This window comes from Mytilus edulis, chromosome 2 (genome assembly GCF_963676685.1).
Source record: "Mytilus edulis chromosome 2, xbMytEdul2.2, whole genome shotgun sequence".
NCBI lineage: Eukaryota > Metazoa > Mollusca > Bivalvia > Mytilida > Mytilidae > Mytilus > Mytilus edulis.
In genome coordinates, this window is record NC_092345.1 from 105,296,010 (window position 1) to 105,361,087 (window position 65,078).

General features: G+C 32.2%; 4 protein-coding genes across 5 annotated transcripts; 3 read left to right on the forward strand and 1 right to left on the reverse strand.

The window, feature by feature from the left end:
* Positions 1–1,612: 1,612 nt before the first annotated feature.
* LOC139513805 (uncharacterized) lies at positions 1,613–6,407 on the reverse strand. The gene is made up of 5 exons (XM_071302621.1): positions 6,108–6,407; positions 4,426–4,537; positions 3,675–3,788; positions 3,112–3,190; positions 1,613–2,347 (listed from the first exon to the last, which is right to left on the reverse strand). Exons 1-5 carry the CDS (start codon positions 6,296–6,298, stop codon positions 2,256–2,258), a joined length of 588 nt encoding a protein of 195 aa, XP_071158722.1. The 5' UTR covers positions 6,299–6,407; the 3' UTR covers positions 1,613–2,255.
* Positions 6,408–13,238: 6,831 nt separating this feature from the next.
* On the forward strand, positions 13,239–18,938 carry LOC139513806 (uncharacterized). Its single transcript, XM_071302622.1, has 5 exons — positions 13,239–13,396; positions 14,639–14,750; positions 15,667–15,780; positions 16,142–16,220; positions 18,832–18,938. Exons 1-5 carry the CDS (start codon positions 13,308–13,310, stop codon positions 18,921–18,923), a joined length of 486 nt encoding a protein of 161 aa, XP_071158723.1. The 5' UTR covers positions 13,239–13,307; the 3' UTR covers positions 18,924–18,938.
* Positions 18,939–24,085: 5,147 nt separating this feature from the next.
* LOC139513807 (uncharacterized) lies at positions 24,086–32,789 on the forward strand. Its single transcript, XM_071302623.1, has 5 exons — positions 24,086–24,244; positions 28,525–28,636; positions 30,023–30,136; positions 31,888–31,966; positions 32,681–32,789. The coding sequence occupies exons 1-5, from the start codon at positions 24,156–24,158 to the stop codon at positions 32,770–32,772; spliced, it is 486 nt and encodes a 161-aa protein (XP_071158724.1). The 5' UTR covers positions 24,086–24,155; the 3' UTR covers positions 32,773–32,789.
* An 8,568-nt stretch (positions 32,790–41,357) lies between these two features.
* On the forward strand, positions 41,358–64,089 carry LOC139513808 (uncharacterized). 2 transcript variants are annotated; one of them, XM_071302624.1, is made up of 25 exons: positions 41,371–41,471; positions 42,595–42,701; positions 42,965–43,034; positions 43,566–43,823; positions 44,618–44,770; positions 45,481–45,603; positions 46,043–46,169; positions 46,583–46,678; positions 47,587–47,850; positions 50,337–50,444; positions 50,725–50,983; positions 51,528–51,593; positions 52,449–52,525; positions 52,951–53,025; positions 54,488–54,637; positions 55,276–55,316; positions 56,200–56,287; positions 56,570–56,659; positions 58,072–58,143; positions 58,443–58,524; positions 58,874–58,935; positions 59,575–59,646; positions 60,495–60,534; positions 62,593–62,684; positions 63,339–64,089. In XM_071302624.1, exons 1-25 carry the CDS (start codon positions 41,454–41,456, stop codon positions 63,497–63,499), a joined length of 2,751 nt encoding a protein of 916 aa, XP_071158725.1. In that variant the 5' UTR covers positions 41,371–41,453; the 3' UTR covers positions 63,500–64,089. The 2 variants fall into 2 exon arrangements, with proteins under 2 accessions (XP_071158726.1, XP_071158725.1); XM_071302625.1 differs by lacking the exon at positions 56,570–56,659 and having other exon boundaries at positions 41,358–41,471; positions 56,200–56,374.
* The last annotated feature ends 989 nt before the right edge of the window (positions 64,090–65,078 follow it).

Here is a 65,078-nt window from a genome sequence, read left to right on the forward strand (position 1 = left end):
CATTGCTTTATACGACTAGATTACACATCGACACTCTCTTGCTCAAGCGGAGCTGTAAATATGTTAATATCCCAGTGATCCCAAGTCGAAATTCCATTGACATCGATATTTTGAAATAAAATCTTCTCCTAATACATTAAGTTTCACACCTCCAACATAAATTGGAAATGCTATAGTAGATCTGAAGTGTGCATTTTACGTACTTTATGTACTTTCTGTACGTTAAATCGACTTTAACAAAAGAACTATGTCAAATAAAGGCAACAGTAGTATACCGCTGTTCAAAACTCATAAATCCATGGACAAAAAACAAGATCGGGGTAACAAACTAAAACTGAGGGAAACGCATTAAATATAAGAGAACAACGACACAACATTAAAATGTAACACACACAGAAACGGACTAAGCATAAGACAAAATCCTATGAGAATAACAAATATAACATCAATACAGAATCCGGGTCCGTTCGCCCTGATTCTGGTTCGCCCTAATGTCTGTTTGCCCCGAGTCCGTTCGCCCTGATTTTATTTTTTAGTATAGTGTTGCGTTGTGTGTATATAATTGAATGTGTTGCAGTCAGTCTACAATTTCGCCGAATATTTACGATGTTTCATGTTAACTTGTCTAAAGCTAGCTGCTATACTATGTTATAAGTTTCAGTACATTTCAGGACTACAAGATATTGTGACTTCAAGGTATTGAGGACTAAGTTTGTATCTGTATGTAATTACGTTACTAGGAAATATAAGTTTGAACTTTCTGTTAATTTCAGCAATCAAAATTCAATCAACAGTAATTAAAAGCAAGGATTTGTATACTATACAAATCCTTTTTAAAAGTAATTATAAAATAAAGTGTAAGAATGCAGCCAAGAATTTTTATTTAATTAATATAAATTTGGCAAATATTCTGTATTTAACTTTTAATAGATACGCATAAATTTTAATATATATATATATATTTCGTCCATTGATGTAACATATACATATCATAAATGAATATAGGGTGAACGAACCCAGGGCGAACGGACTATCAGGGCGAACAAACTCAGTGCGAAAATGTAATCAGGGCGAACGATCCCGATACCATCAAAACCAATACATGAATTAGGGATAGATAAGTACCGTGACACGTCTTATAGTAATGTGAATTCACACTCAAAAATAAGAGAAAACAACCGACACAACGGAAACACAACGTTAAAATGTAACACACACAGAAACGAACTATAATTGGCCATATTCCTGACTTGGTACAGGACATTTTAAAATGCTTCGACACTATATCCGACTTGAATTTTTACTAGATAACATTTTTGTTCGCTATGGAGATTCTGTATATTGTCAGGTTATCGGACATTTAGGTCTAATTTTATTGATGAATGATGTTAGAATTTTTCATGTTTGTTTACAAAAGCAATATTTCCCCCTTTCAAATCAGAGCATATGGACCTTTTATAGCTTGCTCTTCGGTGTGAACCATGGCTTCGTGTTGAAGGCCGTATTCAACCTATATTTGTATTATACTTGTTAACTTTTTATACAATGTGACTTCGATAGGGAGTTGTCTCATCGGCATTCATACTAAATCTTAATTCTATAAGAACACATGTTTTGTTGTTGCTTTCGTTAACTTTTATTAATACATTATTTTTTTAAAAAGTGATAACAAAAATGAATTTAAATACAAAATATGAGAAATTTTAACAAACTGTACTTTAAATGTATGACTTTGTGTAACATTATCGAACGATATTAATAACAAATAATTGAAGAATTCAAATATTTACAGTCAATTACAATACAGAAATTGTGTTGCATATCTCGAACTCGTTTACAATGTTATAATGTAGTTGACACCAAGTTCTCGCGAGAGCTAACACTGTGATGCATCTCCTTACTATATAAAGATCATTTTACACAGTTTTGTTGTGTCTTCGCTTGCAACTTCAGTTCAAAATTAATTGAATCCTTACGACTATATAAAAACCGCATAAATGTATTAAACAACAATTACAAACAGAAGAGGAGAATTTGCATATTAAAAACAGTGCGAGATTCTAGAAGAGATCAACTTAAAAGAGTTGTTTATTATAGTACACTTAGAACATGGAACGTCGACAGATAATCTAATCATTGTTAAGAAGTAATAAAAAAAAATATGGTCGGGTTGTAAAGATTAAATTTTTAGGAAAATTATTGAGTATTGAGCAATGAAATTTGATCACAGATAGTACTCCTGATGTGTAGCTCACTCAGTATTTCATACAATCAGCACTTGAGTACTGAGTACATTGGGAGTTACTGGTCGATTCTGCATAACCTGTGATGTTACTTAATCCAGAACCTACAATAGAAAGAATTATTAAATGCTAAAACCTGGTAACATCAGAACCACAAATTGCATTTCAATATTTTCGTATTATTCTAAAACAAATGTTTATATGAGTAGTTATATTCTAAGTATTGCTTCTTAACAAAATACTTCTTTGAGGGATTCAGTCTGTGTGATAAAATTTATATATTGATTGTAACGTTTTCCTTTTTGTTCAATGAAGAAGTTACTGCCCAGTTATTTAACAACACAAACGGTAGTGAAATCACCTCTAAATCGAGTAGTCACCAACTACTAGTATCAGATTTCATATCTTTTTGACAGTGTTTTCCATTAGGCTAATTTTGATAAGACTAGTGTGTTTTATTAGCAGGCAGTATCATATATAAATATACAACTCATCTAAACTTGTGGCAATGTAGAGCTTGGCTTTTGGAATGAAACGTTTACAGTGAACTCTGCTGATAACTAGTGTGTCAATTGGTCTCTGGTTGAAAGTTGTCTCTTTAACAATAATGCCACATCGTCTTATGTTAATAGCTTCCTTGTTTCTATGCATTGTCGCATCGCTGTATGAAAATTTTGAACTAATCTTGAAAACTATAAAGTGTTTTAATTCATTTACATAGATATATGAAGATGTGGTTTGAGAGCCAATGAGACAACTCTCAATCCAAGTCACAATTTATAAAAGTAAACCATTACATGTCTGATACAAGCTATTAATTGACCATTTATGAGAAAATTGTACAATCTATGAATCTTTAATTATTTACCTGTGATTAAGTTGTGTAGATTACAATAGTTTGTTCCATAGTCCAGTACTGCATACCAAGTTTCTGACGTAGAGTAACCCTGAAGTGGATAGAAAACATGTTAGGATAAGCAAGAACTATTTAACCAGTAATAGTGACAAAAAGTTAGATAGAAGCTCCTCTATAATAAATTACTAGTTATCTGTTGGTATTGGTTCAAAATATTTATCGGTTTAGTGTTATTGCAAATCGTACATTTTGTTTTGAATATTTGTCATAGTACTGATTACATATTAAAGTAAACATTATATAGTACCTCAGTTTTACAATTTATCCCTGCATCACTATTTAAAGGTAAAAGATAAAAGTAAACATTACCTCAGTTTTACAATTCTTTTTTGAAACCTGTCGTATTACTGATTACAAGTTAAAGTATTAAAACATCCCATAGTACCTCAGTTTTACAATTCATCCTTGCATCACTAAAGGTAAAACATAAAAGTAAACATTACATAGTACCTCAGTTTTACAATTCATCCCTGCATCACTAAAGGTAAAACATAAAAGTAAACATTACATAGTACCTCTGTTTTACAATTCATCCCTGCGTCACTAAAGGTAAAGGTCAAGTCATCTTTATAATGTTTGCTTGGAGTTTCATGTATGGCTTTTAAGGTATTGGTGGATTCACTAACGAACTGTAAATAAAACAATAATTTTACACACAATTTACATTTACAAAAATAATAAGTAGTTAAGAATATAATATTGTCTTTAAAACCATTAAAACATCAAAAGAGGCAAGCTTTAGTAACACTTTGAAATCTGACTGGAGATAAATACATTAAAAAGCCTCACATTACCAGTCTTCAATTGACATAGTTTTATTTATAAAGTGACGTTAGAACCCATGTAAAATAGTACTAGTAATGAATCGCTCACACTGTTGTACTCCAACTTCAGGACCCGCTAATTATGAAATGGTCTCTCAATAAATAAGTTTAAATTTGAAGACTACATTATTGCAACAAGTCTGCTAATCTTAAAAGAAAGAAAGGATATTGTAGATACATATAAGTATGTATATTTGGACTGACATCTAGAAAATGGCAAATTAAAAAATCGTTTGAGAACTTAATATGATTATAACTTTCCCATTGTTAACTTTCAATTTTTAAGTACATGCAGCTTCTGAAAATAAAGTACATGTGAGCTAGATGATACGATATGTAAGGCTTGCATTGCCTATTATCAAATCATTAGTAGAGGCTATGTCTTTCCATATAAATTTTGACTGCCCTCTTGGTAGCTACATCCTCATTATTTAATTCTTACTTTGTATAGACATTTTTCGCCTCCGTTCTTACAGTTGTCTGGTCCATTCCATAGTGCTATTTGGTTTTTCAGTTTTGTTTTTACATTACTACACGTCATGGAGGGAAACATCCTAAAAAAGATTCATAAGCAATGTGAGTGATAAAAACATAATAAAACAAGAATGTGTCCCAAGTACACGGATGCCCCATCCGTACTATCATTTTCTATGTTCAGTGGACCGTGAAAATGGGGGAAATCTCTAATTTGGCATTAAATTAGAAAGATCATATCATAGGGAACATGTGTACTCAGTTTCAAAGTTGGTTGGACTTCAACTTCATCAAAAACTACCTCGACCAAAAACTTTAATCTGAAGCGGGACAGACGAACGAACAGACGGCCGCACAGACCAGAAAACATAATGCCTATGAATGGGGCAAAAAAAACTAGAGGCTGTAAAGAGCATGTATCGCTTACATTGATCAATTGCATCTTCGACGATATGCAAAAAAAAACCCAAACAACAACTCATTAATTTGAATCCCAAATCTCATATTCCGAAGTCAAATCAAGTACTCTGGTAGAGCAAGCTTTTCAGCTTTTGTACAATTAGTTATGAAACCCGCGACTGACGCAAATACTAAGTTTATCTAAGTTTAATTACAACCAATTGGTCGATGCAATCGCTGGTGGAGTTTTAATTCCCCCAGGGTACTATCACTAGCCCGGTAAGTTTTAATTCCCCCAGGGTATCACCAGCCCGGTAAGTTTTAATTCCCCCAGGGTATCACCAGCCCGGTAAGTTTTAATTCCCCCAGGGTATCACCAGCCCGGTAATCTGAGTAGTCAACTTCTATGTTGACATGTAAGTAAGTAAGTAAATAGTTTATTAAAGTTTCACATATTGATTGACATAAATATAAACAACATTATATAAATATATACACATAAAACAATCAATATCCAGCCATAAAAACGACTTATGAGACACTAAAAAGCTTAAAATTGTCATTGATACGGTCGATCATAATTATAAGTTAATGAGTTTATTTATGAACCGTTTACAAAACTTTGAATTTTTTAAATACTAAAGCTTTTCTACCTTATGAATAGATTAGAATTACCGTAGCTGTATTTGGCAAAACTTTTAGGAAGTTTTGGTCCACAATGTTCTTCAACTTCGTATTTAATTTGGCATTTTAAACCTTTTTTTTCGAGCGTCACTGATGAGTCTTCTGTAGATGAAACTCGTGTCTGGCGCAAAAACTAAATTTCAATCCTGTTTTCTATGATGCGTTTCTTGGGAAATTTCAAATAATGAGTTGAAAAGTATAAGACAATGTCATCTGCAAAAACTAGGAGCATCCCCCAAAATAGTGCGGAAGACATTCATCAATCACGAATCACACTATACATCGGAGTAGTCGGTAAAGATAGGCCCTACTTACTTTAAAATTGCACAGAAACTTGGTATAGTATACAGATGATGTTTTAAACTTTCAATCGTCTTCCGAATATTTATAAATTATTTGATACGAAATATCCCCACAGCAACCTCTTTGAACGAAACGAATTCGAGTTATCTCTCTTTTTTTCTTCTGAAATGGTTATTTAACTTTTTAAAAGAAATCAAACTGAAAGAGAAACAAGTTACAGGTTGTCACAATTAGTCAGTTAAAAATAGTAGAGTTATATCTTACCAATTAACTCTGCATGAGGCATGTAATGGGTTTGAAGCAGCAAATCCAACAAAAAGTCCAAGACCGGCTAAAACTACGACTGTTAATACGACCATTGTTATTTTACAACACAAAGGTATTTTCTTGCAACACGAACAGCAGGATTTAGGCGAATTATCAGTTCCAAGCTTCCGGTATGGTTTACTGCTCATGACAATGAATGTACACTTGATAGTACTCGGAAACAAACAATAGTTATATAAGGTATTTAATGTCACATGATTATGAGCGTGGTTTATTTTTGAAGTTTATAAATAGAATGAGGGACATTAAGGTTGTTAATTTCTTTTTATTTGCTTTTGAAATAAAAAAGCACAAAATAAATTTTATACAAGGATTGAAATTTCTTTCTCAGAAATTAGTGATAATTATAGATTATCGCTATTTTGTGCATTTTTCCTTTGATCTTTTTTTGTGATAATTTTCATATCATACTTCTCGCTTGAGATGGAAAAATTATTGCTAGAAACTAAGGAGGCCACGTGGCGTTGCTAACCAAATTGACATGAAATTGACAACGTCGTCATAGGTAAAATAGCGATAAACAGATTATCATTGGTCATCTCAACTCGATTGCTTTTCTCACTTTCGCTGTACCAGCTCAAGCGAGAAAATCAATCTCGTTGAGATGATCAACGATAATTCGCTGTACCAGATCAAGCGAGAAAATCAATCTCGTTGAGATGATCAACGATAATCTCAACGAGATTGATTTTATCGTTGATCATCTCAACGAGATTGATTTTCTCGCTTGAGCTGGTACAGCGAAAGTGAGAAAAGCAATCGAGTTGATGATAATCTGTTTATCGCTATTTTACCTATGACGACGTTGTCAATTTCAATGTCAATTTCGTTAGCAACGCTACGTGCCTCCTTAGTTTCTAGCGATAATTTTCCCATCTCAAGCGAGAAGCATGATATGAATATTATCACAAAAAAAGATCAAACGAAAAATGCACAAAATAGCGATAACATTTGTTATTAAAATAAACATTTCAATCAAGTTAACAGTTAAACATATTATGCGGATATCGATATCACGGAAGTATAGTGTTTGGCTGAGCTTAAGCCTAGTGTTTTTTCGAGTGAATCGGTCCACTTTTTTCGAGTGTAGATCTTTTTTTTTCGAGTGATATAATACGCCGTTAGGACATTTTAGCTTAGTTTAGTTTTATTCATGACTGTTTATCTGGTTAATGAAAACTATATACACAATTGTGAGCGCAAACTACGCATAACTTCCTTGAATATCACTTAGGAAAACTTTACTATGGAAGAGATGATTTCAGCTTCCCAATTGTTAACTTTCCATTTCTATGTAACAACATTCCAAACAGCGCCAGCATACAGAGTATATATACAATATCCTCGGGCCAATCTTATTAAAATATTGATCTCTTATTACGTTATACTACATCAGAGATCAATATTTTGATTAGATTGATTACGTTATACTATAAGTTATATGGTTCGTTACTGACCCCCTACGGATGCATCTTATAGAGGGTTTGTAAAACCCATAAGGGGTGAGGCCGGAGGCCGAATCCCCTATGGATTTTATTTACCCTCTATGCATCCGTAGGGGGTCAGTAGTTACCCGTTTAACGAATTTATCGCACGCTCGACATTTTCTGCTTAGTTTAGTGGGAAAATAAACAATGAAACACAACTACATTAATATATGACGTCACCATTAGCGCGTCATGAACCCCCTATGAAATTTACTAACCGTAGCTACGGTCTCATATGGGATCATTATAAAAAAAAAAACATGCAAAACTATGTTATTGGGTCTTTTTAATTCACAGCTATGAAAATATATCAAAATAACACTTGCATATCGTTAGATATGAATGTTTTGTGATACACAATATACAGTTTAACTTACAGTATGAAATGTTATAAAAACATCCTTAATATTTTCTTAAACCCTTGGAGATAGCCATAATTAACGGTTATGTTTTACTATAAATCCTTTCAGACTTGAAATAGGACTATTATTCATATGATTTGGTTTTTGATTTGTCACTTTTTATTGCATTTTGATACAAACTTTTTTTTTAGTGATTTAGGAGGTGTATGTTGGTTTTATAATAACAAATTTCACCAAAAGGAAATGTTACATTTTTTAAGTCAATGGTGAAACCAAAGGACAAATTAGTAGGATAAGAGTTATCGCAAGATTTGGGCATTTACAATAGTTTCTCCCTTAGCAATATTACCTGTAAGCATGTTTTGCAAAAAACCCAAACAATTACAATAATGTATGTTGAAAATTTAGTGAAAAAATCTTAAAAGTAAGTAAAAGCTATATCATAATTGAAAATAGTGTCCATGGTGTACCCTTATACAAATCTTTTTTTGAAAACATTTCCTGAACTTTGAATTATGAAATATATTGATTATAGAAACATGCACCAGGAACAGCATATAGAATAGGGGAATGGAGCACTTATTTCGTAACTAAATCTTAAAATACACCTTAAATCATTGGTGTTACTGTCAATGGTGAGACCATTTTGATAAAATAACACCGTTGAACAGTTTAGTAACACCACTGAATATATCATGACAATCAGCATTATTTTGTGTTTCTTTCATGCTTAACAAGCGAAACATCATATTATTTACGAAAAACAATACTTATTTAACAATGTTTTAACAATATCATGTATTACATGTACAAAGTTTTCACAAACTGATGTATGCTGGTAACACCAATGACACTATTTAGTAACACTATTGACATTTTTATGCCCCACCTACGATAGTAGAGGGGCGTTATGTTTTCTGGTCTGTGCGTCCGTTCGTCCGTTCATCCGTCTGTCCCGCTTCAGGTTAAAGTTTTTGGTCAAGGTAGTTTTTGATGAAGTTGAAGTCCAATCAACTTCAAACTTAGTACACATGTTCCCTATGATATGATCTTTCTAATTTTAATGCCAAATTAGAGTTTTTACCCCAATTTCACGGTCCACTGAACATGGAAAATGATAGTGCGAGTGGGGCATTCGTGTACTGAGGACACATTCTTGTTAGTTATTGATGTTATGTTATATTATTAATTCGTATATTTTAACAAATTTGATTCGTTTAGAGATAGTCACATGTTAAACTATATTTTCGAAGGTAGAGAGAAAACGGCGGATAGCAAAAAGCATATTGCACGGTTATTCGAGATGGCTTGTAAAACTAAGATTTATTGGCAGTATTGACCAAAGCTTTTTATTATTAACACAAATTTAAATATGTACACATATAGATTCAACGATATAAATTGTTCAACTAGATAGATTCATAGATGTATAGATTCATAGATGTATAGATCATTTTTTGGTTACCTCTGGCAACCTACAGATACTAGATAGATATATATAGATAGATAGATAGATGTATGATCCTGGGATACAGCGATCAACTAACTTAGCTGTTGGATCCTGGGATACAGCGATCCACAAAATGTACTTTTAATGTCACTAAAATATAGACAACTGTAACTGTAGTTTATCACACGCAGCGAAGTTGCCAAACACATTTTTCACTTTTTAACGATCAAATGTTTCTATACAACCAACATCTAACTGACTACTGCAATTTTTGACATCACATGGCAAATCATCAATGGAGGAGAATTTTTCATACTGGAACTCTAACTACTCGTATATACATGTACCTGAAAATAAAAAGAACAAAAGAGCAGTACCCAAACAAAACTACATGGTTTAACTATATATGGTGGAGGGAGGGTGGGTATTTTCAAAATACTTCTCTCTGTATTGTAATTACACGTTTGTTCACTTGCAGCTCAAAGTTGAAAAGAACGCTAACGTCAAATTGACGTCACCACTATACAGCTTATCGACTATATATGCATTTATAAAGGAGAGCACTGCAACGGACGATATTAAAACTTTCCACTAGAATAACCGAATTTATGTATATATATTACATAAATTCTATTATTTTTAGAATATCTAAAAACCGATATACTTTGTGACGTCATGTAATGAATTTCTGGATATTGTTTAATGTTTTGAAACAAATGTTATCTGTGATTGATTATTTGACGAAAAAAAGTCTTCAAATACATAAGATGTCCTCAGTCAATATACTTCTTTCAGGTCAATATATCCTTGTATCGACCTCATACAAGTGCTATATTTGTATAATATAATTTGAGATATTTTAGCCTAAGAATTATTTTTTATCTTTTTCTTTTGCTCGGTGTTCTTGGCTCTGTGTTCAGAACTTAACAAAGGTAAAATTTGAAATGTGATGTCAATGGTGATACTATTGTGTCATTGGAGTTACTGAAGGGTCAGTGGTGTTAGTACTTACTATATAAAAATGCGACATTTTATTTATTTTCATTCATAAATATAAGTGTTTTTTGAGGTCGTGTACGAAGTATTAGGTATATCTTTATCATTCAATCTTACACAATTCACATATATTCATTTTAAGTGCATATTTTAGTATTTACAACGGCCATGATTAGGACAGCCAACTTTTTTACGACAATGTATTCTGAAATTATTTTTGAATAGAATGCACAGCTATATGAATAATGCCAACAAGTCGTAATTTTAACCTAATTAACAAATTGGAACAGTTGTTTGATGTTAAACAATAATATCTAGTAGCTAAATCTATGCTTTAAATTGGTAACACCATTGACACGATTCTATCAAAGCATGACCTAAAATTGTTAAAATTGAAGGAACTCTTCATATTTCCCATTGCATATTTCTGAATATCGTTGCTACCATACTATAGAATAATTCCTTGATAGAGGATTGCTGATCACAAGCTATTAAAGCAATAGTTCCAAATGGTGAAGTTGAAATCATTTCTTCGTAAATTTTACAGACAACATCACGAGTTGGTTGATCGTTATATGGAATAAGCGTTTCACAGATGATAAAGGATATGTTACTTATGTCGTAACTATAATCCGTTTCCCTATTCACTACGAATGTGACATATTGAATTAGACTATTTACCGGGTTTGTTATAACATGAGCAACACGACGGGTGCCACACTTGAAGCAGGATCTGCTTATCCTTCCGGAGCACCTGAGATCACCCCAAGTTTTTGGCGGTTTTCGTGTTGTTAAGTCTTTAGTTTTCTATGTTGTGTCATATGTACTGATGTTTGTCTGTTTGGTATTTTTTTCGTTCCCTATTGTTAATTTTCCCTTTTTTGGTAATGTTCCTTTGGCACCATCTTACGGTGTTTATATTTCACAGCTCGTTCGCTATGTTCCTGTCTGTTTTGACGTTTTCGATATTATTGAATATAATCTATCATGCATTACTGGTAAATTGTTAAGCCAGGGATTTCGTTACCACAATTTACTTAAAGCCTTTACTAAATTCTTCCACAGACATAAATATTTGGTTTTGAAGTTTGGTTGTGCCTCTAGAAAGCTTATTTCAAACGGGATAGCACATCCTCATATTTACGGAGATGTTGTTTTATACCGTGCCCGGGAATTTAGAAACGATCCTGGCAAACTAATTAGCTTGTTCTCTGCTGAATGCTACACTTTGTTCATAGTTTTTGAGTGTAGCGTAATACAAGCGGATTCCAATTGAGTAAACTTATTGATCCTTTAATAAAATTATTCTAAAGTGTTACCAATTCAACACTGTAATTAGATCCTTGAATAATGTTTTATTGGTATTAATATTGATTTTGTTATCAGTGAATTAAAAGCAAACTATAACTATTATTGTAATATACATATACACTTTCATGGATCTACAATCTGTTATGTATCTTGGCATTGCACAAGGTCATATGTTTTTCTCTGACTGTTTATGACGTCTTTACACTAAACCGATTTAATGTTGGATGTGTACTCATTGATATTTTTTTCTTAAATACATAAATTTTTTTATAAGTTGTTATTGGAGTTGAACTAGCCGTATTTGTTGTTGGGAAATACTAGTAACTGGAAACGTCCAGTCTGCATGAGTAGTATTTCTATTTGTGAGTTAAGCTTTTTTCAACTGATTTTTATAGTTCGTTCTTATGTTGAACTGTTACACCACTGTCACAGGTTAGGGGAGGGTTGGAATCCCGCTAACATGTTTAACTCCGCCACATACCGTTTTTATGTGCCTGTCCCAAGTCAGGATCGAGCCTGTTATTCAGTAATTGTCGTTTGTTGATGTGTTACATATTATCTGTTTTTCGTTCATTTTGTACATAATGTTTCAGAAAAAGGGAGAAGGTTTGGTACCATTAAAACGTTTAATCCCGCTGCAAATGTTTGCACCTGTCCTAAGTCAGGAATCTGATGTACAGTAGTTGTCGTTTGTTTATTTAATTTATACGTGTTTCTCGTTTATTTATATAGATTAGACCGTTGGTTTTCCCGTTTAAATGGTTTTACACTAGTAATTTTGGGGCCCTTTATAGCTTGTTGTTCGATGTGAACCAACGCTCCGTGTTGAAGGCTGTACCTTGACCTACAATGGTTTACTTTTATAAATTGTTATTTGGATGAAGAGTTGTCAATTCGGGGCCTTTTATAGCTGACTATGCGGAATGGGCTTTGCTCATTGATGAAAGCCGTACGGTGACATATAGTTGTTAATTTCTGTGTCATTTGGTCTGTTATGGAGAGTTGTCTCATTGGCAAACATACCACATCTTCTTTTTTTATATAATCTTTTTCCACAGTAAATACTTATTGACTTTTTTGTATAACCTTACGTATAGCACTGTAATAATAAAAAAAAAAAGAACTTATCAAATCTTTAAGGCATCACATATTTTGGAAAACGTGCCTTTCAGCAACTTATTTTTATAATATATCTTACATTGCATTTTCGGGTTACTGTCTCATTGATATATTATACCCAAACTGATGAGAATCTTTTGAGTTATATGACACATTTGCAACTCCTCAATTATTGAATGATCATTTCTACAATCGAATAAGCTAGACCTATCAATCTTAATGTCAGTCTTGTGTAAGTTCAGACGTACTTGTAATGCCAAATATTCTTCTAAATATTGAACATTCCAAGGTCTCGTATCAGTGACGTTGTTTCTTACATCATGTTTGGTCACTGTGTGAGATACGTATATATAACCTTGACAGAGAAGACAGACTTTCTTTACAAGTTGTGCCTCTAAGAAGAACAATCAATATGAATAGTTATATTTCAGTAGCTCTTGTTGCTATCTTTGCTGGATGTTCAATTGCCTATCCAACCCATGCTTCCTGTAAAATACAATGGTAAGTATATATTTGACATTTAAACTTATATTAGGACCATATGAACTCGGTAAACTGATATTCTATAAATACTTGAAGACGCACCAGGTAAACGTCAACGAAGGCATGCATTTGATTTTTCATTATAAGTACGTTTTCAAATAGCTACTTGAAAATTCGAACTCTATTCATTTATATATATATTTCAGAATTTTTTAATTGATCAGTTTGTATAAATTATTTGCAATATTCAGATGCAGTTCAATGCATTAAAAAAAAAGTCGTTAATACCGCCCACTTTTACTTCTCTTTTAATTCTGACAATGGCTGGCTTGTAGTAAGTCAAAAGTTTACATATATTACGCATATAAAATAAAATTCCAAAAGTAATAGGTAACGTGTCTGAAGTTCTTATCGTTGGATTTCAAATATATTCTCTTATCATCAAATTATTTTACTGCCGCAGACACTATGCTATGACAAAATGGCTAGTTTTATTCTGAGATCTTGTTGAAAAGATCTTTACAATTTAAGCTCACTTTGCCTTTGAGCAATGCAAACTATTATCATCGCTGGCTCACCCTGCGTCCGACTCCCACCCTTCGTCGTCGAAATATCTTCTTTTAAATATTTTCAAAAGACCATAGGACAAATATAAACCAAGCTAGAACTAACCCTTAGTTTGTCTGATATATATAAAGATTAGGTATCTGTTATTTGACGTATCATCGTTTTTCGTCATGACATTGTCAGGGTTTTATTCGACTTAAATTAGTTGAATACATGTATCACGCTCAGGTGATGGAGGACAAGACTGTGGCTAAGATAAAAAAAAAATATATACTTGAACACGTTTATATTCATCTGTGACATAGATCATAATCATAACGGTCAACAAAATCATGATAATATCAGTACACGATAAACATAAGCTATATTGAGCTTTTTGTCGTCTAAGTACCATTAAAAAGTATATTTCAAAGTTTCATGAACTGCAAAACATTCAATGGGATAACTTTCCTGTTTTCAACCAAACGCAATCTTTGAATATTTCTTATAAGCAGTTTTGAACGTTTGTGAGCTACGGCTTAATAAATGGATAAAGGCATGTATGAAAATTCAAAAAGCTCAACAACTTCAATACTTTTTCGAAATCTGTGCAGGAATAGTTAAAATCCGTTTGGAAGTACTTTTGTAAATTCAGAACATTACACTAAATTTTATGTTTGGTGTTAATGCAATTTTTATTTGTAATTTTGCCAGGACATTTGGAATCAGTTGTGATATGGTAAAGGACAAAATCAAGACCCAGATCTCTACATGGAAAACAGCAGATAACTGTCCAAATGGAGCAGGCGAAAAATGTCTGTATACAGTACGTATTGTCAGGAGTTAAAAGTTGTCTATAATAGACAAGTAAAAAGTTGCTGCAAGAAGTTCTTTTACTTTATTAATTACAATTTTACCGATTAAGTATGTTTTATACATTTTAACATCAGTATTTTGTTTTAAACTAAAATATTTTAAATGCTATTTAAAACCTCTTTAGATCTGGTATGTTTTCTATTCGTTGTAAGCTCTACCTATACCGAAGGGTTTTGTTTTTGCAGATGAACCAAACACATTTATAGTAGTATGCATTCCTTCATTTAACATAAGATGAGTGATATTGGCTACTGTGTGCACGGCATGTGTTTCTAATATATCCAATCACAAATTAAAAAAAACAACATTATGTATCAAGTATTGCAACATAAAAAGGACCAGGACAGCTCATCATTTCTTTTTTAAGCCAATTTTACCCGAGCGAGTGTCAATCATTCCTTAGTTGTTAAATATTTTCATGTCCTTATGTTAGGATCAGATATTTTTAAATCGTTGGAATTGTTGGATTCGAAATATGATCTTTCTATATCATTTTATACTTAATATATATGCGTAATGTTGCAAGGAACTGAAGTAAATGAAACTGTTTACCAGTTCCTTTGTTCAAACGATCCTTCATACTGCATCGTATAAAAAAATGTTTGGTATAGTTTAGCAGGCTGACTGAATGGTAAAAACAGTAAAGAGCCTCTTGATTTAGCGCAGTAATTTGAATATCATGTTTGAAAGATACGCTGTAACTTGACTGTGACTAAATAGTACACCAACTTAAGAATTACAGACATATTTGCGGTAAGTACTGTAATATCATAATAAGACTAGCCTCGTTATGTTCTTGTATAATGCAGTACCTTCATTATAATACTTTTAAATTGATTGTTTATTTATTTCACTTGATGTTTCAGTTTGTGAGTGAAACAGATACAACTATAACAGCAAAACACGCGACACCAGTTAAACACTACATGGACGATTTGACCTTCACCTTTACTCCAAGTAACAGCATGTGCAACGTCAAGGTAATTTTAAGGGTTATTCGGATATGTACTTCTCTTTATACTTTTGTTATATAAAACAAAATCTTTGGTCACATGAAAATATTTAATTGATAAAATTTTCTTTTTTATGGTAAATACAATTCCGCAAGCGTCGCTCAATAGTATCGTCTATTGCGCGCGATCCGGTACCTATTGTCGATATATACATCTGGTGCAGTAAAACTTGTAGTGTAAATATTTTAAGTATTATATGCGTTTGGCGTACTAAATTATAATCCTGGTACCTTTGATAACTTTTTATGGCTTTATATGTTCTAGTTGTTTAATAAAGTAGGTAAGGTAAATTCGTTTTAATAATGTTTTAAAATGTTTTAATTTGTAGGGTTACTCCACATCAGAAACATGGTATGCTTACCTTGACTACAGCACAAACTATTGTAATCTTAACAACCTTATCACAGGTATGTCATTACCTAATCATAGGTAGAACTACTATATTAACTTATATATGTAGGACTCTAAAGTGCGATGGTACTCTAAAGTGCGATGGTCACGCTAAAGTGCGATGGTACTCTAAAGTGCGATGGTCACGCTAAAGTACGATGGTCTACGCTAAAGTGCGATGGTGTCAGACGCTAAAGTGCGATGGTTGTTTGTTTTTTAAGTGCGATCAGAAATCAAGCTAAAGTGCGATGCTATGACACGCTTAAGTCCGATGGTGTAACGGGAATGTGGTTCAGGCAATGGTTTTCGTTTGTTGCTGAGTTCCTATTACATTTTCGTTTATTGTTTTGATTATGTGTCAACCGTAGTCTTAATCTTTTGAATTGTTTTACACTGGTCATTGTATAACCCTATATAGCTTGTAGCGGCATGGACCAATGCTAAAACGTTGACGGCCGTATGATTATTAGCCGCATACATGTTTATTTAAAGTACGATAGTTGTTCAAAAGGTGTAATGGTTACACTGAAGTATTGTTAGTACATCTGGAATGTAGTGGAAGTCGTTTTTTAATATAATAATATGTTATAAGACAATGCCCCGTATTAAAGGTCATAATTAAAGTTGCATATTTCAATGACATTAGGTCGAAGATAGATAGTTGTCGTATTGGCAGTCATATAGTATGATGATACTACACATCTGTTTGTTAGGTTGCTGTCTAATTGACATATGCTAGTATTTATTATTTAACAGAAATAACAAACCGTATAGTATTTTTTTTTGTATTGAATAATTCAATTAATAAGTAAATGTTTTGATTAAAGTTATTTCTACAATTTCACAAATTAAGTTAACCTATTCCAGCAACGACCAAAAATTCCAGATTGGGATCATTTGTTTTTCTTTTCTCTTCTTTCTTTTCTCGTGTAATAAAAATCCTTAATCTGGACAAACATTCTCGTCATAATGCTGTCGAACGTTTATAACGTCAATGTATTTGCAGAAAAACGCACTTTAGCGTATCAAACCATCGTACTTTAGCGTAGGCCATCGCACTTTAGCGTGACCATCGCATTTTAGCGTCCCCATCGCAATTTAGAGTCCTACCTATTACTTTATCACATGTTTGCAAATCATGTAGTAACTGGTTTGTCCATAATAAATACAAGCATGATAAAAACAGAAACACTAGCATGATAAAAGACAGAAACACTAGCATGATAAATACAGAAACACTAGCATGATAAAAGACAGAAACACTAGCATGATAAAAGACAGAAACACTAGCATGATAAAAGACAGAAACACTAGCATGATAAAAACAGAAACACTAGCATGATAAAAGACAGAAACACTAGCATGATAAAAGACAGAAACACTAGCATGATAAAAGACAGAAACACTAGCATGATAAAAGACAGAAACACTAGCATGATAAAAAAAAACAACACCAGAAACACTAACATAAATTAAAACAGAAACACTAGAATATAAATTAAAAAAAAAGAAACACTTGCACGATAAAAACAGAACACTAGCATGATTAAAAACAGAAACACTAGCATGGTAGAATCCTATGAACAATCTTAAATTGAAAGTTTTGCAAAAAAGAGTTTCTGGTTATAATGAAGGGCATGGAATAAATAGCATTCCAATCCTCAATCTGCATATTTAAATCTCTTTCCCATTTTTTACAGGAAGATAAAGATAACACTTTATTATCCTCCAAAAATAATGTATAGAAAAATTTACAAGATTTTGGTTCCTTTTTAACTTTATCTATATATTTTTTTTCAATAATTTCCAGTTTTGAACTTACTTCTTTTATACTTTCCCATCTCTTTGGAATCGCACTTAAAATACTATAAAATTCTACAAAATTAGTATTGATATCATACTTTTTTTAAATTCATCATATGAGAATAATGTATTATTATCTGACATCAGATCATTAATGAAGAATATACTATTTTCAACATATTTGAACCTCAAAATCATCTTGCCATCCATTTTGATGTTCGGATTCAGCCATATGGACTGGGTCAAAATTTCAGTATTGTTTTCAGCTTGAAGCTTATTTTTTAACTTGGAAAAAAATACCAGGATATCATGCCAAAATGGATTAACTTTTTCTGCTAAATAAAGTAAACCTGCTTGACTTAAGTGTAAAATCTTGTCCCCCCCCAAATTTTTGTATATAACTAAGTAGCAAGACTTTCCAAGGAGAGTAATTTTGGGGATCTAATAATTTATACAGCCAAGACATTTTACACTATAGCAAAAATAATAAATATTAGGCATCTTAAGACCACCATCACAGTGTTCGGACATTATCACTGCCCTTTTCACTTTATCAGGTTTTCCTTTCCATAAGAAGTTAAAAAATATATTCTGAATCTCCTTCAAAACCCCTTCTGGGGGGTTAGGAAGGACAGTCAGAACTTGAACCAACATGGGAAGTGCTAAAGTCTTAATAACTACAACCCTCCCAATATATGTTAGTTCTCTATAAGCCCAAGTAATGTATGCAGTTAAACATACAAAACTTGACACGAGTAAACATAGGTCTTTCTGGATATGATTCGCAAGATCTTATAGAAAATTGAATGTCTAATTTTCTTTCAGGTTCTGGACTTGACAAGGTTAATGCATACAAGGAGGTCACAAGTGATTCTGTTTGTACACAATATTCCAGCAAAGACTGCGATAAATATTAAAAATTATAAAATGTTTTTGATATTTACTTGATATTCTATTTTTTTCTTCATAGTCAGCCAACCAAGTTGGTTTCATCTTTAGAGAAACAAAAGATTTTGCAAAAACAATAAATGTAACAGCTCTTTTTGTAGTTACTATAATATAATATTTCAAAATTTGAAATTGGTATTTCATTTCATATTGTTCTGCAATAATAAAAACTACAGAAGCACTTCGAGTCCTCAAGCCTCGTTGTGATCTTGTGGAGTTAACAAATAAAGACTGTAAAGTCTGTTGAACTTTAGATAACATGTAAGGAAACAAACAAAAAAGGAGTATATTATAATCTGTTTTCGCTGCTGTTACTTTAAAAAAAAAAAAAAAAAAAAAACGGTTATTATCAAACAAAGATCTATCATTAACGAAACATTTGGAGAGATGTTATCCATGGCTCAAATAACATTACGCAGAAACAAAAGATTTACACTGACTCGAGTCAATCAGTTGCTGATATAACACTGACCTTTGAAATAATGTTATAAAATATAATACGTTGTTTGTCATATCATGGACAATACGAAATTAAATTGGGTAAAAGTTTAACATATGATTTAAAGGACAACATCATTACACCGAAATAGTAAGCAATTTTCATTCTTGATCCGTAATCTCAAAATCAGACAAAGATATCATCACTCGTCAGACATTATAGAAATTTAGTTTCTGAAAACATGGACAAACAGGTCATACATTTGGAAACACAATGATTGCCAAAGTTGTAGTCTAGGAATCGACGATGTTATTTTCACCTTTTGAATCTTCCTCCTCCATTATCTAGCCAAGTTCGGTTAAAACAATATTAAAGGTTCAAAGTAGTTATCAAAGGTACCAGGATTATAATTAAGTACGCCAGGCGCGCGTTTCGTCTACATAAGACTCATCAGTGACGCTCATATCAAAATATTTATAACGCCAAACAAGTACAAAGTTGAAGAGCATAGATGATCCAAATTTCCCACAATTGTGACAAATATGAAGACGAACCGCGTTGTCTGGCGTATAAAAATATAATCCAGGTATCTCTAATAACTCTTTATAATATACTATGCATAAACAATAATATCTACAACAAATTAGGTCTTGTTCCTCGGAACTTTGTTTCTTATCTCGCAAGGTCGTCGGATAATAATTAAGTAGGATTTGTCTTATAAACCTAACCACACTCATTTAGTTCATCGAGAGATTACAAATAAAGTAGGTATAAAACGAGCACAATGATATGTACCACAAATTAGGTCTCCTGTTTCGGACCTTGTTTTTCTTATTTTGCAAGGTCGTCGGATTACAAGTATATTGTTTATAAAACGTACCAAATATTCCTTTATTTTAATATCAAGGAATATTTATAACTTGTATTATACTCGAACATTGATATAAAAAGGTTCAGATTTAAAAGTATATCTAATTATTGGGTCTTATATTTAGATTATACAGTACTTTTTAATGATTTCGAATTCAAATGCAAAATTTAAATTCTAAGAATGATTCTAACAGACCTAGCTTGAACATATTCCGACTTGTTCTTGAGATTCAAATTGCTCTTTAATTAAAATAATTTGATTTAAAGAATATTACCATATTTAAGACGGAAAATATTGTATAAGTTTGTTAATTCAGAAGACCATTTAATATTATATTCTTCGTTGAATATCTCGGACAGAAACTTCCCAATTAAATTATGAAAACAGTTTATATTTTGTAATTTTTTTGGACATTTGGAATCACTTGTGATATGGTAAAGGATTATTATTAAAAACAGAAACACTAGCATGATAAAAACAGAATTACTAGCATGCATGATAAAAACAGAAACACTAGCATGATCAAACAAAGATCTATCATCAACGAAACATTTGGAGAGATTTTATCCATGACTCAAATGACATTACGCAGAAACAGAAGATTTACACTGACTCGAGTCAATCAGTTGCTGATATGACACTGACCTTTGAAATAATGTTATAAAATATAATACGTTGTTTGTCATATCACGGACAATACGAAATTAAATTGGGTAAAAGTAGATTACCGTAGCCGTATTTGGCACAACTTTTTGGAATTTTGGGTCCTCAATGCTCTTCAACTTTGTATTTGTTTGGCTTTTTAACTGTTTTGATCTGAGCGTCACTGATGAGTCTTATGTAGACGAAACGCGCGTCTGGCGTATTAAATTATAATCCTGGTACCTTTGATAACTATTAACATATGATTTTAAAGACAACATCATTACACCGAAACTGCAACCAATTTTCATTCTTGAACCGTAATCTCAAAATCAGACATAAGATATCATCACTCGTCAGACATTATAGAAAGTTAGTTTCTGAAAACATGGACAAACAGGTCGTACATTTGGAAACACAATGATTGCCAAAGTTGTAGTCTAGGAATCGACGATGTTATTTTCACCTTTTGAATCTTCCTCCTCCATTATCTTGCCAAGTTCGGTTAAAACAATATTACAGGTTCAAAGTAGTTATCAAAGGTACCAGGATTATAATTAAGTACGCCAGACGCGCGATCGTCTACATAAGACTTATCAGTGACGCTCATATCAAAATATTTATAACGCCAAACAAGTACAAAGTTGAAGAGCATAGATGATCCAAAGTTCCCAAAATTGTGCCAAATATGAAGATATGAAGCGTGTCTGGCGTAAAAAATTATACTCAAGGTATCTCTGATAACTCTTTATAAAGTTCTAGGCAAAAGCGAATGATATGGTCCGTAAGTAGAATAACAAAAATACCGAGCGCCAAGGAAAACTGCAAAGGAAAAGTCGCTTATCAAATTGTAAAATCAAATGCTCAAACAGATCAAAAGAATAAAATAAAACTTTCATATAAACCTGGTTTTACAGCTAGCTGAACCTCTCACTTGTATGACAGTCGCAATAATTTCAACATATTGACAACAATGTATAAACTAATTGATATAATAGGTAAGAATGTCAAAAATTTGGATACAGCAGTCAGAATTATGCTATTATCTTAATTTCTATAAAAGCAAACAACTCTATAAACCAGAAAAACAAAATGAAATACAAACAAAGCACTGTAAAACAATGGCGGAATGTAAAAATACCGAGCCATGTCAAAAGGATATTTTCAAAAACTGACTTAACAATAAAGTTCAAAAATATACAAAGACAATAAAAAGAACACTATAATATGTAATTAAGATGATAAATAACGTCAGTTTCTAGAATCTTCAAGACCATCATGTATCATTTGTAAAGTTTAAATGGAATCGGTACCAGGACATCATTCGTATATATAGCTCAACGTGCATACATCTAATTATACGTTCATGTGTTTCACATCCTATTTGTTATGGTAATATTTCATAAATACCACAAACATGTCGGCATTCACCTCAAAAACTAAACCTTTAAACAGACTTTCCAGAAGTGATTTAGTTACGATACTATTGTCAGGTCAATAAAAATATTGTATTGTATTGTATTGTATTAAAGATTGCATTTTTTTATTATCAAATATTGAATAAAGCATACTGTATCGGTCTTTGCATCGGAAATAAACACAATTATTCTTCTTCTCTTATATTTTATGATGATATGAAACCCCTTATGAGAGAATTGTGTGAAAAGCTGTCTATAAGGTTAATTGAGGTCTGGAGCTTGCATGTCAGTAACTACTAGTATAGTCCATTGTTTATTTATGTCATCATTGTTATTTTGCTTGGTTCCTTATGTTACTTATTCTAACATTGGACTTTGTTTTCTTTTAAACTGAGATTTACTGTGCGTATTGCTGCGTCATTGTTTATTCTACATTTCTAGAGGTGAAGGGGAGGGTTAAGGTATCACAAAACATGTCGACTGTGCCGCACTTTTGTGCCTGTCCCAAGTAAGGGACCTCTGGCCATTGTTAGCTTTGTATGTTTTTTTCCGGTTTAGTAATAGAATTGAGAAAGGAAATGGGGAATGTGTCAAAGCGACAACAACCCGACCATAGAGCAGACAACAGCCGAAGGCCACCAATAAGTCTTCAATGTAGCGAGAAACTCCTGCACCCGGAGGCGTCCTTCAGCTGGCCACTTAAAAATATGTATACTAGTTCAGTGATAATGGACGTCATATTGAACTCCGAATTATACACAAAAAAACTAAAATTAAAAATCACAAGACTAATAAAGGCCAGAGGCTCCTGACTTGGGACAGGCGCAAAATTGCGGCGGGTTTAAACATGTTTATGAAATCTCAACCCTCCCCCTATACCTCATATGTTTCGGAGTTTTTTGTCCCATCCATCTTTTAAGAACTAGTACATATTTTTGTTTACAGGCCAGCTGAAGTTTTCTCCGGGTGAGGAGTTGCTTTCCTATCCTTGATTGATTTTGCTGTGTATTTGATGTACTTTGGAATGTATGTGCTTGAAAGCAATTTGAAAACATGTGCCTTTTTCACAAATCGTTAGTTTTCAGTTTTAGTGATATTAGTTTTAGAGTGTTGAAGAGTAATTGTTTTCATCCAAAGTATTATTTGCAGATAATTCTTTTCAAACATAATCTTAAATTTTGCCACTTTAGTTGAACAGTAAGATAAAAATATTAATATATTTCAGAAAAATACCAAAAAAGTTTGCTTAATCATAAGCGACAGTGTTCTGTTCACAACCAGTAGTGCAACAAATATTTGAATTTGAAAAAAAAGGGATTTCTAAATCTTTGCGTGTGTTGAGTACAAATGCAACACTAAATTTAAAAGTAAAAATTAATTGTTCACAATACTTCTACAATGTCCCACAGTCGTTTCTGCGCACTGACTAATTTTTTTTTATCTAACTTAATTAGTTTAAAGTATTCTATTGTTCGAAATGACAAGTGGATCTGACTAAATTAACAGAAGCTGACGTCGAAATGTATTTTGAACTTTCCTGTGCTGTTACGCTGCTTTCATATCGACATCAGTTCTACTTTTATCCTTGGATGATCATTATTCTAAGCTAATCAGCTGTGGTATCAAATCTTTCATTAGATCAAAAGATCAAGCAGCATACCAAGATTGTCCGACATTGATTAACATGTGAAATATCTCATGGCCTCATGTTAAGTCACGTTGTTTCTTATCATGTAGGGTCACTGATTTGTGTGACCAACTCCACATATATTTACTTGTCAGAGAAAAGATACTTTCTTTCTAAAGGATCCCTCTAAGAAGAATAAGCAGAATGAATAGTTATATTTCAGTAGCTCTTGTTGTTATCTTTGCTGGATGTTCAATTGCCTATCCAATCCATGCATCCTGTAAAATCCAATGGTAAGATTATGTAATTTTTTAAACATATATTTTACTTTATATCTTTTTTAAGAGTGCATCTTTTTCCGATACACAGACATTTTGTTATTTGCCTTTTTGTGTTTTGTTGCTTTTCATAGTGATTAAGATTATAACACAACGTTGACTGCTGAACCCCACTTTTGACATATTTACCTAACATGTCTGTTTGTTTTGTTCAATCGTCGTTGTCAATATAATGGAATTTTATGCGACTGACATACAGGTGAGAGGTTAAACTAGCTATAAAACCAGGTTTAATCCACTATTTTCTACATAAAAAATACATGTAACAAGTCAGCAATATGACAGTTGTTATACATTCGTTTGATGTGTTTAAAAAAGCGATAAGGTCTATATTATTGGGACATTTAAGTCATATTCAGGTTTGCAACGTTTTTATGAAGTTTAACTGAACTTATTTCCAAAAATGCTCTAACACCACCAAATCATAGAAGAATTGTTTATGATTTCTGATCGATGGAACTATTATCCACAGTTAAAACTCGCGTTTAGTTAACCAACATATTACAGTATACATAAAACGAGCACAATAATATCTAAATTTAGAACAAATTAGGTCTTGTTCCTCGGAACTTTGTTTCTTATCTCGCAAGGTCGTCGGATAATTAAGTAGAATTTGTCTTATAAACGTAACCACATTCATTTAGTACATCGAGAGATTACAAATAAAGTAGCCATTTCCATTCTCAATTTTATTTTAGGTATAAAACGAGCACAATGATATGTACCACAAATTAGGTCTCCTGTTTCGGAACATTTTTTTTCTTATTTTGCAAGGTCGTCGTATTACAAGTATATTGTTTTTAAAACGTATCAAATATTCCTTTATTTTAATATCAAGGAATACTTCACTACAAACCATTAAAGTCTGAAATGGCCTATATCTGTACTCGACTGTACTGATTTTTACTCGACCAGTCTGAATTGGTCTGACTTTTACTTGACATTACTCGACCCAAGTCTGAAGCATACTTGACTGTACTGAATCGTACTTGACCCTTATCTTTGCTGTTGAAAATAGTCTGAACTATTACTCGACCAGTCTGAAACAGTCTTAACACAGTCTTAACCCATTCTTGACATGTAATCTACCTATTTTTTCAGTCTAAACCATACTTAACCAAAGGTCTGAACAATATTCGACCAGTCTGAACCATACTAGACCAAAAACCCTCTACTTTTTTAACTGTTTAAATAAGTCTTTTTTTAACTGACATATATAACAACAGCCAACAAAATTTATAAAAGATTTTAACCTTATATAAGAAATATATCTCTGATTATATTTAGGTTAAAAAAAAAATATTATATGAAACTTATATAAAAAAAGGGATAAAATTGAATAAATAAATAAAATTATATTTCTGATTAGTGGTGAAATATAAAGTATAACCTCTGCTTGGGGCAAACTCATCAATAAGATCACACCTGATCAGAGGTATGAAGTCTAAATAACATTGATTCAAAATTGCAACATCCTGTTTAAATTAAATAACAAGGCCTTTCGAATATACATGTATGTACTAGATAAGTAATACACGAATTAAAGAAAATAGGGCTTTCTTTTTACCTGTAAAACACACATGTACTGAGTAATTTAGAACATATTAAAGTGCTTTATGTATGCCATGTTAATTTGACAAAAAATACTTAAATTAGTTTTAAAATTTTTTTATTGTTACTTTGGAATACATTTCCTTTCTTAAAAAGTTATCAAAGATTGCTAGGGAAATTCTATTATAATGATTATATTAGATTTTTGGTTTAATAAAACAAAACTATTTTATATATATCTTAATAAAAAAAAACATTCACTGCATTAAGTCAACTGACAACATAAATCTATACTAGGCTTAAGTTAATGGTGAAAATAGTCCAATTACCATAAAATACTTCCGAAATATTCATAAAATATGAATAATATTGAAGATATTAGTCACAATTCATTTTTTTTTAAATTATTTGATCAGCTTGTTTCATTTATATTTTAAAAGTTGATATATATTATTCTCTTATGGTTGGGGCCTGTTAGAATAGATATTTTTCGTATCACACCGTACGGAGTGTGATATGAAAAAGTGATATCAAAATTACGTTAATTTGATTGGCTTATCTCGTAAATTTCCAATATTTTCATTGGCCGTTGATCAGGTCATTATTCACTGGAAAAGGTCATGACGGGACTACTTTTTTTCTTGACAACTGATTGTTTACCTCCGGTTTTCGCGATTTTCGTCTGCTTTATCGTCTGTATTATCTAATATAAATCTTATCATGGACGAAGAAATAAAGAAAGGAACCCGTGTACGGATATGTAACGGAGCAAAGGGCATTATAACTGGCACAACTTCCAATTTCAATTTCCCTCTGTATGCGACAGTAAAACTACCGATGGACGCCGCAAAGCTTCAAATATAATACAGTTATCTCTATTCTAATGCAAAACAAGTTCATAATTAAATTTCAATCACAATTTCAGTGTAAAATCTTCATTAAAGAAAATTACGTGAAAAGATGTTATCTTCTTTGGTCCCTACACTACGTGACGTCATAGGTATGCTTCCGGTGTCATACATGTGCCGCATCAGAATATAATAAAATTTGATAAAAAGAAGATTTTAAGGCGCAACAAGTGAGTTATTTGTTAATTATTGTAAAAACAACGTGTCAATACACTTGTTACAAATAAGATAACAGGCCCCAACCATAAGAGAAAGATCAGTTCGCGTTGCAAAGAAAAACGGCCGTAGCAACACAACTCGCAACAAATAGGCCACGCACATACAACTTTTTGCCATAAGAGAAATAGGTTTAACAACTTGTGAGAATGTCGTTATTTAATTTCACTAATAATAAACTCGCCATAGGCTCGTTTATTATTATTGAAATTAAATAACTCGAGTTGATATCAATCGATATCTAATTCTCACTCGTTATGAAACCTATAATTATGTAAGTGTTGATTAATATTGAGTTGAAGTTATATTATGATTGATTATTGTGAAATTTTAATTTCAATACTGTATTGAATACATTTTTAATTTCAAGTTGTTGTTTAAATTTCATTTTTATTAAATAAAATCCTAAATTGATAAAATTCAGTTAATAGATACAAAGAATAGGTCTAGTTTGGTTAAGACTCGGTCGAGTATGGTTGAGACTAGGTCGAGTACGGTTCAGACTAGGTCGAGTACGGTTCAGACTTGGTCGAGTACAGTTTAGACTCGTATAAAACGGTTAAGTACTGGTCAAGTACACATTCAGACTGTTAAGTATGGTTCAGAATTCAGTCGAGTATTATCAAGTAAATCTCAGACGAATTCAGACTGGTCGAGTAAACATCAGTACAGTCGAGTACAGATATAGGCCATTTCAGACTTTTCATGGTTTGTAGTGCTTATAACTTGTATTTTACTCGAACATTGATTTAAAAGGGTTCAGGTTTTAAAAGTATATCTAATTATTGGGTCTTATATTTAGATTATGTAGTACTTTTTAATGATTTCGAATTCAAATGCAAAATTTAAATTCTAAGAATAATTGTAACAGACCTAGCTTGAACATATTCCGACTTGTTCTTGGTGTCAGACCACCAATTACTCCCTCAAATTTAGAACGTATGTAAAAGTAGGCCTACTCGGGACAAAAAATAGTGCATTTGATGTCATTGTTTACTTAAACTACCCAACAAATTTGCAGAAATGAAACTTTTGGTGAAAGAGAAATATATTAAGACCATTTTGAGCCCAAATTTACTTGTCTATGAGTTGAAATTAAAAATTGAGGATTAATGCGCTCCATAGTATACTAATTTAAGATTTCAAGAAAACCAGGGGTTATTTTTAGTGGTACATCCATTCGGAAGGTCTCTTCTTTCTTATATGGCTTTAAAGGTATGTCGAAAATTGGCATGCAGAAAGGTGATACCTGTACGATTCAGGACATACCTGGTTTGTAAGAGGTTAAACTTAAGATAAAAAATTTAGAAAGCTATGAAAATTGCAAAATTTGGTTGAACAGGTAGGGACTTTTAATTGGTGGTCTGACACCTCTTGAGATTCAAATTGCTTTAAACTAAAATAATTTGATGTAAAGGATGTTATCATATTTAAGACGGAAAATATTGTATAAGTTTGTTAATTCAGAAGACCATTTAATATTATATTCTTCGTTTAATATCTCGGACAGAAACTTCCCAATTAAATTATGAAAACAGTTTATATTTTGTAATTTTTTAGGACATTTGGAATCACCTGTGATATGGTAAAGGAAAAAATCAAGACCCAGATCTCTACCTGGTCTACAGCAGATAACTGTCCAAATGGAGCAGGAGAAAAATGTCTGTATACAGTACGTATTTTGACTTTTCGTTAGTAATAGACAGGTATTTTACTGCAAGGAGTTCATATACTTAATAAATTGTAATTTAATCCGTTATGTATGTTTATACATTTTGTTAGTATGTTGGGGTAAACATATATTAATTAGGATGAGGAAACAGTAGTATACCACTATTCAAAAGTCATGAACCGATAGAGAGAAAATAAATCCGAGTTATGAACAAAAACCAAGGAAACACATAAACTGTAACTGTATAAACCTCTTTAGCTCTGGTATATTTACTGTTTGTTTTATGTAACAATTGTACTAAAATGAAACAAAATGGGTCGATGCGCTCACAAACTGAAAAAAGAATGTATTATATGTAGAGTTTGTGAATCAGCGGCTCAATTATTTTATGGACTTCACCTTTTTTAATTTGCTTTGAAGTTCAGTTTTGTTTTTGGTATTCTTATTCTATAGAATATGTGTTTAATTCATATATCTTGAAACACGCATTAATTACCTTTTTTCGACGCTGACTGTCGGTAATAATATCGAATCGGTCGCCATAGATCTAATGATGCTTGACTAATCTGTACTATTCAGGAATATTACAGTTGTTATTCATTCGGTCGATGTGTATGAGTTTTGATTTTGCCATTTGATTTGGGTCTCTCCTTTTTTCAATTTTCCTCGGAGTTCGGTATTTTTTGGTATTTTACATTTTGTTTGTAACGACGTGGATGCTATCACAGTCACTGTTCTTTTCTCTAATTTAACGAAAATGTAATTTCTGATGTTTTAACATTCGTTTGTAAGTAAAGCAAGTGCAAACCATATCAATGCAAAAACGTTCAAAGAAATATAATTCAAAAGTACAAAAACAAAAGTCTAAACAGAACAGACAGTAACGTCAACTCATTGGACTATCATATAATACGTTTTTCAAGTTTTATTTTCGGCATTTTGTTCATATTGGCAAAACCTCGTTGACCATACATGGTTAAGACATATTCCATATATAATAATATTAATTAACTCATCAAAGATACCAGGCTTATTATGTTTTACGCCAGACGCGCGTGTCGTCTACAAAACGACTCAAAAGTGACATTCGAATCATTACAGTTATAGAATTTATAGATTTAAATCGTTATGTTCATATGAAATGTTATACCTTCACAAAAATACTTGCATATTTTTAAATGTTATAAACTCGTTTGATTTTGGTTTAAATAGAAACATGTTTAATCGGTAGTTTCTACAAATGAAGATGCCTGTAACAATTCAGGAATATGACAGTTACTTGTTAACCATTCGTTGGTGTGTTTGAGCTTTTAATTTTGCAATTTATTTTTTTATGGTTTTTCCGTTTTGCAATTTTTTTTGTTATCTTACTTTTTGATATTTTAGTTTGTTGGTGAAACAAGTACAACAATTACAGCAAAACACTCGACACCAGTGAAGCATTACCTTGATGATTTGACCTTCACATTGACAGCAAGTAACAGTATGTGCAATGTCAAGGTAAGTCCAAGAGACACACAATTGAAATAGTTCAATAAACTCATCTTAGATACCACGACTAAATTTTGTATATACGCAAGACGCGCGTTTCGTCTACAAAAGACTCATCAGTGACGCTCGAATCCAAAAAAGTTGAAAAAAAAGCCAAATAAAGAACAAAGTTGAAGAGCATTAAGATCCAAAATTCCTAAAAGGGTTGCCAAATACAGCTAAGGTAAATAAAGGCAACAGTAGTATACCGCTGTTCAAAACTCATAAATCCATGGACAAAAAACAAAATCGGGGTAACAAACTAAAACCGAGGGAAACGCATTAAATATAAGAGGAGAACAACGACACAAGGTAATCTATGCCTGAGGTAGAAAAGCCTTATGATTTCAAAAAATTCAAAATTTTGTAAACAGTTAATACATTCCTTCACATTTTTTTATGGATTGTCAATGATCATATGAAGACATTGATTTGATTAACCTTCATAATCTAAGAAATTATATGCAAGGTGTATAAAAGGAGAGCATGTCATAGGACAAAAATATGCAAAACTTTACGAAATGTCAGAGAAAAAGTCAGAACTAAGTTACATATTTTTACTAGGATGCCATTTTGAACAAAAAGTAAGCATTTACAGTCAGTTTTGTTCGTTTTTTTTTAAATAAGGATAAAAACTTCGCTTATACACTTTTGGTCGTGGAAGACACGAATTTTCATCAGAATGTATGCGCCTTATATGATATGACCAATTGGAGATCGATTGCGCATGTGATATACATGTTCAAATGGTAAAAAGTATGTCAGATGTAAAGGTGAGACAAGAAAATGCACCAGGGGGCGATTTTTTGGGGTAAAGGCTCGTCACAACGTCATAAAGGTGAGACAAGAAAATGCACCAGGGGGCGATTTTTTGGGGTAAAGGCTCGTCACAAAGTCATGCTTATACACATAAAAAGATGCTTTTCATAATCTTTTCATTGTGTTAAATTAAAAAAATTCTTACTGTACTAGTATATATTATCAGATAGATGTCCATTATCACTGTACTAGTATACATTATCAGATAGATGTCCATTATCACTGTACTAGAATACATATTTTTTAAGGGGCCAGCTGAAGGACGCCTACGGGTGCGGGAGTTTCTCGCTACATTGAAGACTTATTGGTGGCCTTCAGCTGTTGTCTGCTCTATGGTCGGGTTGTTGTCGCTTTGACACATTCCAATTTCCTTTCTCAATTTTATTAGAATACTATTGCATGTAAATATCTTATATAAATTATATTTTTGCATTTTTTTTATATCTAGATCAAATACCCATCGTAAATCTCAGCCTTGTCGATGGTTGATTGAATAGTCTCCAGACCTAAAAGAAATAAAAGGGCATATAAACTCATAAATCAAAAATAAACTGTTAACACCATGTAAAATCATAAAAAGAACAAAAACAAACAATCATGAAATATTGTTACTTTATGACGATTTCAATCTTTGTTTGTTGTTTCTAAGATTTGTTTAGTAATTCTGATATCTATTTTATAACGTTATTAGTCAAATTTGAGACTTGTAGTCAATTTTATGGGCATGGATTGCCAGGTAATTGTGAATTATATCGGTATATCTATGTATGAACATAAACATATGCATACCTGAAGTCGCTTACTAGTATAAGGTTTCGATTCTATCGTCCCAAGGTATCTCTTTTTGTAAATAATGTTGTTTACTTACATCTATCTAATAATTTATACTGTTTAAATTGTAGGGTTACTCCACATCAGAAACATGGTATGCTCACCTTGACTATAGCACAAACTATTGTAACCTCAACAACCTGATCACAGGTATGCAATATCTTAATGTAAAATAATATGGACACCAATACTAAAATTCAATTAAGTATACACATGTATTAAAAGCATAGCAAAAATACCAAACTCCTATTGAATTTCGAAAAATGAAAGTCCAAAAAATCTAATTAAATTAAAAGACATTATCAAGGAAGGACGAAAGATACCAAAGGAACAGTCAAACTCATAAATCGAAAATAAACTGACAACGCTTGCTAAAAATGAAAAAGACAAACAGACAAACAATAGTACACATGACACAACATAGAATAAACTGTTAACACCATGTCAAAACATAAAAAGAACAAAAAACAAACAATCATAATATCAATTTACAGAACAAGTGAAAAAATGTCATATTCCTGACTTGGTATATCCTTTTCCTGAAGGATATTGTGGGTTAAACCTGGTCTTATAACTAGCTATAAAAGAACCGTCTTGTATGACATTTGTCAGAAACGGCAGAAAAACCTTGCCATGTTAATGAAAGTATTTTTAATTGTATGGAATCTGTTCATGCAATTTAAATAGCCGTAAAGAGTAGAAAGGAAATGTCAGTATTAGCGCCTTATTTGTATCCAATATGTTAAAAGGAAAAACAATATACTAACGTTTTATGCAATTAAAAATTTAAATATTTAAACAGGCCTAAATATATTCTCAGGGGGTTATGCTATCAAAAAATGATTTGGTTTATTTTTATTTAAGGATCCGGACTGGACAAGGTTAACGGATACACCGAGGTTACCAGTGATAGTGTGTGCACACAATATTCCAGCAAAAATTGCGAAAAATATTAAATTATTTAGTAAAATTAGTACAGTTAATGTAATTTTATAAATAAGAAGATGTGGCATGAGTGCCAATGAGACAACACTCCATTCAATTCACAAGGTAAAAACGGAAACAATTTTATGTCAAATCATGGCCTTCAGCATGGAGCCTTAGCTCGCACAGAACAGTAAGCCCCAAAACGACTAGTATTAAACAATTCAAACAGGAAAACTAGCAGTCTAATCTATATAAAAAACGAGATACAAGATATAAAGGCAACGGTAGTATATCGAAGTTCAACTATAGGAGGAAAACAAGTGTAACAAAAGAACACCCCGCTTTTTAAAAATATCTAAAAACGAACTATTTAAAAACTTATGAATCGCGCTAACAAACGACAACCACGGAAAAACAGGCTTCTGACAGATCACAATAAAATGTCAATATAAAAACTTCCGTATTGTTTCAATGTGTAGTCTTGAGTAATTGAGGAAATGGCGGGAACAGTAGTTTGCCGATGTTTGGATCTGATCATTCGATTAGGAAGAAACAAACAAAGAAAAAAAATTAAACATGAAGAAAGTCTGACCCCAGAAGGAGCAAGATCGGGTGCTTCGAGATTATAAGCGTCTCTTACTGTGCAAACCTTACCCAACATGCGAATCTATTCAGTCACACTGTCACATTCGGTAACAGAAAACAATCCGTTAAAGAACAAGTTATATGACTTATCTTGTCAATAAAGATCTTAGACCGCAAAAAAAAAGTATCTTGAGGAATTTACACACAGACACATCGTATCAGTCAACCAATTCATGATCGTTACCGTAAAACTTAGTTGGTATTGATTTCAATCTTTCTTCCTAAACATAGATTAAAGCAAACGTTAAAATAAAATAACTTCGAAAGGATAACAAAATCATTTGAAGTAAACTGATATACTCTTCCCGAGTGAGTTTAGTTTCGACATAACTTATAAATTCTTAAAGGGACGCTTTTAGAAAGGTGTTATAATTCATATGAAACCTAAATACTGATTACTTAGCTGAAAATACCATCGGGGATTGATAATAAAACATAGTATTGAAGGGCAATAAAAAGGCGAAGGATACTAAAGGGACAATCAAAACTCGAAGAAAAACCCCAAATGACATAGCAAAAAATGAAAAAGGCGAAAAGACAAGCAGCAATCTAAAATGCAAAACAAAGAAAACTATATGCTGAACAGCACAAACCGGAATTGAAAATTTCTTAAAGTATCGCGAAAGTTAAGTAGATCCTGCTCGCCTAATGACACCGGTCAGTGTGTTTACAAACATTATATTGTTGGGGCTGCCAAATGCTCGTGAAAACATCTTACAAAATTACTAACATCTTTTTGATCACCGATCAATAGCGACAACATAGAAGTATTGGTTTGCTAGATAACGTCGTGTTATGGTACATGCCGGGTAACTCAGATGTCATCTTCATTTCGAACTTTATACAGGGAAACGTTTGATTCTGGGGATAATACCAAAATCAGATAGTAAAAATATTGAAAGATTACTTGGAATATGATGTACATGTACATACAATATTTGTGAAGATGTCAATGGTGATATCTAAAATCCAAGGTCCAATAAAAACAGTCAACTGGTTATACACTTAAATGATAATACGAAAGCAATGGCAAGTGAATATTTCGGACACTTTTTTCAATTATTGAATTGGTCTTCCAACAGTTGTTTATTTGTGATCCACGTATGAGTCTCAAGTAGGTTACATGTTTGTCTGGCGTATTAAAATTTGGGCGGAAGACACCAAGGAAACATTGAAAACTCACAAAATCCACAATACATAAATGTTAAACCTGGTATCTTTAATGACATTTTTGTAGACCGATATTATTTAATGAAATTTTACGTGCGTTTATAAAATGTTAAACGATAATGTTGTTGATAACATTTCAATTTACTCCAAACAAAAATTATATAAGTCAAACTTTAACCGGTGTGGCTATTTGTAAATAAGATGTTTACCTTGCAAAATCTTGTTAGGTACCATAATATATGTTATAGCAAAACTTTGTTTGTTCTCTGTCGGGAAGGTTTGAAAAAATTGTATGGGTCCAACCGAACACTATTTATCGCCTGTGATGGCGATTGTCGGATTAAAAGTATAATGTTGATCTAAAATACAGAATTTTTAAAAAAAAGTTCAAGCTTTTTCTATATAAATGATATTTTATGATCTTGAAGAATAACTTCAGTCCAAGTTGCACAAAAAGAATGTCACATGATCGACAAAACGAGTACTTTTGTATCCATTTAGGCTATATATATATATACAAGTAGTTTAAATTCGCCTTTAAATGGCTGACTGGCTATAGTCGTGTGGTTACATCGTATAAACAAAATAAAATAACTAAAAACAAGGGTTTATCCCTGATAAAAAAAATCATATAATACATTAAATTATCAGGCCATTAACCTGATTGTACCACGGACGCAATTCAGTTTTTATTTTTCAAGTGAAGAGTGTGTAGATCATACACTTAAATCTAATAAATAAGTTATAAGGCAGCAACCATTTGATTTTCTGGGGGGGGGGGGGGGGGGCTATGGTTTTTTTTTCTGGACAAATTTTTTTTTTTCGCCTGCGGCGAAAAACAATCCATTTTTTTCGCGACAAGTCGAAAACAATTTTTTTCTTTCAATTTTAGCATTACATATAGTGGCAGCTGAGGGTGAAACAAACAATTTTTTTTTCTCAGAATAAAAAACAAATTATTTTTTTCTCCAAAAACTGGAAACAAACTTTTTTTTCCAAAAAAAACCATAGCCCCCCCCCCCCCCCCCCCCCATCTTTTTTCTTCTTTGGGTTAAATTGAAACATAAAAAAGCCCAATATATATGTATATAATTTGACAGAAGACTAAGTTTAGTTACTTTTTACAAGTCAATATAGTCAGTCTATTTTTAAATAGATCAATATCATGGAAAGGTATTTCTATCAGAGTTCAAGTCATAAATATGTGGTCAGGTTAATACTTCGTTCAATTTGAATAGACTTATATGGTTAGAGTAGGATGACCTAAGACACTGTTTACCATTGACGTAATCCAGTCTTTACGGTTTCTTTTATTCTATTTCATTGACAATTCATACATTGTCAATTAAAGTTAGGAGTTCTTTTGTCTATAAAGCGTTTATTTCTTGGTGTTGGATTTGCCTTTATTTTTTTTTTTTTCTATTTTTCTCGAAAAAGCAATCTACATAACCTTTAAAAGCAAAAATAATAATTAAAAAAGCAAATGAAAATCCGGAAATATATGCCAAATAGAGACAGAAGAATTCGGTTAAAGATATGGGCTGATACCATGTCTGACTATTTAACCGAAACTCCAGTGTTGCGTTCACTTTTTGTAAGATATCTTATAATTATTTTGATAATAATTTTCCCATAAAACATGTCCATTTGTAGGCCCAAGTATTTTACACAATTTTGAGCTGGAATAATATGTATAAAATTTGTCAACATATGCAAGTTCAGTGAATTTTTAACAAAGCAAAATATAATTAGTTTCGTCCGGTATTGCAAAAGCGTTCAACACCACAGTTATACTAGAAAGTAAAAGCACTAGAACAACATCCATATGACCATAGCACACAGGTTCTGTGAAGTTTTACGTTCTTACCTAGGAGTATATTCCCGTATTCGGAATACATAAGATAATTGAACAACACTGATAATAAAGAATACAATTGAAGAGGATCATTGTACAAAAGGAAAAGCAAACTGACATATTTGCAAAGTAACTTTTACGACCCATTAGCAACCCCAGCAACAGATGAACAATTTGATACAAATTATATGGAGAGAGGAATGCGAATTTAGATACAATTTGATGAAATCAAGTGTACATTTATCTACCTTCAATGAAAATAACATCTCACAATTTACAGATGAAGAAATATTTTAGAATAAGCATTACTAGAAAAATGCCTGACCTGAATGTTAATCAAACAGAACTCCAATTCGAGATTACAAAGGGTCTCTCGTCATTCATGGCTTCTCTTATTGTTTCTGAAGGCATATTACATGCAAAACAACAAAAGAAAAACTTATGTCTAGCAACCCTTGGCGGTCAAAAGGCCTTTGATTTGGTACATCGTATGATTTTACTAGAAAAAGTAGTTTATGAAATACCAGCAGATGTCAGGAAAGGTATTCAAACTCTGCGTTGTGATATGTCAACAGAATTAAAATAGAGTAATCACTCGGCATCAGTAAAAAAACAACCTTGAGAAAGACCATGAGGTGTCCTATCTACTCATTTGTATAATTTCTATATTAATGATATTAATGACTTGCCAATAGAGGTAGACAAAGGAGCACTATGACTAACAATAGGACTAGAATAATGTGGCAGTCCATGATGTGCATATACTATTGAACTGATGTGAAAAGACGAAACAGAGATTGAAACAATGCTAAGCCTTGATTTATGGAACACTGTTATAATGTTTACCAACTCTTATCAAGACGGAAAGGATCAAGTCAAAGTGTCAATCAGAAAACATCAGACTATGAAATGAAGGGAAAAAACTGACAACCAAGCGACACATTTTATTAAGGAATTATTTACAAGCAGCAAAAAACGAATCACAAAAAAAAACCCAAGAACATGTAAAGCACAAAGGTGTCGGTATTCACCTCAAAAACTAATAAAACCTTTGAATAGACTTTAAAAATCAAGAAGGGATATAGTTACGATACTGTTGTCAGGTCATTAAAGATTGCATATTTTGGCGTTAATATTGATTCACTTATAGGGTCTTTGCATCGGAACTTAACACATTTATTAAAAAACCAGTTATTGGCATGACACGGCTTATGTTCTTCTCATATATGTTATGATGGTATGATACTAAACCCCTAACGGGAAGGTTTGTGCCTGATGTTCATATGATGAAATCATAATCTTTCAGTCAGTTTAATTGAAGTCTGGAGCTGGCATGTCAGTTAACTGCTAGTAGTCTGTTGTTATTTATGTATTATTGTCATTTTGTTTATTTTCTTTGGTTACATCTTCTGACATCATACTCGGACTTCTCTTGAACTGAATTTTAATGTGCGTATTGTTATGCGTTTACTTTTCTACATTGGCTAGAGGTATAGGGGGAGGGTTGAGATCTCACAAACATGTTTACCCCCGCCGCATTTTTGCGCCTGTCCCAAGTCAGGAGCCTCTGGCCTTTGTTAGTCTTGTATTATTTTAATTTTAGTTTCTTGTATACAATTTGGAAATTAGTATGGCGTTCATTATCACTGAACTAGTATATATTTGTTTAGGGGTCAGCTGAAGGACGCCTCCGGGTGCGGGAATTCTCGCTACATTGAAGACCTGTTGGTGACCTTCTGCTGTTGTTTTTTTTTCTATGGTCGGGTTGTTGTCTCTTTGGCACATTCCCCATTTCCATTTTCAATTTTAAGTATTGCAAGAAAGACTCAGATTCTTTATTTTCAGTGGAACTAAATGGAAAAGGAGGCCTTAACGCAAAAAAAACCCAAACCCCTGGGAATATTACCTCTGGATGTTACGTTAATAGGACAAGTAAGACAATTCCACATTAAAACTTTTAGATACCTTCGACCCTCCCAATGCTTACTTCAAGATCTGTTGTATTATACACCTATTGACTGGGTGTGAGGGTAATAGCAAGTTTGTTGTCCCTGAGGTACCAACTATTGCTCGAGGCAAAGCCGAGAGCAATAGTTGGTATGCGAAGGGACAACAAACTTGCTATTACCCGCACAACCAGTCATTAGGTGTTTTATTATACTGAACAACACAGCCGTTAAGTGTTTTTATATACCAAATAACTAATTTTCTAAAAGTGTATAATTATACCTTATCTGAAAGAAAGAAAAAATGTGACATAACTTTACATGCACAGGATGAACTTTACTTTTTTTTATAATTCGTTTTGTATTTATAAATATTTCATTAATTTCAATCAAGACTACAAATACTTGTGTTAAACTTTCCGTGCTTATTATAAATCCTAGTTAAAGTACACCAAACGCAAATTCACTTTTAATATACGGAGAGCGAACCCATATTATGAATAAGGTACTATATTTTAGATCTTTTAAAAAATTTCCATGAAGATTTTCTTTCTCTTTTATAATTGCTTCTTGTAAGTGAAATTACAATCAAAACAAACAGATTCCACCGTTTACAATATAAGAGTGAGTTTGACGTTGCAAAGCATACGTAACCAAGCAGAGTAGTCAATGACATCATTATCGTCCAATGAAAAATAAGCATGGAAAAGTACGGGAAAGATGATTATGAAACTATTAACCGGGGCAATAGTCTTTGAAACTATTAACTGGCAAATTGTCTTTAGAATGAAATAGCACAACTATTTCATTTATTTTATATAGGAAAAAAACTCTTGAAGTATAATAAATATGCTTATTGGCGCCACACCAATTTAGGCAGAACTCCTTTAAGGACAACTGGGCAACAGAAAATATAACATGTTTCGTGTATAAACTTGCAGAAGTTAGTTTTTTTTACAATTTGATAATCATAATAATGTTCGGTTTTGAATTACTTTTGAATTTTATAATTTACTGCTATTCACATGGTATTAATCAAATTAAATAAACTCATCATAGATACCAGGATTGAAATTTTATATTTACGCCAGACGCGCGTTTCGTCTACAAAAGACTCATCAGTGACGCTCGAATAAAAAAAAGTGTTAAAAAGGCCAAATAAAGTACGAAGTTGAAAAGCATTGAGGACCACTGATGTAAATATTTCAACTGTGCATTTTGAGCACTATTTCATCTAAATACATTCTTTTAGTACTGTTTAGATTGTCTTACCTTAACTAATGTCTCATTTGCGTATAAAATCAAAGTGATGGAAATCACTCATGGAAAGATTAGAAGAGTAGTTTGAATTATTTCATATTAAGGTATGGTGGGGAAAAATGAACATTTATAAAGCGCTATTGTTGAAAATTGCATTTACAGCAGGTCTTTAGAAGGAAACTTGCTTTTCCAGTATGAAGATAAAATGAGCTCAAATTAAATAATATGGGTCTCTTAATTTGCACAATTTTATTTAAACTGCAGTTTATATCTTATCGAAATTATGTTGCCGGTTCTGAACATGTTTCAAAAAAACAAAAAAATGCAAAAATTCTTCTAGTAAATGTTACCAACAATCCTTGTAAGGCATAAATCTGGACCAACAGCTTAAAACTTTAAAGTGTCAACAAACAAAATTAAAAAATGTTGTTATGGGGCATTTTATAAGTTGAAACAGAGGTTATAGGGTATTGAAGATTAAAAGTTTTAGAGTACCTTTTGATCAATTTTTAAAGTATTTTTCAACACAGGGCATTGAAAATGTACTTTTTCAACGTAACCAATTAAAAAACTATCTTATTGAAATGTGGATTCTTTCTTGATTGCAAACATATATATTCACTTCTAATAAAAATTCAAATGACTAAAATAGACATAATGATTGATGGGAAATAAACTAATAAACAATGGTTTGTTATAATTAAAAGTTTTAAAATTTTTAAACTGTTTCAAGCCAATTCCTGATAAAAAAAAAAGTGTACTAATTTAATTGTTGATTAATTACAGATGATTATTGGAAATTTATCAAGTAAATTATAGGCCTTACTTGAATACCTTTTATTTATTCATATTTATATTCATATTTCATTTTTTTTAAGATCTTGTTAATCCATTAATCATTCATCTTTCAGATATAATTTACAGAATCACTTTATGTAATGTAGATCAAAAGTAATTGGCAATAAATAAATCTATCATCCTTATAAATATCAAACATCTAATATACACATTTGGGTATTCAATTATGAGGTCAAATACTTGTGTATTAAGAATTATATTGAGTGGTCTGTATAATTATGTAAGACTGAGGTTGATAGGTAATGTGGTCAATTTGATTGGCAGTTTAGGAGGTGGGGCATTGTAATTAAAGGTTCACCTTGTCTCTGATTGTTTAGTGATAATGACAGTTGTCAATCATACTAGTTGAATCAATACCCAGTTACCTAATCAAACTGTTTTTTAAAAGCCTGCACATCAACACACCTTAATGACATACATTCTTGAATGAACTGCTCCAATAATATACCCAGTTTTTTTCAGTTTATATGTGTATTATGTGCACATATATCAGAACCATAGGGAACTATATTTCAGTGTGAATACATTTAGTAACAGTAGCTAACCTGTCCTGTTGTTAGGGAGGCTGGTGCCTAAGTAAAGATTTAGAACAAGTTCTAATCTTTCCAAAAACGGGTGCTCCGTTGAGGAGGAATTTATGACGAAAAGAAAGAAGATTTCCGGAATTTCTCCCCGTAACTTACTCACTTATTAGAAATAATTTAAGTGCATGCAAATGATAATAATAAATAGATAATTTTAAAACAAAGAATAACTAATGTTAGAAAAAAATATATAAATATATTTACATATTTAATTCTTCTCTATATACTAGAATATTTTTTGAATATTTATCATGTAAAATATAATACAAATTAGTATTTACTTTATTAAAGTTTTGCCTTGTTATGATATGGTCTGGTATCCTGTTTTGCAATAAAGGAAGCTCATTCCTATTTATAGTTTCTGAAAGGACCCAGACAATACAAGCAGAAAAATGGCATCACAGTCTCAGGTGATAATCTATAATTATATTCAACTGTTGTAACACATCTGACTAATAACAATGATTGAAATGGGTTTCAATAGATGTTATTCACTTGGCCTTAGCATTGCAAGATTTTATTAGTTTGACTTAGTTTAGATCCTGTGATTTTTTCCCAGAGATTAACAGATTAAGAGAAATAAAAAAAAAACTTATTTATTTAACGACACAAATCCTTGTGACAGTGAGAGCTAAATTTTTTCGAAGATAAATATATTTTGTGTGATCCATGGAAAGTTTAAGAGGGATCCTGACAATGACAATGGAACTTATTCAAACAAATACTGTCAGAGTCTCTGAGTATTGTTAGAAAACAAACCTTCACTCAAACAGTGTAAACACCCTCCCCCTCTTTTATTTAGGGTTAAGGAACCCCCTTTTAAAAAACTGGATCCACCCTAGTCCAAATAATTATGATCCTCCCCTGTGTTGTATTCAATATATACATAGCTGCGAAACTGTAGCTCTTAGATCCTTTTTTTTACCATACATGTACGTCCTCAAAATAAAAAAAATATATAACAAGGACCATAAGAGGGGGGAAAAGGGGGGGGGGGGGGGGTAGGAGGGGTTCTGATCCCAAAATCCCTGGCTTAAAAACACGAAATCCTGAGGTCCTGAATTGAAATAAATTATAAAATCCTGACATTCTGAAATTCAAATAAAGAATTCCCTTTACCCCGAAAGGTCCTATCTCCCCTCATGAAAGTTACAGTTCGCAGCTAATATATACATACATTTATACAATATTGTGTGTAATGATAAAATTACTTGACTTAATTAATTCAAGTTCAATTCAGATAAACATGTTGTCTTTTGAATATTATGTATCTTTTCATAATTAATGATCAATAGCTAAACCAAAGCATACATGTGAACCTTTGGTTGGGAGGACAGTTATCCCAATTTCAGCCAAATTTCAGGGGTCTTATTCTTTTCTCCCATTGACATGATTGAAAAAATCGAAATCCTATGTAACAACATTCATTAAATGCTTAAGACATGTAAGAAGATAATTTAATTTCTTACTAAATATTCTACAATGTTTTATTGTTGACATTCATCATCTTAATTCATATGTTTATATATTCAGTCTGTAGATGATGTTTTAGTTCATTTGATGTCGATGGGATTTGATTACCAAGATTGTCAAGATGCTTTCCAAATGGGAAGAATTACAGTGGAATCTGCAGCAGAATGGTGAGTATACAAACCTGTGTGTTATGAAGAAAGACACCAAAATGACATGTATGTTTAAATCTGCAGCAGAATGGTAAATATCGAAACATGTGTGGTATGTAAAAATACACCAGAATTACATGAACATTGTGGTAATTATAAGAAAAGCAAATGTTCTTTTTTTTGTCGATATCTTTGATAAAAAAGTTATGAAAGATCTATTAGGTTTTTTTAAAAAGACTGATTTGTATTGCTTATTTATATTATTATATATATACTTGTAGGTTATGTGCAGGAAAACCAGGATTTATGAAAAATGTAGAGAGCAGTTCAGGAAATTTAAAACTGAGAGGGGTAAGTGTAATATAAAATGTAAAAGAGAAGAGAAACATCAGTCTTAGATTATGCTTCCACAATATAATGTATAGATGTTTATTTTATGAACATGTGACACTTTATTGGTTTAATACCAGGTTGACAATATAAAAATGTGACACTTTATTGGTTTAATACCAGGTTGACAATATAAATTACTATGGATTCACTTATTTTTGTGGGTACCAATTTTCCTGGATATTTAATTTCGTGGTTTTGTTGAAAGTTTGCATAAAAGACTACAGGAAATAAGTCATTCTTTGAACATTTAATTTCATGGTTTTTCTTTACCCACCAAATCCACGATAATTGGTATCCAACAAATAATAATGAGTCCTCAGTAGTCGGAGGTTTATTGTGGTCCTGATGTAAGGTGACACTGTCATTAATGTTTATATGTTCTATAATATTATAGTGCATTGATCAATGTTGTTATTATTTGAGGTTTTGTATGCATTAATTTACAATTATATCTAAAATAACATTACATATATAAAATGATTATTTCAGAACTCATCTGGATTTAAGGAAGGAAATAATCCATTTGTTGACCCAAGCAGTTCAAAACCTAAACCAGAACCAGAAAATATTGCCCAATCCCATTCTGCAGAATTGTCACAAGGTATGGAAGATGACCAATCAGAAAGTCAAGTAATGAGCAGGTTACATCTGAGTGAAACACAGAGACAAATCAAAGACAAGTTTGTAGATAAACAGAGGACGGAAATGAAGCAAGAAGTGATTAAAGATAAACAGAGAAGGAAAAGGGTAATCTTCAGTTGAACAGATAATAACAACAAATCAATGATACTTGGTGTGCAGATGTGTCAACATTGACATCAGATTTCATACTTTATTTGGTCATTTATTTCTATCTATCCCAGTGTTGCTGACTTTCTAAATGAAAAAAAAGCCTCACATCTTTGATGAGTTTATTTCCAATTGATATAAGGCTATGCACCCTCAGTTCTGTATAATTTGCTTTGAAAGTTTTACAAATTTTACATGTTATAAGTTTGTCATTTTAATCTTTGCATTATACATGTTATACTTTGAAAATAACATACAGGAGAGACATATATCTGTGTCAACAGTTACCAGTATATTTATGATTAATAGACTCACGAACTGATAGGATCACATTATGATGATTGTGATTTACATGATCATATCAGTAGTTTGTGATTTTTACAATCATGCAAGTATATTTTTAATTTAATGTATAGGATCATATATTATAGATTTATAAAGATGTGGTATGAGTGCCAATGAGACATCTCTCCATCCAAGTCACAATTTGTAAAAGTAAATCATTATAGGTCAAAGTATGGCCTTCGATACAGAGCCTTGGCTTGTACCGAACAGCAAGCTATAAAGGGAAATAGAGAACCATGCCTGTATATTTTTTGTTTGATTTATACATGTACAATCATGCAAGGATATTTTCAATTTGATTTGTACAATCATGCAAGGATATTTTCAATTTGATGTATAGGATCTTGCCTGTATATTTTCAATTTATAGAATCATGCCTGTATCAGGTGTATATTTGTGATTTTTAGGATCATGCAAGGATTTTGAAAGAGATAGCAGAAGATAGAGAGAAACAAAAGTTAACACACACATCTGTAAAACAAGAGGTTGTAGAACAAAAACAAGAAGAAACGCCCAAACCTGCACCAGTAGCAACTAGCCATGATAAATGTCTGTTAAAGGTTAGTAAGAAATACAATCTGTATTAAACCAGATATTCATTAGCAACTGATCAGCTCCGGTTTAACTGAAACCCATCTTTACCTTATCATATTTGTATTTCCTTCATTGTTTTGTTATGAATCAGGCCGTTAGTTTTCTCTTGTCAAGTGTTTTACATTTCTCATTTGGAGCCTTTTATAGCTGACTTTGCGGTAAGGATTTAATTCATTGTTGTAGGCCATGCAAACCTATAATTGTTAACTTCTGTGTCATTTGTCGAGAGTTGTCTCTTTGGCAATTTTACCACATCTTCCTATTTTATTTAATATATTGATATACATTTTACATAACTAAAAGATATAAGAAGATGTGGTATGAGTGCCAATGAGACAACTCTCAATCCAAGTCACAATTTATAAATGTAAACCATTATAGCTCAAAGTAGGGTCTTCAAGACTTTGTCCCTCAAAATGTCACAAATGAATTATAAGTACTCTGGGGATCTTACCTAGCATAGACATGCCAATTAATGGGAGGAAATGAAAATCTTGTTTTAATCACAAAAGAAGCTCACTTACTTTTGTTGATCAATAACACTGCATTATAGTACATGTATTAACATTCTAAAAAAGAAAACCGATTAAACCACTTGTACATGTGATATTCCAAAGTCTCTACATATAATGATGAGGCCACATTTATTAATCTCATGTTTTATGTTTTCCATCAGATAAGAATGTTAGATGGCAGTTTTCTGAAGCAGTCTTTTGCAGCATCAGCTACATTCAAAGATGTATGGAAATACATTACAGACAATAATAAGTCTAGAGGAGTTCCAATTGTAGCAATACAGGTACTTATAATAGTGTCATTTTCTTTGATTTATGTATGTTTGTTGAAAGTAGCTTAAATTTAATTAAGCTCAGCTGACTCAAATTATTTAGCTTTTACAATAAATCATCACTCCAATTGGCAACAATCATCATTATCTCCTCAGTGTTACTGTGTTAATAACTTTTAAAAGTATAAAGCACTAAATAGGCTGCACAAAGTGTAAAGCATTATTTTGATTGTTTAAAACTTGCAGTTATATGCCCTTAAAATACAAATAAAAAAGTTTGGAAGTGAAGCCAACAAATTCTATTTTAATCAAATACACCTATCATATTTCCTCTGTTTATCAAATTATATAAAATTTAAGTCTGATTTGAAGTAAAGAGATTCGAATACTGTTAGAGTAAATTCCTTACTTGACATGTAAAGTGAACAAAAATTTCAATATATATTTTTAGCCATTTCCACATAGAGAATATGGAGAATGTGATATGGACAGGACATTACAAGAACTTGGTCTCACTCCCTCTGATTCATTGGTTGTACAGAAAAAAGAGATCAAGCAAGCAACAGCTGGAACAGCAGGTATTTTCACTTGAAAACTTAGAGAATATTTTTCTGACACCTTAGTATTTTTGTATCCATGGACCAAATCCGTTCTAACACAATGGTGTCCTTGAATCAATGAGTTAAAGTGCTTCAAAATGTACATAAGTATGTGCAGCAATTTACATTTACATCATTGCTTTGTGAAAATTCATTTCTTAAAAAAAATACCTGAAAATGGCTGAAAAGCTTATTTGATGTGCCAATGACTGAAAAGCTTATTTGATGTGCAAATGACTGAAAAACTATATCACAGACTCCTAGAATATATTTAACTTGTACATTTCGGAATAACTACTTTCATCACTTTGCTAAAGGGACTTCTGTTATTTTAAAAATGACTTCAATCACATTGTTTAAAAATACAAATAAATTAATACATTTTTTGATAGTTTCAGAAATGTTACCAGTTGATGGTCAGCCTTCACCTGTGTCCCCTAAACAGCCAGGAAGTAGTTCTAACTGGGGTCAAGGCCAAAGATTAGATGGTAGATATTCTGAAGTCATGATTTTGATGATTATGATTTGTATATCTTAAAGCTAATAAAGCTGGTAGGAGAACGGTTAAAAAAAGAGCATAACCAATTCCTTCTTAAACCAGTGAATGGATTTTGTATCCTCAACTCCTCCTGAACTGCTTATTGCAACTTATTGAAGCATACTCACAATAATAGCAATATAATGCTATTGTGTACCTCCTATATAAAATAAGACGATGGGGTATGAATGACAATATGACAACTGTTCACAAGATATCTAATTACACAGAAATTAACAGCTGTAGATAACCAAGGCAAAGAGTGAAACACATATCACAAATTCAGCTATGAAGGCCCAGGAATGACAAATGTAAAACAATTCATTAATTGAGAAAAATAACAGCCTGATTAATGCACAAAAAAGCAAAAAAACCAATATTATATACAGCTAGTTTTTTTTATCTCAATTATTTTGGGGTACTTTTTGCTAAACCATGCACTTTGCAATGGCAAAGGTATCATTGTGTGAGCCCACATTACCTCTAACTTTAATTGTCATTGGTGGTTCATATTTTATTAAAGGATTTTGACTTTAGATCATGTCTTAAAAGCCTCTGACAACGGTTCATCTAAAACACCTCTAGTCAGTCTAACATTCTGTCTATTTTAATGTCATGAAAAGGTCAGTGAACTAGCAAATATAAACATATGCTATTTTGTATAACCTTGAAGAATCTTAACACTTGACAGTGCAAGGTAAAACGATGTCTGTCACAGTTTGTAATATTTCAGTTTCTCAGGCAAACAAACCTTTTCAGGAATAAAACATTGTTCACTTGAGATTTTTATACTCTTAGATTTGACTGTCAATCATGTCTAACTGTGTGAAGATAATATATTTGTGTATAATGTTTCAGATGAGAATCCTGGTAATGAAGATTTAGCTGACATCGAGAGTGACGACAGCGACGAAGAACCTCATCATCCACACGGGGGATTTCCACACGATATACCAGGATTAGGACAAGGGCTTCCAGGATTTGGGGGACACCCAGGAATGGGACAAGGGATGCCTGGTCTAGGAGGACATCCAGGAATGGGACAAGGGTTTCCTGGATTTGGAGGTCAAGGAATGGGACAAGGGATGCCTGGCTTTGGTGGAGGTGGACATCCTGGATTTGGTAGGGTTTAGTAAAGAATATACAGTAGATGTAATACTTATATATATTTGGTTGAGTTGGACTTCCTGGGTTCCGTAGGGTGGAATATAGAATGCCACAAGTAGTCAAATCTCAATTCAAAAGTCATTTTTCATTTAAAATAGTTTTTTTTTTGTACTGATGGTGCCCTTAATATGCAGGTTTGACTGTAGAAAATGTATTTATAATCCTGCCCTGCTTAACAATTTTTGCTTCTATTATACTTAAGGTTATGAAATGAATTTTAAATTTATTATTGCAAGTTTGCAAAATTTTTGTGGTCACTTTATTTTCATGTATTTGTGCTTTGCTTCAATTTTCTCTTGTAAGTTTGTTTAGCTGGAATCCCAGTTTACAAAGTAACTTATAAATAAAATTGAATTCTCATTGAAACTGATACTTTTAAGGAGATAAAATTGAGAATGGAAATGGGGAATGTGTCAAAGAGAGAACAACCCTACCAAAGAGCAGAAAACAGCTGAATGCCATTAATGGGTCTTCAACATAGCGAAAAAATCCTGCACTCGAAAGTGTGCTTCAGCCTGCCCCTACTCAGAAATGTGTACTAGTTCAGTGAAAATGTGATAATGGAGGCAGGGATGGGGTAATCGTAATCTGTAATCGTAATCGATTGTAATTGATTACATTTTTTCAAGTAATCGACAGTAATCTGTAATCAAAGACATTTTCGATTACATGTAATTGTAATTTAATCGATTACAGCAAAAATTTGGATGTAATCATCGATTACTGTTCGATTCGTTTCGATTACTTTAGTAAAATAGTTTGATGAAAAATAACCTATTTCAGAGGAAAATATGTATGTTATCACTTTGTAGTACAGATAAAATATTATGCATTAACAATACTTGAGATTTAAGCAACTGCCTTATTTCTATCTATTGTCTCTAGCTGCATTATGAGTAACCAGATCCCTCCTCTACCTAAATTTACTTTATATCTAGCTTTTGAAACAAATGGATGTATGTGCTTGTCAATAATTCAAGAGCTTTAATATTTAAATAAGAAAATAGATTTGAAAAAATAAAATAGATCTTAAATAAGAAATGTGTCTGTCTTTCGTTAAGTTCTGTACTACATTTTTTAAAAGTAGTAAGCTTATTTGTATTAAATTTCCTGAAAACATCATTTTCAATCAGAGTTGAAATTAAAGCTTAGAATACATAAACAGTTGATTTCTTAAATGTTATGATATATATACATGTATATAAATTAAATTAAAAAAGAACACAAAATCCTTTTAACAATGAACCAATGGCAATGCATAGCAATTCTTTTTAGAAATAGATACATGTATCCCTTTGACACTATAAATATATTTTGTATATAATTTGATTGGAGAAGTTAACAACATTCTTGCCTTTACTAATGAGATGATCAAAGTCTTCTAATCAATAAAAAACATACTTTGTTTTTATTTCAATTATCTTATGTCTAATAAAGAAGGAAATTTACAATATTTAGCCCCAGGTTATAAATTGTACTCCAGTGGCAGTTAAATAATCTGTAATTAGGGTGATTATCCAAACAAAAGTTTTAAAACATGCATGTCATTATAAAAATTAATTTTGATCTTAAAAATTAGCTGAACTAATTAATTATTCTACTTTTTTTTTTATATTTCCTTAAACATTGTAATTAACTATGCTAAAATATTTTTTTTTAAAGAGTAAAAACAAAAAAGCTAACGTGTCAGTAAGAAAGCTAATTTTTTGAAAAACAATTAGTTATGAATAAGTGATAATTGCAATGCGATGACATCTTTCATATAGGTTGAAAGTCAAAATTACGAGATTTTTTAAATATTTCTAATTTTCATCAAGAGATTTGATCTAAAAAGCAGCTATTAACTTATAATTTAGAAACAATGCTTTGAATGATGCATTAGGTAAAGATCTTAATTTCAACTATATATACAAATGTTGAGCAATATAATTGTGTTTTACTCATGTTATTTTTTGTTGAAATGTTGAAGTATGTAATTGACAGTAATCGAAAAGTAATGTAATTACTTTTGATAAAGTAATCGATTGTAATCGATTACATACTAAAATTTGAGTAATCGATTATTAACCAATTGCACAAAAATCCTTCATGTAATCGATTATTAATCAATTACATTTGTCAGTAATCGTGCCCATCCCTGAATGGAGGCCAAAACATATAAATGAACTAAAATTATTTATCAGATTATACATCCTATTTATTGACTGTAAATTTCTTTGCTGTATAAGAGTGAAATTATGAACTTATTTTAATACAACAATACAATTAGGGCTATACTAAGTGTGGTAGATAATATTACAATGCAGTAATTTCTTTAAACTGGTTTGCATGATATGTAACAACTACTTATCTAGTATGAGTGTAAATCATACTTTATAAAATTTATATTTCTTATCTCCTATGCAAGTTAGAACTATTAACTTTTTTTATTTATTGACTAGCTGGAGCAGTTGGTGGTCAGATGTTTGAAGGAGTTGGTCAGCGGCTAGGGGATGGACACCCTGAGCAGGATGTAGCTCACCATAACAGACCTGCAAGAGAACTCGCTGGTAATCATTCTTTAGATTGTAATATGCTTGACTCATAAAATCAAGTTACTTATCTGTTGAAAATATTGATAGTTTGATATTGATTTCTTTCCTACGTATATATCTTATTTTGGGGGTTCTAATAGAAATTAGAACTGTTTGATGAAGAGATATAAACGTAGATTATAAAAAATTTAATGCTATCTGTTTTGTGTGAATTTCTAGTTTTTATAGATATAAAAAAATGTGGAATTCCCTTCAAACACATTTGGAGTAAAACTTTATTTCAATTTGATTTCAGCTGAGAGAGCCAGACAACGCTACCAAGAACCACAACCAGAAAGATCTAGTCGATCCCCAGAACCACCACACCCTGTGGCCCATCAGGTGCCCTCGCTTCTTAATCTATGTATGAACCACATATCTCAACGCCTCAATGATCCAGTACATCAACTTAGGTCTCTCTCAGGGGTTGCTGAAGATCTTGCTCAGAAACTCCTAGATTACCTGCTGAAAAATAGGCTGCTTAAACCTAAAACATTAAATGCTTTTATCCCTTGGTAAGTAATAGAATGATACATGGTCATGTTCGGTTACAAAAAAACTTCAGGGTAAAAAAATTACAAGACTTCGCACTTCACTCCATACAATCTCTTAGGTTTTTGGAATCAGTTATTATTCAGTTTTTTTGTTTTAAGTTGTTTGAAAACAACAAATGGAAGTTTTTAACGACCTTCACTGGCTATACAACCCTTGCACGGTCAGTTAAATGAAAACTGTAGTGCTTTCCATCTTTTATAATGGAGCATTCGGTTTTCAGTTGATTTATATATTTGAGATATTCTGTGTTTTTCCATCATCTTAACAATGGTATGAACATAATTCAAAAGATCCAACATTTATAATAATTTAAAGTAAAGATTAGGATGATCCCCATAATAGCAGAATTTATTTGAAATATAATATTATATACAGTTTGACAAAGTTAACTTATAAGATTTGATTAACAGCATGTTTTATTTAAAATGTAGAATGAATAGATTATATTAAGGGTAGGTAAAGACAATTTCATAACTTTGTAAATATGTATTTTTTTTTCTTCAGTTATTTAAGAAAACTGATTTTGGATTGCTATCCTTATGCAGCAAATGAACTTCTGAGTGCAGTAAGGTAAGGTTATGAATACTAATACGGGTACATAAATGTACAATATATGAACATTGTTTCGAAAATATAAAACTTATTTGTTTGACCTCTGGAAACAGGATCAAAAGCGAGGTTTGCTGAGCTTTTCTCCTGTTTCGTAGCTAGTACAAATAAATCTTATATTTTCAGACTATGTACATATATATTGTTTTTATCCTGAAATTTACACCCAACACTCGAAACTTAAGTTAAAATCTGAATCATTGTCTCTTATGTTTTAAAGAAATCAACATAGTTTAAATGCCAACCTAGGAGAGGAGCCTAAAACGAACTGTTACACAAAAAGAAATATTCATATTACTGCTTGCCCAACATGGAAGCAGGGTAACAGGAGGTTTAATATGTACAAGTACAAACAAAGCAAAAAATGATTTTTGTAGCTGTTATTTGTACAATACTTGGCTGATTGCAGGATAATAAAGGATATTATCAGGACTCGCAAAAAATACATCATAGTACAATAGACTGCATTAATCACAAATGCCAGACATACATAAAACACAAGCAAATCAAACAGTAACATAATTCATAATCCAGATACTGCTTTGGAACAGCACTAAAAAAGCTGGTGTTAAAACTGTTTTACATGCGCATAAACCATCTTGATAAACCATCGAGACCAAATGTTGTAAAACTAAAATACACAATAAAAAAACCTACACAGTACAACTTCCAACAGGATAAACATATCTTGAAATATAGATATGTAACTAAAAAAAGATAAATAAGTTTCATTGCAGAATTAGTTAATAATCTCTTTACATTTAGAAGAAATCTTATGCTTGTTAAATATCTCATGTTAACAACCATCAATTTTAGACATCATCATCAGTTGTCACAATTAAGTTTGTGTTCCTGTCCATTAATTACAGATGGAGGCATGCAGGTTATTACTGGTAAGTATAACAGTTGTAGATTTCTCAAAAGAAAAAAAACATTTAAAATCAGCCTGTCACGATGGTAATTGTCTTCTGTAGTGCTTGTATCATAAACATATACACTGTACAATTAATAAGTATGAAAATTTCAAAACAAATCTAATCAAACAAGACACTTGATTCCTGTAGTCTTAGAATCATTTCAGGTACATTAATTTGTCTCGTCTTATAAGATAATTTGATATGTAGATCATACATTTTATAGAGTTTTTCTTTGTCCCTATTACAAAAGATCACACTAAACACCTCGCCCGACCACAAAAATAGAAGTACAATCAATAGTATGTTTTAGCATTCATATGTTATCAAACTGGTTCTTCATTTAAGTAAAATGTTATGACATAAACAAATGAAGTAATGCATATTATGTTTTTTTTTTCAAGGTTTGAAGAAGTTGAGATATTTAAATTTACGTTGTTGTAAACAGATCACCAACAAAAGTTTAGAGACAATCTCAGGTATTTTTATGGCCCACCTACCATAGTAGAGGGGCATTATGTTTTCTGGTCTGTACGTCCGTTCGTCTGTTCGTTCGTCCGTCCGTTCGTCCCGCTTCAGTTTAAAGTTTTTGGTCAAGGTAGTTTTTGATGAAGTTGAAGTCCAATCAACTTGAAACTTAGTACACATGTTCCTTATGATATGATCTTTCTAATTTTAATGCCAAATAAGAGTTTTGACCCCAATTTCACGGTCCACTGAACATAGAAAATGATAGTGCGAGTGGGGCATCCGTGTACTGGGGACACATTCTTGTTTTTATATATATTTCATGCTATGGTTCATATATGTTGTTCTCACTGCTATCAACATGTAAATTTTCAGTTTTGTTATTATGCTCCTTTGATAATAGAATACTTCTGATAGACCTTTTATGTTTGATATTCTTATGAATATATATCAACTAGGAGGCTCTATTTCCTAATTTCTTACTAAATAGAATTATATCTTAAGTGTTGCTTACATAGACAATGCCAGAAAAAAAATCAGTGACCTATAATTATAAGTGAAGTATTTACATAGAAACATACTATCAGAAAAAAATTGTTTATGTTTAAAAAAATTAGGATTCAAGAAAAAAACAGTGCAGTGCAACATAACACAACAAACTACCTGACCATACAGGACACACTGGACATGGATCACAACAAACAACCTGACCATACAGGACACACTGGACATGGATCATTATTAACCTGACCATACAGGACACACTGGACATGGATCACAACAAACTACCTGACCATACAGGACACACTGGACATGGATCACAACAAACAACCTGACCATACAGGACACACTGGACATGGATCACAACAAACTACCTGACCATACAGGACACACTGGACATGGATCACAACAAACAACCTGACCATACAGGACACACTGGACATGGATCACAACAAACAACCTGACCATACAGGACACACTGGACATGGATCACAACAAACAACCTGACCATACAGGACACACTGGACATGGATCACAACAAACAACCTGACCATACAGGACACACTGGACATGGATCACAACAAACTACCTGACCATACAGGACACACTGGACATGGATCACAACAAACAACCTGACCATACAGGACACACTGGACATGGATCACAACAAACAACCTGACCATACAGGACACACTGGACATGGATCACAACAAACAACCTGACCATACAGGACACACTGGACATGGATCACAACAAACAACCTGACCATACAGGACACACTGGACATGGATCACAACAAACAACCTGACCATACAGGACACACTGGACATGGATTATTATTAATTTAAATATCGTTAATAGATGATGTTTATTCTTATTTCTACCAATGAGCATAAACTTACAGTGAAATTTGTATGGTACATGGATGTCATGGGTTTGTCATTTAACAGTGGTTTACTTTTGTTATTTTAGCTTTACAATCACTGATATCGTTAAACCTAGAGGAGACTGGTATTACAGAGAGTGGGTTTGAGGACTATTTACAGAAAACTACCCAACAGTTAGTCCATCTTAACTTGAATAGGACAGCCATTACTGAGAAAATTATTCCATGTTTAAAAAGTAAGTTGTCAGATGTTACAAATTTTCATCATAAAATAAATTTGTTAAATTTTTGTGTCATTTTAGTCTCTTGTGCCTGTGAACAGTTGTCTCATTGGCAATCATACCACATTGACGGGAACTTAATTAATTAAATAATTAGTTTAAACATACTTATTCATAGTGGATTGGGAAACAAGCTATTACAACTTATATTAATCCGTTTCCACTTTGCTGGTGCGAGTGCTGCCATGTAGCGGCATTAGTTTGGTCTTTTTCCAAATCTACAAAGGGGATCTTTTACGTGTAGGAGGTACTGCTCTCATTTCACACAGGTCAGCCATTTATCGTTCTCTTCTGATGGACCATCATTGTTTCTCAAGACCATACTCGCAAATGGTGTCAATCTCTGAAATTTTCTCCAAGAATGGGGATTGAACCAGGAACCTTTGTGTTTGTAGTCTGATGCGCTAACTACTACACTATGGCTCTCTAAATTAGATACTTGAAAATAAATGGTAGATGGTGTCAGTTATCTAAGTGATTACAATAGTTATGAATTATAAAAAAGAAGAATTAGAGAGAATTGAAATTAAAATTTTTATAGCACTTTTATCCCACTATGCACATTTTAAAACATGTAATGGTTTTTTTTTCAGATATGAAAACCCTAAAGACTTTGTACTTGGAGCAAACTAAGGTAAATGCAGATTTAAAAAAAATCATTAACAAATTCAAGATGAAATTTACATTTGAAAGTTGATTTGTAATATCAGAAATTTATGTATCAGCAACATATTGTTTTTTTAAGAAAAATCTATGTATTATCTATTAGAGATTTGATGATTTTAGGACAAATTTAAGAAGGTTTTTTGCTGATTTTATGTGCTTTCTATACAACTTATAAGTTCAGCTATTTTGAAAGAATTCAATTAATTTCAGTGAAGGCAAGCAATAAATGCATTACTTGAAAGCTGACCTTTATGCAACCCTGTCCAGTTCTTAATTTCTGAATTTACTGTATAGAGATTGTTTCAAAATATGAGATAGTTTTGCTGTGATCAGGTGTGTGAAGTGGTTATCATATAATATTTAGAGACTTAAGAATGTTCTTCGGTGAGGTTTTGGAATAAGTGTCAAATGTTCGGACTCCTCGATGTTTTTCCATACGATACAAGGTGAAAAAAATTGCCTCATAACACCTATTTATCTTTTAAGATAAGACTAAATAGATCATTTGGCAAAATTTATGCAGATTCTTAATTTTCTTTCTTCTGATTTGAGACCCAAATAGTACCAATGCAAATATAAGGTAAAAGTCTGAGTCAGCCTTTTCCGGCCATATTTTATGAATCAAATATCTTGAAAATGAGCTCTATGACCTATCAATATTTTTAGCTTATTTTGATCCTTATTCAAATACTCTTCCAGCTTATAGTATTAATTTTGAATTCTTAATTTATTTGATTTGACCTTAGCTCACCTAAGTACATCCTAAAGCGGAGTTTTATTAAATAAAACAAATTGTTAGTTGATGTTTGTATATAAAAGATAAGGAATATCTCTTTACATGTGTTAAACAGGTGTGTGGTCTGACAGGTATACAAGATTTAGAGAATTTGGAGACATTGGATGTAGCTCATACAGATGTTGTTACAGATTCACTCTTATGTCTACAGCAAAATAAAGCCTTGACATGTCTAGGGATATCTCATACTGAGAAGGTCCATGGAGATAGTGCTCTGGCATATCTGTCAGGTTAGTATGTCTACAGCAAAATAAAGCCTTGACATGTCTAGGGATATCTCATACTGAAAAATTCCATGGAGATAGAGCTCTGGCATATCTGTCAGGTTAGTATGTCTACAGCAAAATAAAGCCTTGACATGTCTAGGGATATCTCATACTGAAAAAGTCCATGGAGATAGAGCCCTGGCATATCTGTCAGGTTAGTATGTCTACAGCAAAATAAAGCCTTGACATGTCTAGGGATATCTCATACTGAAAAAGTCCATGGAGATAGAGCTCTGGCATATCTGTCAGGTTAGTATGTCTACAGCAAAATAAAGCCTTGACATGTCTAGGGATATCTCATACTGAAAAAGTCCATAGAGATAGAGCTCTGGCATATCTGTCAGGTTAGTATGTCTACAGCAAAATAAAGCCTTGACATGTCTAGGGATATCTCATACTGAAAAAGTCCATGGAGATAGAGCTCTGGCATATCTGTCAGGTTAGTATGTCTACAGCAAAATAAAGCCTTGACATGTCTAGGGATATCTCATACTGAAAAAGTCCATGGAGATAGAGCTCTGGCATATCTGTCAGGTTAGTATGTCTACAGCAAAATAAAGCCTTGACATGTCTAGGGATATCTCATACTGAAAAAGTCCATGGAGATAGAGCTCTGGCATATCTGTCAGGTTAGTATGTCTACAGCAAAATAAAGCCTTGACATGTCTAGGGATATCTCATACTGAAAAAGTCCATGGAGATAGAGCTCTGGCATATCTGTCAGGTTAGTATGTCTACAGCAAAATAAAGCCTTGACATGTCTAGGGATATCTCATACTGAAAAAGTCCATGGAGATAGAGCTCTGGCATATCTGTCAGGTTAGTATGTCTACAGCAAAATAAAGCCTTGACATGTCTAGGGATATCTCATACTGAAAAAGTCCATGGAGATAGAGCTCTGGCATATCTGTCAGGTTAGCATGTCTACAGCAAAATAAAGCCTTGACATGTCTAGGGATATCTCATACTGAAAAAGTCCATGGAGATAGAGCTCTGGCATATCTGTCAGGTTAGTATGTCTACAGCAAAATAAAGCCTTGACATGTCTTGGGATATCTCATACTGAAAAAGTCCATGGAGATAGAGCTCTGGCATATCTGTCAGGTTAGTTTTATCATATTTCATGTAAAATATGAGAAAGAAGATGTGGTATGATTGCCAAAGAGACAACTCTTCACAAAAGACAAAATGACAAAGAAATAATCAAAAAAAGGTCACCTTCAGCCTTCATCAATGCGAAAAACCCATACAGCATAGTCCGCTATAAAAGGCCCTGAAATGATCAACGCAAAACAATTCAAAAGAGAAAATCAACGGCCTAATTAATGTACCAAAATATTAACAAAAAATCGAAAAAGCAACAAACAACAACCACTGAATTACAGACTCTTGACTTGGGACAGTCGCATACATATAGAATGTCTTGTTCTAAAAATGTCCACACACAAGTATAGTGATATCATGAGAAAGGATGTTAAATTAGTGAATTCAATAATTCACTTGTAACTATTTCAAAGGTATAACATTTTATGTATGTACCTAGCTGAGAATATACGTTTTACCAACTTATGAATATTTTCAATGTTGTATTAAAATTTCATATACATGTATGTTAATTTTTATAGTTGCATCAAAAAGAATATTTTTTTGTTTTGTTTTAGGAATGAAATTACAAGCAATAAATCTGCCTAGTCGACTAACAACAACTGATGTAGGAATGAAATCATTAGTAGGTAAGTCATTTGTAGAATATTGGAAATCATGTCCATCGCAATAGATTGTAAATAAAACAAAACAAAAATGAATCTAGGAACTCTACATCTAAATGCAAAAAATTATAGCCAGAATATGGCAATTTACTAACATCATAATATGAATGAAATTACCATGATTATTTTACAGTCATGTTTTCTGATTAAAAGTAGGTGTTTTAATGATAAATGGAAACTGTTTAGTTATCTTCAATTTTTTAAGATTTAGTTTGATTTAAGCCAAATAAAGCTCAATGAGTGTTTACTTTCATTATATACAGGATTCCAGTTAACCAGTTTAGACTTGACAAATTATATTAATGTTGGGGATGATGGGATGCAACCTATCGGCCAGATTATCACGTAAGGTTATAACACAAAAACTATGATATTTCTTTGGCTTGTGATATGGATTACATTCGTTTAATTGTGTTATTCTTAGTTATCTTTGGTAATATTGGAGCAGCTGTTCATAAAAAAACATGTTGAAATGAAAAAGAAGAATTTTACTTCATCCACCATGATCCATGTTAAGTGTAGTCAGGGGTCAAATTTAAAATCCAGATAGTAGTTGTATTTTTTTTTTATTTTTTTATCACAAACAAAAACTTTACACAAGTCAAAGATTCAGTCCTATTGAACATCACCTGAGATAGCTGTAACAAAATCATTAATTCAACTTTAATTGGTGTATATTTTGATTTATCAACAGGTTAAAGAAGTTAATGCTTGGTAATACTCATGTTACAGATACAGGCATGCTTTTCTTAGAAGGTAAATCTGTATGCTATTAAATAAAATGTACTTAAAAATCATGTAAATCAACAGGTACAGTTACTTAATTTGAAAACTAGGTAATAATTTAGCTGTATGTGATATTTGTAGTATAACCTTTCTCTTAAAGACTTGCAACATAAATCAGTCATGTTAAGTAAAGCATGAGAGACATTTAAGTGTGTCCACTGTAGTTGATGTTACTGATTTGTCCAATCATAATTTTAATTTCTGGTTTGGTTCAATAAATATTAGTCATTGTGATATTTTCATAACAAATTGATATGGAATATTCTTTGTGATTTTTCTCAGTATATGTAAGGACCCTGTCAGTGGTGGATCCAGAGGGTGGGGATCCCGGGGGTTGGAACCCCCCTTTTTTTTGGACAATCAATGCATTTGAATTGCGGCATGTGGTTGGAACCCCCCTCTTTATCCTGGGTTGGGAGTCCCCCTTTTAAAAATGGCTGGATCCACCCCTGCATGTTTATAGATAATATTGCTATTGGATATTCCATTTTAAAATTACTGGAGTTAATAAAAGTTTTATTGTGATTATGATGGTGATAAACTTATTAAAGGACAATTGTACCATGTTGCTGTTATACTAATTAGTAAATTTCATTTTACTAACTACAGGCTTAAAGAATTTAGAAGTATTATATCTGGATAAAACCAGTATAACAGATGAAGGTGCTTCTGTAATAAAGTGTAAGTATACTTATGGTTCACATTTATTCACCATTTCAGAATAAAGCATCATATGTAATATTTCAAAAAAAAATAAACGAGTGTTGTTTCAGTTTTGTTCTTTAAAAGAGTTATAGAGCCAGTTGTAATAACAGAATGATCTTATGTACAATAGTAGTATATTTATAAATTGTTATTGTGTTAATATAATGCAACATGGTCTGTAACTTTCATTTTGATTGGATAAAGTCAAATATTTTCATGTCATCAATTGCTACGAACACATATGCACAAGTGGAAATGACATATGACAGATTTTAATTGTATGTTTTGATGTTGTTTTCTTTCAGTTTCATTAGAATGGAGATGACAATATTGTATTTTACACTTTGATAGCATCAATTGGTCGCTAGTAAACTTAATTTGCGACCATCAAATCACAAATTGCTGCCCTCTTAGCTTAAAATACAATACAGGTGTCTCCTGAATGTACAAATTGGCTTGATTGCAACTAATCTTGCACAAAGCACAGATTTTTTTCTAAATGAAATTATGATGTGCTCCTATATAGCTACTGTCTTAATTTTTTTCTGAGTTAATTTTGTCTCATAACAAAACACACATAGACTTGGCAAATTCTACTTGTATTACATGAAGATGACAGGTGATGCACATCTTTGTTTTTTGTGCATTAAGTATAACTAAAAAATCTTCAAAAAAGGGTTAGAACCTGTTATGAAATTATAATTAATAAAAAGTTTATATTTTGTATATTGTGACATTGATATTCATCAACATATTTATAAACCAATGATAATCAACTTAATTAAGCTTCAGTCATGCATACAATATAATTTCTCTCTTTTCAGATTTCTGTAGCCTGTATGAATTATCCTTGTCATCAACATTGTAAGTGTGTAAAGATTGAAATAAACAATTAATTTCCCCATAGGCGACAATGGTAGCCTTTTTCGAGATACAGACTTTAGAAAGTTGATTTTCTTAACGAAACCTTGCTAGAATCAAAGAAAAGTTATTATGACAGTATTTTTTGGTCCAAAAAATATAGGTTCGCGTTGATTTTCTTAGCGTATTTTGTACTTATCTCCCATGCCTATCAATTTTGCCCTTAAAAATATGTGTCTTGTCCAAGCGTTGAAAAGTCATCTCAGTGCCTTTAGGGCTACGTAATAATTTTTATTTTGCCTTTTGTATAAAGCAGAGTGCATGAAGTCTCTAATAATAAAAAATAACGGGCGCACATATCGACCAATCAGGATTAGCCATACTCTTAATTCTGAATACCATGTTATGCTCATAAAATGGCTGCGCCCATAAAATCTAATGGTGTATTGTAACCTATACGGCATTTAATACTTTCTTGTATCGTGCAATTCATAGTGCGTTAGATGCACAAATATATATGCCACAAATAAATCATCTTTAAAACGTTCTGGCAATCCTCTCTGAATTTTTACAATTTTTTATCGGAGGTGACCCCAGTCGAAAAATGTGAAGAAAAAAAATCTGTTTTTTTTAGTAAATGCGGTACTGCTAAAAAGGGCCTGAAGATAATGCCCACTTTCTCCAATGATTCTTTATATATCATCAAGTACTGATTATATTGATACCAAAACCAATCCAATATGTAACTACTACGGTGAATTTCGAACAACAGTTTTAAATGAAACCATTTTCGTAAAAAAGTACATTTTTGAAACAGACTATAGCATTTCAAAATATGGAATATGTGTAAAAATTTGTGTTTTAACATCGATAACTGTTTGTTAACTACAAAATGGCATGCCTATTCTTATTCTTTTATTTGTAATTCGTGTGAACATTTCAATGTTCGAAGGGGATAATTTTCGTACATTTTCGCTGAATTTGATAATTTCGATAACAGCATTTGGGTCGAGATTGTTATGTTTAAAAATCGATTTATATTCACAAACTCTAGATGTGTACTTGCTCTTTTCGAACAAATCAACAGAACTTCAGAAAATGACATATTCGCTCCACAGTAAGTCAAAAGTCGAGCCCACCCTTGTTTCTAAGGTAAAACGCAATACAAATATGAAACAGACTATAGCTTAAAAACTAGATAATCAATATTTCATTTGTCACCAAAAAATACGGTTTCACATCAAATGTCAAGTAAAATGGCTGTTTTTGACACTTTTTGAGCACTATGATAAAGAAATGTCGATGCTGTATAGATTGTAATAAACAATTAATTTCCCCATGGGCGACAATGGTAGCCTTTTTCGAGATACAGACTTTAGAAAGTTGATTTTCTTAACGAAACCTTGCTAGAATCAAAGAAAAGTTATTAGGACAATATTTTTTGGTCCAAAAAATATAAATTCGCGTTGCTTTTCTTAGCGTATTTTGTACTTATCTCCCATGCCTATCAATTTTGCCCTTAAAAATATGTGTCTTGTCCTAGCGTTGAAAAGTCATCTCAGTGCCTTTAGGGCTACGGAATAATTTTTATTTTGCCTTTTGCAGAGTGCACGAAGTCTCAAATAATAAAAAACAACGGGTGCACATATCAACCAACCAGGATTAGCCATACTCTTAATTCTGAATACCATGTTATGCTCATAAAATGGCTGAGCCCATAAAATCTAATGGTGTATTGTAACCTATAAGTCATAGATATATTGATAAGAAAGGCTGACTGTGCGAGTCAAGGTTGTTAAACACTTCTATCATCGGATAAGAAAGGCTTATAAGTATTTGTTTTATATCTTAGTTTGATTGAACCAATGTCATTCTAGAGATGCTAGGTTTACCACTACCACTTATTGATCAGCTTAGCAGAATCACAGAGTTGGTGGCACAAAGTTCCCTTTAGAACCCTAAAACAAAATCATAGGTTTAATAGAGTAAAAGAATTACCATAGTTGACATTGGACATAGATCTTATTGAGTGATATATATTCTGTGTTCTTCTCTTTCCAGGGTAACAAGCAAGTTTATTCTCCATGGAACATTGGACAACATGCATTTCCTCACCAAACTAAATCTAAGTCGAAGCAAAGTTTCTTCAAAAGGTAAACAGTTAAAATTAATCTAGTTTTAGAATACGGAAAATTACTCAGTTCATTAATTTATAAAAGTTTTGACATCTTAAACTGACCTCGTCTTATATTTCTATTAAATTCTATTAGTTGTATCTCAAAGCACAGAAACCGAAGTTGAAACACAACTCTCAATTTCTTTAGAGTAAAGCCAACAAAACACTGCACACCATTATAAATCAGAAAGCAACACAAACGCAAAGATATTTAAGTGGGTTGAACTCCTCTTGCTACACTAAATCTGATGTCATAAAAAAGAACACAGATACAAGAGTCAACCTAACTATGACTTCCTATTTAAAACTTTTGAAGAGATTTCTTCAACTTTACCATTTAGAAATCTAGTTTCACTAGCTTTCTTCCTTGTATTAAAAAGATTTCCTATCATTTGTAACATAGGCCAAGGAATATACTTTTGACATATTCCCCATCCCCATTCTCAATTTTATTTTAACCAATGCAAAGATTTTTTTTACTGGTAAGGGACTATGTATTACCATGCAATACTCACAGAATGCTTGTTATTTCGGATATGTATAAATATCATATTAAACTGTGTAGAGATTGTTCTTAGAAGTTTTTAAAGCACATAGATACCAGATAAGTTACAGAGTTTATATTTTGTAGGAGTAAAGTGCTTGAAGCTTCCCAATCTAACATTGCTTAATTTAGATGGAACCCATGTGAAGCCAGGGGTGCCAGAATTACTGTATGGAACCTGTCCAAATCTAAAGAACGTTACATCAGCTAATTTGGTTTACGGTAATTCTGACGAAGAGGATAATTAAATATACAACGGAGTTTGATATGACAAAGAAGGACAGCTGAAAAATAAATAAGTCATAGAAAGAATAAAAGAATGTGAAAACACAGTTATAGATCAAAGAATTCTTTGTAATGAGTGATTCTTGGCCGGGTTGCACAAAGTGCAAAACCAGCTTTTAGTATTGTGATGTTGGGCAGTTTGGCAGGCAGTGTAAAGTTTGACAATTTTGTGTTAAAATCCAGATCACTGAAAACCCACAGACTGGTTCAACACATGCTGGAATCATTTCTAGATTATTTTTTTTATTCCAGACTTGGAAACTAAGCCATTTTTTTTTTATTTGTAAAAGACATTACCAATTTTGGTAAATGAACTTGACTTACAACCTGGATCAATGAAAACCTTTATTTAAGTTGAGCACACCCATTTCTTAGTTGTTCAAACTTAATTCTTAATTTATACATTTAATTGTTTAAGAACATTCTGTGCCGCCCTGCCATTTAAGCCTATAGTTCATTTTTACTTTATACCTTTTTGTTATTGATTGTTTTTTGTTATATATTTCAAAATTGTTGAGGGAAAATAAAAATAAAAAATTTGTTACATTTAAAATAATTTGACTGTTTCGACTGAGGTGTAGAAGTTGCTGTCCTACACTTTTTGTATAAAGGTTTATATTTAGGTAGAGGAGCTGGATGTTTCCCCCTTCAACACCGCATGGCTGAGATTTGGAGGTACATGAATGTTTAAATAAGAGACATTTGTTTTCAAAGGGCATTTTAATCTTTTGCTCTCACTCTTCATCTATCGCCTTGTCTGTAGTCTGTAAACTTTTATAAATTTGAAATCTCTCCATCCTTGGCAATTATGTGGCTTAAAATTATGTCCGATGATTAAATCTGACAACTAACATGACTACCAAAGCCAAAAATAGAAAATTAAAATGTGAATACTACATTTTATCTTTAAAAACTGTATAGATAGAGAAATTTAGAAAATCAAGATATAAAAAAAACTGTTTGAAATTTAAAGATCTACTGATTGTCCATTTTTGTCGAGCCTGCAACTTTTGTTGCAGAAAGCTCGACATAGGGATAGTGATCCGACGGCGGCTACGGCGGCAGCGTTAGCTCACTTCTTAAAAGCTTTATATTTTAGAAGGTGGAAGACCTGGATGCTTCATACTTTGTATATAGATGCTTCATGTTACGAAGTTTCCGTCAGTCACATGTCCAATGTCCTTGACCTCATTTTCATGGTTCAGTGACCACTTGAAAAAAAAGTTCAAATTTTTTGTAATGTTGAATTCTCTCTTATTATAAGTAATAGGATAAATGTATATGATATGTGCGTACCTTGCAAGGTCCTCGTGTCTGTCAGACAGTTTTCACTTGACCTCGACCTCATTTCATGGATCAGTGAACAAGGTTAAGTTTTGGTGGTCAAGTCCATATCTCAGATACTATAAGCAATAGAGCTAGTATATTCGGTGTATGGAAGGACTGTAAGGTGTACATGTCAAACTGGCAGGTGTCATCTGACCTTGACCTCATTTTCATGGTTCAGTGGTTATAGTTAAATTTTTGTGTTCTGGTCTGTTT

Coding starts and splice junctions, on each gene's coding strand:
- LOC139513805 (XM_071302621.1), bottom strand. CDS start 6,298: ATGAGCAGTAAACCATACCGGAAGCTTGGAACTGATAATTCGCCTAAA. Junction 3,789..4,425: donor GCGAAAAATGTCTATACAAA/GTAAGAATTAAA, acceptor TTTTATTTACAG/TTCGTTAGTGAATCCACCAA. Junction 2,348..3,111: donor TCTACACAACTTAATCACAG/GTAAATAATTAA, acceptor TTTCTATTGTAG/GTTCTGGATTAAGTAACATC.
- LOC139513806 (XM_071302622.1), top strand. CDS start 13,308: ATGAATAGTTATATTTCAGTAGCTCTTGTTGCTATCTTTGCTGGATGT. Junction 13,397..14,638: donor GCTTCCTGTAAAATACAATG/GTAAGTATATAT, acceptor TAATTTTGCCAG/GACATTTGGAATCAGTTGTG. Junction 15,781..16,141: donor ACAGCATGTGCAACGTCAAG/GTAATTTTAAGG, acceptor TTTAATTTGTAG/GGTTACTCCACATCAGAAAC.
- LOC139513808 (XM_071302624.1), top strand. Junction 46,170..46,582: donor AGCAACAGCTGGAACAGCAG/GTATTTTCACTT, acceptor ATTTTTTGATAG/TTTCAGAAATGTTACCAGTT. Junction 58,936..59,574: donor AGGCATGCTTTTCTTAGAAG/GTAAATCTGTAT, acceptor TACTAACTACAG/GCTTAAAGAATTTAGAAGTA.
- LOC139513807 (XM_071302623.1), top strand. CDS start 24,156: ATGAATAGTTATATTTCAGTAGCTCTTGTTGTTATCTTTGCTGGATGT. Junction 24,245..28,524: donor GCATCCTGTAAAATCCAATG/GTAAGATTATGT, acceptor GTAATTTTTTAG/GACATTTGGAATCACCTGTG. Junction 30,137..31,887: donor ACAGTATGTGCAATGTCAAG/GTAAGTCCAAGA, acceptor TTTAAATTGTAG/GGTTACTCCACATCAGAAAC.